General features: G+C 44.5%; 1 protein-coding gene and 1 long non-coding RNA gene across 4 annotated transcripts; both read right to left on the bottom strand.

Moving 5' to 3' along the window:
• Positions 1-30,596: 30,596 nt before the first annotated feature.
• LOC125542542 lies at positions 30,597-41,289 on the bottom strand. 2 transcript variants are annotated; one of them, XR_007297942.1, is made up of 6 exons: positions 40,995-41,289; positions 40,138-40,601; positions 39,812-40,041; positions 32,030-32,802; positions 31,197-31,442; positions 30,597-30,906 (listed from the first exon to the last, which is right to left on the bottom strand). It is a non-coding gene; the product is annotated as an uncharacterized LOC125542542 (long non-coding RNA). The 2 variants fall into 2 exon arrangements; XR_007297941.1 differs by having other exon boundaries at positions 30,597-31,442; positions 40,995-41,287.
• A 1,811-nt stretch (positions 41,290-43,100) lies between these two features.
• Positions 43,101-44,136, bottom strand: LOC125547793. Of its 2 annotated transcripts, none has more exons than XM_048711564.1 (3): positions 43,781-44,136; positions 43,390-43,711; positions 43,101-43,274 (listed from the first exon to the last, which is right to left on the bottom strand). In XM_048711564.1, exons 1-3 carry the CDS (start codon positions 43,984-43,986, stop codon positions 43,266-43,268), a joined length of 537 nt encoding a protein of 178 aa, XP_048567521.1. In that variant the 5' UTR covers positions 43,987-44,136; the 3' UTR covers positions 43,101-43,265. The 2 variants fall into 2 exon arrangements, with proteins under 2 accessions (XP_048567521.1, XP_048567522.1); XM_048711565.1 differs by having other exon boundaries at positions 43,390-43,691.
• Positions 44,137-54,529: the final 10,393 nt, after the last annotated feature.

Here is a 54,529-nt window from a genome sequence, read left to right as displayed (position 1 = left end):
AAGAAAATTAAAGTTTGAACGTTGTTTTGTGTTTACATTCAGGTGGCATTAAAATGTATTCTTCTCTGCTTTTAATGGTTTTCCTGACTTCATTCTGTCACAAATTGCTGTATTGAACATAGGTTCAAATGATACCATGGAGGAATTTCTTATTGTGTTTTCTTTTGCGGGGTATTTTCTTATTGTATTTTGACGATTATGACGGCTGTTATTTTGTATCCACATCCATTTATTTCATGACATCTCATTTGGAGATTGCACACATGTTTCTTGGTTTCTGGTTAGGCAATTCACTAGATAAAGTGTTGAATGAAAAATTGTATGGAGACAGGGTGTTCCAGGATTCCATGGCTAAAGAACCGTTTTTTTTTGGAGGAAAAAGAAGAGCAATCCTCCTTCAGAGTCTTCTAAAGATATTTATATTTTAAAGATGGCTAAAGAAGCAGTTTGTGTACAAAAAACAAAGAGTGTGGATTATGTGAATTGCATGATGTATTGTTGTTCGTGCATAGGCACGTATATATGATGTACAAAGGTGGGCCATGGACCTCAACTATACAAGGAACTAAGGCGGGCCCAATACACAATATGCACGTAACACATATACTCAACACCCCCCGCAGTCGAAGCGGCACCGCGGCTGACGCAAAGACTGGACCGGAACTCCTCAAATGACGCCGTAGGCAAGCCCTTGGTCATGATATCGGCAAATTGTTGGGAAGTAGGGACGTGTAAAACACGAATATGGCCAAGGGCCACCTGTTCCCGAACAAAATGAATATCCAACTCAATATGCTTGGTCCGTCGATGATGCACCGGGTTAGCGGAGAGGTAGACCGCCGAGACGTTGTCGCAGTAGACCACCGTGGCACGGTCACAGGGCAAGAGAGCTCCTGAAGCAGCTGGCGAAGCCACGAACACTCGGCGACGGCATTGGCCACCGCACGATACTCAGCCTCAGCACTGGAACGAGAGACCGTAGGCTGCCGCTTGGACGACCACGAGATAAGTGAGGGTCCAAGGTAGACACAATAGCCCGAAGTGGAGCGACGAGTGTCAGGGCAGCCCGCCCAGTCTGCATCGGAGTAGGCGGTGAGGGCGGTGTCGGCGGAGGCGTGAAGCGTGACGCCAAGATCCATAGTGCCACAGATATAGCGGAGAATCCGCTTGACGGCAGCCCAGTGAACGTCTCGAGGAGCATGCATATGAAGACACACCTGCTGCACGGCATACTGGATCTCCGGTCGAGTCAGAGTGAGGTACTGGAGAGCACCAACGATAGACCGATAGAAAGCAGCATCCGAAGCAGGAGAACCATCCGTGGCAGAAAGCTTGGCCTTCGTATCAACAGGCGTAGCGGCGGGCTTGCAGTTAAGCATGCCGGCGCGCTCCAGGAGCTCGTGAGCGTACTTCCGCTGATGAAGGAAGAAGCCATCCGGACGGCGCACCACCTCGACACCGAGGAAGTAGTGCAAAGGACCCAAGTCCTTGATGGCGAACTCAGCGCGAAGACGAGCGTGAGCTGACTGAGGAGACCAGCCGTACATGCCGTCAGGATGATGTCGTCGACATAGAGCAGCAAGTAGGCCGTGTCAGAGCCCTGATGATAGACGAAGAGCGAGGCGTCCGAGCGGGTAGAGCGGAACCCAAGCTGGTGGAGAAACGCCGCGATGCGCTGGTACCAAGCGCGCGGAGCCTGCTTGAGTCCGTACAAGGACCGCGAAAGCAGGCACACGTGGTCGGGAAGCGCCGGGTCAACAAACCCGGTGGGCTGCTGGCAGAAGACCTGCTCCTCGAGGTGACCATGGAGGAAGGCGTTGGAGACGTCCATCTGGTGCACCGGCCAAGCACGGGAGACCGCAAGGTGGAGAACCGTGCGTATCGTGCCGGGCTTGACGACCGGAGCGAAGTGTCGGTGAAGTCGATGCCAGCACGCTTTGTGGAAGCCACGAACAACCCAGCGCGCTTTGTAGCGATCAAGGGTACCATCAGGACGGAGCTTGTGTTTGAAGACCCACTTCCCGGTAATCACGTTGGCGTGCCGGGGACGGGGAACAAGCTGCCACGTCCGGTTGCGCAACAGGGCGTCAAACTCGTCTTGCATTGCAGCCATCCAGAGCGGGTCACGAAGAGCGGCTCGAACGGAGGACGGCAACGGCGACGGCTCAGAGGTGGACGCCGCATGGGCGTAGTCATCCGAGGCGTAGTGTGAGCTCGGGCGAAAAACGCCCGTACGGGCACCGGTGACCGGACCGGCCACAGGCGCCGAGGGAGCCGTGGGGGCCGCGGGCACTGGAGGAGCCGCAGGGGCCGCGGGCACTGGAGGAGCCGCAGGGGCCGCGGGCACCAACGTCGGGGGAGGGGGCGGGGGCACCAGTGCCGCGGCTGTAGGAGGCGCCGCATGCGGGGGGCGCGCCTCAAAGCCAGGGCGGCCCAAGAGAGGCGCGCGAGCGCCCTGGGAGAGGCGTCGAGGAGCCCGCGTCACCGGTGGCGGGAGGAACAGCCAGGGTATCTGCTGAAACGGAAACACATGCTCATCAAAGTAAACGTGCCGGGAGGTGAACACACGGTGGGAGACGGGATCATAGCACCGATATCCCTTGGAATTAGAAGGGTAGCCGATAAAGATGCAAGTGACGGATCGAGGTGCAAGCTTGTGAGAAGCAGTGTCGGCAGTGTTGGGATAGCAAAGGCACCCAAAAATACGCAAGTCGTCATAAGACGGAGGCGTACCAAAGAGAAGATGGTGAGGTGCGTAGTTCCACCATGGGCGGCAGGGTCTAAGGTCAAGAAGAAGTGATGCAGTGGCAAGTGCGTCCGGCCAGAAACTGTAGGGAAACGTAGCAGAAATTCAAAATTTTCCTACGTGTCACCAAGATCTATCTATGAAGAGACTAGCAACGAGGGGAAGGAGAGTGCATCTACATACCCTTGTAGATCGCTAAGCGGAAGCGTTCAAGTGAACGGGGTTGATGGAGTCGTACTCGTCGTGATTCAAATCACCGATGACCAAGTGCCGAACGCACGGCACCTCCGCGTTCAACACACGTACAGCCCGACGACGTCTCCCATGCCTTGATCCAGCAAGGAGAGAGGGAGAGGTTGAGGAAGACTCCATCCAGCAGCAGCACAACGGCGTGGTGGTGATGGAGGAGCGTGGCAATCCTGCAGGGCTTCGCCAAGCACCACAGAAGAGGAGGGAGAGAGAGATATGCAGGGCTGCACCAACAGGGATCGAATCACGTGTGTTTTGGGGCAGCCCTAGGCCTCTATTTATATAGGGAAGGGAAGGGGCTGCGCCCCCTCTAGGGTTCCCACCCCTAGGGGGGCGGCAGCCCTAGATGGGGATCAAGGGTGGCGGCCACAAGGGGGAGGAGAGGGAGGCGCAGGGCCAATATGGGCCCTAAGGCCCATATCCCATTAGGGTTTGCCCCCTCTCCATCTCTTAGGCGCATGGGCCTTAGTGGGGCTGGTGCCCTTGGCCCATGTAGGCCAAGGAACACTCCCTACAGCCCATGTGGCCCCCCCGGGGCTGGTGGCCCCACTTGGTGGACCCCCGGGACCCTCCCGGTGGTCCCGGTACATTACCGATAAACCCCGAAACTCTTCCGGTGACCAAAACAGGACTTCCCATATATAAATCTTTACCTCCGGACCATTCCGGAACTCTCGTGACGTCCGGGATCTCATCCGGGACTCCGAACAACATTCGGTAACCACATACAAGCTTCCTTTATAACCCTAGCGTCATCGAACCTTAAGTGTGTAGACCCTACGGGTTCGGGAGACATGCAGACATGACCGAGACGTTCTCCGGTCAATAACCAACAGCGGGATCTGGATACCCATGTTGGCTCCCACATGTTCCACGATGATCTCATCGGATGAACCACGATGTCAAGGACTTAATCAATCCCGTATACAATTCCCTTTGTCTATCGGTACGATACTTGCCCGAGATTCGATCGTCGGTATCCCGATACCTTGTTCAATCTCGTTACCGGCAAGTCTCTTTACTCGTTCCGTAACACATCATCCAGTGATCAACTCCTTGATCACATTGTGCACATTATGATGATGTCCTACCGAGTGGGCCCAGAGATACCTCTCCGTTTACACGGAGTGACAAATCCCAGTCTCGATTCGTGCCAACCCAACAGACACTTTCGGAGATACCTGTAGTGTACCTTTATAGCCACCCAGTTACGTTGTGACGTTTGGCACACCCAAAGCACTCCTACGGTATCCGGGAGTTGCACAATCTCATGGTCTAAGGAAATGATACTTGACATTAGAAAAGCTTTAGCATACGAACTACATGATCTTGTGCTAGGCTTAGGATTGGGTCTTGTCCATCACATCATTCTCCTAATGATGTGATCCCGTTATCAACGACATCCAATGTCCATGGTTAGGAAACCATAACCATCTATTGATCAACGAGCTAGTCAACTAGAGGCTCACTAGGGACATGGTGTTGTCTATGTATCCACACATGTATCTGAGTTTCCTATCAATACAATTATAGCATGGATAATAAACGATTATCATGAACAAGGAAATATAATAATAATCAATTTATTATTGCCTCTAGGGCATATTTCCAACAGTCTCCCACTTGCACTAGAGTCAATAATCTAGTTCACATCGCCATGTGATTAACACTCACAGGTCACATCGCCATGTGACTAACACCCAAGAGTTTACTAGAGTCATAATCTAGTTCACATCACTATGTGATTAACACTCAATGAGTTCTGGGTTTGATCATGTTGCTTGTGAGAGAGGTTTTAGTCAACGGGTCTGAACCTTTCAGATCCGTGTGTGCTTTACAAATCTCTATGTCATCTCCTAGATGTAGCTACCACGTTCTATTTGGAGCTTATTCCAAATAACTGTTCTACTATACGAATCCAGTTTACTACTCAGAATAATCTGGATTAGTGTCAAAGTTTGCATCGGCGTAACCCTTTACGACGAACTCTTTTACCACCTCCATAATCGAGAAAATTCCTTAGTCCACTAGTTACTAAGGATAACTTTGACCACTGTCCTGTGATCCATTCTTGGATCACTCTTGTACCCCTTGACTGACTCATGGCAAGGCACACTTCAGGTGCGGTACACAGCATAGCATACTGTAGAGCCTATGTCTTAAGCATAGGGGACGACCTTCGTCCTTTCTCTCTATTCTGCTGGTCGAGCTTTAAGTCTTAACTTCATACCTTACAACTCAGGCAAGAACTCCTTCTTTGACTGATCCATCTTGAACACCTTCAAGATCATGTCAAGGTATGTGCTCATTTGAAAGTACCATTAAGCGTTTTGATCTATCCTTATAGATCTTGATGCTCAATGTTCAAGTAGCTTAATCCAGGCTTTCCATTGAAAAACACTTTCCAAATAACCCTATATGCTTTCCAGAAATTCTACGTCATTTCTGATCAACAATATGTCAACATATACTTATCAGAAATTCTATAGTGCTCCCACTCACTTCTTTGGAAATACAAGTTTCTCATAAACTTTGTATAAACCCAAAATCTTTGATCATCTCATCAAAGTGTACATTCCAACTCCGAGATGCTCACTCCAGTCCTCAGAAGGATTGCTGGAGCTTTGCATCCTTATTAGCATCTTTTCAGGATTGACAAAACCTTTCGGTTGTATCACATACAACCTTTCCTCAAGAAAATCGTCGAGGAAACAATGTTTTGACATCCTATCTGCAAGATTTCATAAATAATGCAGTGACTGCTAATATAATTCCAACAGACTCTTAGCATCGCTACGAGTGAGAAAATCTCACCGTAGTCAACTCCTTGAACTTGTCAGAAAACATCTTAACGACAAGTCGAGCTTTCTTAATGGTGACATTTACCATCATTGTCCGTCTTCCTTTTAAAATCCATCTACACTCAACAGCCTTACGACCATCAAGTAGTTCTTCCAAAGTCTACACTTTGTTTTCATACATGGATCCTCTCTCGGATTTTATGGCCTCGAGCCATTTTATCGGAATCCGGGCCCACCATCGCTTCTCCATAGCTTGTAGGCTCATTGTTGTCTAGCAACATGACTTTCAAGACAGGATTACGTACCACTCTGAAGTAGTACGCATCCTTGTCATCCTACGAGGTTTGGGAGTGACTTGATCCGAAGTCTCATGATCAATATCATAAGCTTCCACTTCAATTGGTGTAGGTGCCACAGGAACAACTCTTTGTGCCCTGCTATACACTAGTTGAAGTGACGGTTCAATAACCTCATCAAGTCTCCACCATCCTCCCACTCAATTCTTTTGAGAGAAACTTTTCCTCGAGAAAGGACCCGATTCTAGAAACAATCCTTTATTGCTTTTGGATCTGAGACAGGAGGTATACCCAACTGTTTTTGGGTTGTCCTATGAAGATGCATTTATCCGCTTTGGGTTCGAGCTTATCAGCCTGAAACTTTTTCACATAAGCGTCGCAGCCCCAAACTTTTAAGAAATGACAGCTTAGGTTTCTCTAAACCATAGTTCATACGGTGTCATCTCATCGGAATTACGTGGTGCCCTATTTAAAGTGAATGTGGTTGTCTCTAATGCTAACCCATAAACTATTTTGGTAATTCGATAAGAGACATCATGGTATGCATCATATCCAATAGGGTGCAGTTATGATGTTCGGACACACCATCACACTATGGTGTTCCAGGCTGTATTAGTTGTGAAACGATTTCCACAATGTCTTAATTTTGTGCCAAACTCGTAATTCAGATATTCATCTCTATGATCATATCATAGATCTTTTATCCTCTTGTCACGACGATCTTTCAACTTCCCACTGAAATTACTTGAACCTTTCAATAATTCAGACTCGTGATTCATCAAGTAAATGTACTCAACATCTACTCAAATCATCTGTGAAGAAACAACATAACGATATCCATTACATGCCTCAGCACTCATTGGACTGCACACATCAAAATGTATTACTTCCAACAATTTGCTTTCTAGTTCCATTTTACTGAAACCGAGGCTTTCAGTCATCTTGCCCATGTGGTATGATTTGCATGCCTCAAGTGATTCAAAATCAAGTGAGTCCAAATGGTCCGTTTGCATGGAGTTTCTTCATGCATACACACCAATAGACATGGTTCGCATGTCTCAATCTTTTCAAAAATGAGTGAGTCCAAAGATCCATCAACATGGAGCTTCTTCATGCGTTTTATACCGATATGACTTACGTGGCTGTGCCACAAGTAGGTGGTACTATCATTACTATCTTTTGGCATGAACATGTGTATCACTACGATCGAGATTCAATAAACCATTCATTTTAGGTGTAAGACCATTGAAGGTATTATTCAAATAAACAGAGTAACCATTATTCTCCTTAAATGAATAACCGTATTGCGATAGACATAATCCAATCATGTCTATGCTCAACGCAAACACCAAATAACAATTATTTAGGTTTAACACCAATCTCGATGGTAGAGGGAGCGTACGATATTTGATCATATCAACATTGGAAACACTTCCAACACATATCGTCAGCTCACCTTTAGCTAGTCTCCGTTTATTCCGTAGCTTTTATTTCGAGTTACTAACACTTAGCAACCGAACCGGTATCTAATACCCTGGTGCTACTAGGAGTACTAGTAAAGTACACATCAACACAATGTATATCCAATATACTTCTATCGACCTTGCCAGCCTTCTCATCTACCAAGTATCTAGGGTAATTCTGCTCCAGTGGCTGTTCCCCTTATTACAGAAGCACTTAGTCTCGGGTTTGGGTTCAACCTTGGGTTTCTTCACTAGAGCAGCAGCTGAATTGCCGTTTCATGAAGTATCCCTTCTTGCCCTTGCCCTTCTTGAAACTAGTGGTTTCACCAACCATCAACAATTGATGCTCCTTCTTGATTTCTACTTTCGCGGTGTCAAACATCGCGAATATCTCAAGGATCATCATATATGTCCCTGATACATTATAGTTCATCACGAAGCTCTAGCAGCTTGGTGGTAATGACTTCGGAGAAACATCACTATCTTATCTGGAAGATCAACTCCACTTGATTCAATGATTGTTGTACTCAGACAATCTGAGGCAAAAGCTCAAACAATTGAGTTTTTCCCTTAGTTTGCAGCGTAAGAAAATCGGTCGGAGGTCTTATACTCTTGACGTGGGCACGAGCCTGAAACCATATTTCAGCCCTCGAAACATCTCATATGTTTCGCGACATTTTAAAATGTCTTCGGTGCCTCAACTCTAAACCGTTTAACTGAACTATCACATAGTTTATCAAATGTGTATGTCAGATGTTCGCAACATCCACAGCAACGTTCGAGGTTCAGCACACTGAGCGGTGCATTAAGGACATAAGCCTTCTATGGAAGCAATGACGGAATCCTCAGTTACGGACCTAGTCCGCATAATTGCTACTATCAACTTTCAACTAATTTTTCTCTTGGAACATATCTAAACAGTAGAACTAAAGCGCGAGCTACGACATAATTTGCGAAGACCCTTTTGACTATGTTCAGGATAATTAAGTTCATCTTATGAACTCCCACTCAGATAGACATCCCTCTAGTCATCTAAGTGATTACATGATCCGAGTCAACTAGGCCGTGTCCGATCATCACGTGAGACGGACTAGTCAACATCGGTGAACATCTTCATGTTGATCGTATCTACCATACGACTCATGCTCGACCTTTCGGTCTCTGTGTTCCGAGGCCATGTCTGTACATGCTAGGCTCGTCAAGTTAACCCTAAGTGTTTTGCATGTGTTCCGAGGCCATGTCTGTACATGCTAGGCTCGTCAACACCCGTTGTATTTGAACGTTAGAATCTAACACCCGATCATCACGTGGTGCTTCGAAACACGAACTGTCGCAACGGTGCACAGTTAGGGGAGAACACTTCTTGAAATTGTTGTAAGGGATCATCTTATTTACTACCGTCGTTCTAAGCAAATAAGATGTATAAACATGATAAACATCACATGCAATCAAATAGTGACATGATATGGCCATCATCACTTTGCTCCTTTTGATCTCCATCTTCGGGGCTCCATGATCATCATCATCACCGGCATGACACCATGATCTCCATCATCGTGTCTCCATGAAGTTGTCACGTCATCTATTACTTCTACTACTACAGCTAATAGTTAGCAATAAAGTAAAGTAATTACATGACGTTTATGTTGACACTGTTGGAAATATGCCCTAGAGGCAATAATAAATTGATTATTATTATATTTCCTTGTTCATGATAATCGTTTATTATCCATGCTATAATTGTATTGATAGGAAACTCAGATACATGTGTGGATACATAGACAACACCATGTCCCTAGTGAGCCTCTAGTTGACTAGCTCATTGATCAATAGATGGTTACGGTTTCCTGACCATGGACATTGGATGTCATTGATAACGGGATCACATCATTAGGAGAATGATGTGATGGACAAGACCCAATCCTAAGCATAGCACAAGATCGTGTAGTTCGTCTGCTAGAGCTTTTCTAAGTGTCAAGTATCATTTCCTTAGACCATGAGATTGTGCAACTCCCGGATACCGTAGGAGTGCTTTGGGTGTACCAAACGTCACAACGTAACTGGGTGGCTATAAAGGTGCACTACAGGTATCTCCGAAAGTGTCTGTTGGGTTGGCATGAATCGAGACTGGGATTTGTCACTCCGTGTAAACGGAGAGGTATCTCTGGGCCCACTCGGTAGGACATCATCATAATGTGCACAATGTGATCAAGGAGTTGATCACGGGATGATGTGTTACGGAACGAGTAAAAGAGACTTGCCGGTAACGAGATTGAACAAGGTATCGGGATACCGACGATCGAATCTCGGGCAAGTATCGTACCGATAGACAAAGGGAATTGTATACGGGATTGATTAAGTCCTTGACATCGTGGTTCATCCGATGAGATCATCGTGGAACATGTGGGAGCCAACATGGGTATCCAGATCCCGCTGTTGGTTATTGACCGGAGAACGTCTCGGTCATGTCTGCATGTCTCCCGAACCCGTAGGGTCTACACACTTAAGGTTCGATGACGCTAGGGTTATAAAGGGAAAGTATGTACGTGGTTACCGAATGTTGTTCGGAGTCCCGGATGAGATCCCAGACGTCACGATGAGTTCTGGAATGGTCCAGGAGGTAAAGATTTATATATAGGAAGGCCTATTTCGGCCATCGGGACCACACATGGGCTGTAGGGAGTGTTCCTTGGCCTACATGGGCCAAGGGCACCAGCCCCACTAAGGCCCATGCGCCTAAGAGATGGAGAGGGGGCAAACCCTAATGGGATATGGGCCTTAGGGCCCATATTGGCGCCTCCCTCTCATCCCCTCTTGGCCGCCCCCTTTGCTCCCCATCTAGGGCTGCCGCCCCCCCTAGGGTGGAACCCTAGAGGGGGCGCAGCCCCTCCCTTCCCTATATAATATTGAGCAGGGGCCTGCCCCAGAACACACGCGATTCGATCTCTCGTTGTGCAGCCTGGCATATCTCTCTCTCCCTCCTCTTCTGTGGTGCTTGGCGAAGCCCTGCAGGATTGCCACGCTCCTCCATCAGTCACCACGCCGTTGTGCTGCTGCTGGATGGAGTCTTCCTCAACCTCTCCTCTCTCCTTGCTGGATCAAGGCGTGGGAGACGTCACCGGGCTGTACGTGTGTTGAACGCGGAGGTGCCGTGCGTTCGGCACTTGGTCATCGGTGATTTGAATCACGACGAGTACGACTCCATCAACCCCGTTCACTTGAACGCTTCCGCTTAGCGATCTACAAGGGTATGTAGATGCACTCTCCTTCCCCTCGTTGCTAGTCTCTCCATAGATAGATCTTGGTGACACGTAGGAAAATTTTGAATTTCTGCTACGTTCCCCAACAGTGGCATCATGAGCTAGGTCTATTGCGTAGATTCTATGCACGAGTAGAACACAAAGTAGTTGTGGGCGTTGATTTTGTTCAATATGCTTGCCGTTACTAGTCTTATCTTGATTCGGCGGCATCGTGGGATGAAGCGGCCCGGACCAACCTTACACGTACTCTTACGTGAGACCGGTTCCACCGACAAACATGCACTAGTTGCATAAGGTGGCTGGGGTGTCTGTCTCTCCCACTTTAGTCGGATCGGATTCGATGAAAAGGGTCCTTATGAAGGGTAAATAGCAATTGGCATATCACGTTGTGGTTTTGCGTAGGTAAGAAACGTTCTTGCTAGAAACCCATAGCAGCCACGTAAAACATGCAAACAACAATTAGAGGACGTCTAACTTGTTTTTGCAGGGTATGCTATGTGATGTGATATGGCCAAAAGGATGTGATGAATGATATATGTGATGTATGAGATTGATCATGTTCTTGTAATAGGAATCACGACTTGCATGTCGATGAGTATGACAACCGGCAGGAGCCATAGGAGTTGTCTTAATTTATTTATGACCTGCGTGTCAACATAAACGTCATGTAATTACTTTACTTTATTGCTAACCGTTAGCTGTAGTAGTAGAAGTAATAGATGACGTGACAACTTCATGGAGACACGATGATGGAGATCATGGTGTCATGCCGGTGACGATGATGATCATGGAGCCCCGAAGATGGAGATCAAAAGGAGCAATATGATATTGGCCATATCATGTCACTATTTGATTGCATGTGATGTTTATCATGTTTATACATCTTATTTGCTTAGAACGACGGTAGTAAATAAGATGATCCCTTACAAATTTCAAGAAGTGTTCTCCCCTAACTGTGCACCGTTGCGACAGTTCGTGTTTCGAAGCACCACGTGATGATCGGGTGTTAGATTCTAACGTTCAAATACAACGGGTGTTGACGAGCCTAGCATGTACAGACATGGCCTCGGAACACATGCAAAACACTTAGGGTTAACTTGACGAGCCTAGCATGTACAGACATGGCCTCGGAACACAGTAGAGAAAGGTCGAGCATGAGTCGTATGGAGTACGATCAACATGAAGATGTTCACCGATGTTGACTAGTCCGTCTCACGTGATGATCGGACACGGCCTAGTTGACTCGGATCATGTAATCACTTAGATGACTAGAGGGATGTCTATCTGAGTGGGAGTTCATAAGATGAACTTAATTATCCTGAACATAGTCAAAAGGTCTTCGCAAATTATGTCGTAGCTCGCGCTTTAGTTCTACTGTTTAGATATGTTCCTAGAGAAAATTTAGTTGAAAGTTGATAGTAGCAATTATGCGGACTAGGTCCGTAAACTGAGGATTGTCCTCATTGCTTCATAGAAGGCTTATGTCCTTAATGCACCGCTCAGTGTGCTGAACCTCGAACGTTGTCTGTGGATGTTGCGAACATCTGACATACACATTTTGATAACTACGTGATAGTTCAGTTAAACGGCTTAGAGTTGAGGCACCGAAGACGTTTTGAAACGTCGCGAAACATATGAGATGTTTCGAGGGCTGAAATTGGGAATTTCAGGCTCGTGCCCACGTCAAGAGGTATAAGACCTCCGACGATTTTCTTAACCTGCAAACTAAGGAGAAAAGCTCAATTGTTGAGCTTGTGCTCGGATTGTCTGAGTACAACAATCATTTGAATCAAGTGGGAGTTGATCTTCCAGATAAGATAGTGATGTTTCTCCGAAGTCATTACCACCAAGCTGCTAGAGCTTCGTGATGAACTATAATGTATCAGGGACATATATGATGATCCTTGAGATATTCGCGATGTTTGACACCGCAAGTAGAAATCAAGAAGGAGCATCAATTGTTGATGGTTGGTGAAACCACTAGTTTCAAGAAGGGCAAGGGCAAGAAGGGATACTTCATGAAACGGCAATTCAGCTGCTGCTCTAGTGAAGAAACCCAAGGTTGAACCCAAACCCGAGACTAAGTGCTTCTGTAATAAGGGGAACAGCCACTGGAGCAGAATTACCCTAGATACTTGGTAGATGAGAAGGCTGGCAAGGTCGATAGAAGTATATTGGATATACATTGTGTTGATGTGTACTTTACTAGTACTCCTAGTAGCACCAGGGTATTAGATACCGGTTCGGTTGCTAAGTGTTAGTAACTCAAAATAAAAGCTACGGAATAAACGGAGACTAGCTAAAGGTGAGGCTGACCGATATGTGTTGAAAGTGTTTCCAATGTTGATATAATCAACATCGCACGCTCCTTCTACCATCGAGATTGGTGTTTGCGTTGAGCATAGACATTGATTGGATTATGTCTAATCGGCAATACGGTTATTCATTTTAAGGAGAATAATGGTTACTCTGTTTATTTGAATAATACCTTCAATGGTCTTGCACCTAAAATGAAAGGTTTTTATTGAATCTCGATCGTAGTGATACACATGTTCATGCCAAAAGATAGTAATGATAGTACCACCTACTTGTGGCGCAGCCACGTAAGCCATATCGGTATAAAACGCATGAAGAAGCTCCATGTTGATGGATCTTTGGACTCACTCATTTTTGAAGTTTGAGACATGCAAACCATGTCTATTGGTGTGTATGCATGAAGAAACTCCATGCAAATGGACCGTTTGGACTCACTTGATTTTTGAATCACTTGAGGCATGCAAATCATACCACATGGGCAAGATGACTGAAAGCCTCGGTTTTAGTAAAATGGAACTAGAAAGCAAATTGTTGGAAGTAATACATTTTGATGTGTGCAGTCCAATGAGTGCTGAGGCATGTAGTGGATATCGTTATGTTCTTTCTTCACAGATGATTTGAGTAGATGTTGAGTACATTTACTTGATGAATCACGAGTCTGAATTATTGAAAGGTTCAAGTAATTTCAGTGTGAAGTTGAAAGATCGTCGTGACAAGAGGATAAAAGATCTATGATATGATCATAGAGATGAATATCTGAATTACGAGTTTGGCACAAAATTAAGACATTGTGGAAATCGTTTCACAACTAATACAGCCTGGAACACCATAGTGTGATGGTGTGTCCGAACATCATAACTGCACCCTATTGGATATGATGCATACCATGATGTCTCTTATCGAATTACCACAATAGTTTATGGGTTAAGCATTAGAGACAACCACATTCACTTTAAATAGGGCACCACGTAATTCCGATGAGATGACACCGTATGAACTATGGTTTAGAGAAACCTAAGCTGTCATTTCTTAAAAGTTTGGGGCTGCGACGCTTATGTGAAAAAGTTTCAGGCTGATAAGCTCGAACCCAAAGCGGATAAATGCATCTTCATAGGACAACCCAAAAACAGTTGGGTATACCTCCTATCTCAGATCCGAAAGCAATAAAGGATTGTTTCTAGAATCGGGTCTTTCTCGAGGAAAAGTTTCTCTCGAAAGAATTGAGTGGGAGGATGGTGGAGACTTGATGAGGTTATTGAACCGTCACTTCAACTAGTGTATAGCAGGGCACAAAGAGTTGTTCCTGTGGCACCTACACCAATTGAAGTGGAAGCTTATGATATTGATCATGAGACTTCGGATCAAGTCACTCCCAAACCTCGTGGGATGACAAGGATGCGTACTACTTCAGAGTGGTACGTAATCCTGTCTTGGAAGTCATGTTGCTAGACAACAATGAACCTACGAGCTATGGAGAAGCGATGGTGGGCCTGGATTCCGATAAATGGCTTGAGGCCATATAATCCGAGAGAGGATCCATGTATGAAAACAAAGTGTAGACTTTGGAAGAACTACTTGATGGTCGTAAGGCTGTTGAGTGTAGATGGATTTTAAAAGGAAGACGGACAATGATGGTAAATGTCACCATTAAGAAAGCTCGACTTGTCGTTAAGATGTTTCTCGACAAGTTCAAGGAGTTGACTACGGTGAGACTTTACTCACTCGTAGCGATGCTAAGAGTCTGTTGGAATTATATTAGCAGTCACTGCATTATTTATGAAATCTTGCAGATAGGATGTCAAAACATTGTTTCCTCGACGATTTTCTTGAGGAAAGGTTGTATGTGATACAACCGGAAGGTTTTGTCAATCCTGAAAGATGCTAATAAGTATGCAAAGCTCCAGCAACCCTTCTGAGGACTGGAGTAAGCATCTCGGAGTTGGAATGTATGCTTTGATGAGATGATCAAAGATTTTGGGTGTATACAAAGTTTATGAGAAACTGGTATTTCCAAAGAAGTGAGTGGGAGCACTATAGAATTTCTGATGAATATATGTTGTTGATCGGAAATGACGTAGAATTTCTGGAAAGCATATAGGGTTATTTGGAAAGTGTTTTTCAATGGAAAGCCTGGATTAAGCTACTTGAACATTGAGCATCAAGATCTATAAGGATAGATCAAAACGCTTAATGGTACTTTCAAATGAGCACATACCTTGACATGATCTTGAAGGTGTTCAAGATGGATCAGTCAAAGAAGGAGTTCTTGCCTGAGTTGTAAGGTATGAAGTTAAGACTTAAAGCTCGACCACGGCAGAATAGAGAGAAAGGACGAAGGTCGTCCCCTATGCTTAAGACATAGGCTCTACAGTATGCTATGCTGTGTACCGCACCTGAAGTGTGCCTTGCCATGAGTCAGTCAAGGGGTACAAGAGTGATCCAAGAATGGATCACATGACAGTGGTCAAAGTTATCCTTAGTAACTAGTGGACTAAGGAATTTTCTCGATTATGGAGGTGGTAAAAGAGTTCGTCGTAAAGTGTTACGCCGATGCAAACTTTGACACTAATCCAGATTATTCTGAGTAGTAAACTGGATTCGTATAATAGAACAGTTATTTGGAATAAGCTCCAAATAGAACGTGGTAGCTACATCTAGGAGATGACATAGAGATTTGTAAAGCACACACGGATCTGAAAGGTTCAGACCCGTTGACTAAAACCTCTCTCACAAGCAACATGATCAAACCCAGAACTCATTGAGTTTTAATCACATAGTAATGTGAACTAGATTATTGACTCTAGTAAACTCTTGGGTGTTAGTCACATGGCAATGTGACCTGTGAGTGTTAATCACATGGCGATGTGAACTAGATTATTGACTCTAGTGCAAGTGGGAGACCGAAGGAAATATGCCCTAGAGGCAATAATAAAGTTGTTATTTATATTTCCTTATATCATGATAAAATTTTATTATTCATGCTATAATTGTATGATAGGAAACTCAGATACATGTGTGGATACATAGACAACACCATGTCCCTAGTGAGCCTCTAGTTGACTAGCTCGTTGATCAATAGATGGTTACGGTTTCCTAACCATGGACATTGGATGTCGTTGATAACGGGATCACATCATTAGGAGAATGATGTGATGGACAAGACCCAATCCTAAGCCTAGCACAAGATCATGTAGTTCGTATGCTAAAGCTTTTCTAATGTCAAGTATAATTTCCTTAGACCATGAGATTGTGCAACTCCCGGATACCGTAGGAATGCTTTGGGTGATAAACGTCACAACGTAACTGGGTGGCTATAAAGGTACACTTACAGGTATCTCCGAAAGTGTCTGTTGGGTTGGCATGAATCGAGACTGGGATTTGTCACTCCGTGTAAACGGAGAGGTATCTCTGGGCCCACTCGGTAGGACATCATCATAATGTGCACAATGTGATCAAGGAGTTGATCACTGGGATGATGTGTTACGGAACGAGTAAAGAGACTTGCCGGTAACGAGATTGAACAAGGTATCGGGATACCGACGATCGAATCTCGGGCAAGTATCGTACCGATAGACAAAGGGAATTGTATACGGGATTGATTAAGTCCTTGACATCGTGGTTCATCCGATGAGATCATCGTGGACATGTGGGAGCCAACATGGGTATCCAGATCCCGCTGTTGGTTATTGACCGGAGAACGTCTCGGTCATGTCTACATGTCTCCCGAACCCGTAGGGCCTACACACTTAAGGTTCGATGACGCTAGGGTAATAAAGGAAGTTTGTATGTGGTAACCGAATGTTGTTCGGAGTCCCGGATGAGATCCCGGACGTCACGAGGAGTTCGGAATGTCCGGAGGTAAAGATTTATATATGGGAAGTCCTGTTTTGGGTCACCGGAAGAGTTTCGGGGTTTATCGGTAATGTACCGGGACCACCGGGAGGGTCCCGGGGGTCCACCAAGTGGGGCCACCAGCCCCGGGGGGCCACATGGGCTGTAGGGAGTGTTCCTTGGCCTACATGGGCCAAGGGCACCAGCCCCACTAAGGCCCATGCGCCTAAGAGAGAGAGAGAGAGGGGGCAACCCTAATGGGATATGGGCCTTAGGGCCCATATTGGTGCGCCTCCTTCTCCCATCCCCTCTTGGCCGCCACCCTTGTTCCCCATCTAGGGCTGCCGCCCCCCTAGGGGTGGGAACCCTAGAGGGGGCGCAGCCCCTCCCCTTCCCTATATATATTGAGGCATTGGGCAGCCCACAACACGCGATTCAATCTCTCGTTGGTGCAGCCCTGCATCTCTCTCTCTCCCTCCTCTTCTGTGGTGCTTGGCGAAGCCCTGCAGGATTGCCACGCTCCTCCATCACCACCACGCCGTTGTGCTGCTGCTGGATGGAGTCTTCCTCAACCTCTCCCTCTCTCCTTGCTGGATCAAGGCGTGGGAGACGTCAGGGGCTGTACGTGTGTTGAACGCGGAGGTGCCGTGCGTTCGGCACTTGGTCATCGGTGATTTGAATCACGACGAGTACGACTCCATCAACCCCGTTCACTTGAACGCTTCCGCTTAGCGATCTACAAGGGTATGTAGATGCACTCTCCTTCCCCTCGTTGCTAGTCTCTCCATAGATAGATCTTGGTGACACGTAGGAAAATTTTGAATTTCTGCTACGTTTCCCTACAGTTTCTGGCCGGATGCCTCGCCACTGCATCACTTCTTTTTAACCTTAGACCCTGCCGCCGACGGTGGAACTACGCACCTCACCATCTTCTCTTTGGTACGCCTCCGTCTTATGATGACTTGCGTATTTTTAGGTGCCTTTGCATCCCAACACTGCCGACACTGCTTCTCACAAGCTTGCACCTCGATCCATCGCTTGCATCTTTATCGGCTACCCTTCTAATTCCAAGTGATATCGGTGCTATGATCCCGTCTCCCACCGTGTGTTCACCTCCCGGCACGTTTACTTTGATGAGCATGTGTTTCCGCTTTCAGCAGGTACCCCGGCTGTTCCTCCCGCCACCGGTGACGCGGGCTCCTCGACGCCTCTCCTAGGGCCCTCGCGCGCCTCCCTTGGCCCGCCCCTGGCTTTCAGGCGCACCCCCCGCAAGTGGCGCCTCCTATAGCCGCGGCGCGCACTGGGACCCCCGCGGTCCCCTCGGCGCCCCCGGCCTCCTCGGTGCCCTCGGCGCCCCCAGCGCCCCCAGCCTCCTCGGCGCCCACGGCACCCCCGGCGCCAGCGGCCCCCCGGCGCATGTGGTCAGTCCGGTCACCCGCGCTCATACAGGCGTTTTTCGCCCGAGCTCGCGCTACTCCTCGGATGACTACGTCCATGCGTCGTCCACCTCTGAGCCATCGCCATTGCCGTCCTCCGCGTCCACCTCTGAGCCGTCGCCATTGCCGTCCTCCGTTCGAGCCGCTCTTCGTGACCCGCTCTGGATGGCTGCGATGCAAGAGGAGTTTGACACCCTGTTGCGCAACCGGACGTGGTAGCTTGTTCCCCATCCCCGCCACGCCAATGTGATTATCGGGAAGTGGGTCTTTAAACACAAGCTCCGTCCTGATGGTACCCTTGATCTCTATAAAGCACGTTGGGTCGTTCGTGGCTTCCGACAGCGTGCTGGCATCGACTTCACCGACACCTTCGCTCCGGTCGTCAAGCCCGGCATGATACGCACGGTTCTCCACCTTGCGGTCTCCCGTGCTTGGCCGGTGCACCAGATGGACGTCTCCAATGCCTTCCTCCATGGTCACCTCGAGGAGCAGGTCTTCTGCCAGCAGCCCACCGGGTTTGTTGACCCGGCGCTTCCAGACCACGTGTGCCTGCTTTCGTGGTCCTTGTACGGGCTCAAGCAGGCTCCGCGCGCTTGGTACCAGCGCATCGCGGCGTTTCTCCATCAGCTTGGGTTCCGCCCTACCCGCTCGGACGCCTCGCTCTTCGTCTATCATCAGGGCTCTGACACGGCCTACTTGCTGCTCTATGTCGATGACATCATCCTGACGGCATGTACGGATGGTCTCCTCAGTCAGCTCACAGCTCGTCTTTGCGCTGAGTTCGCCATTAAGGACTTGGGTCCTTTGTACTACTTCCTCGGTGTCGAGGTGGTGCGCCGTCCGGATGGCTTCTTCCTTCATCAGCGGAACTACGCTCACGAGCTCCTGGAGCGCGCCGGCATGCTTAACTGCAAGCCCGCCGCTACGCCTGTTGATACGAAGGCCAAGCTTTCTGCCACAAATGGTTCTCTTGCTTCGGATGCGCTTTCTATCGGTCTATCGTTGGTGCTCTCCAGTACCTCACTCTGACTCGACCGGAGATCCAGTATGCCGTGCAGCAGGTGTGTATTCATACCCATGCTCCTCGAGACATTCACTGGGCTGCCGTCAAGCGGATTCTCCGCTATATCTATGGCACTATGGATCTTGGAGTTACGCTTTATGCCTCCGCCGACACCGCCCTCACCGCCTACTCCGACGCAGACTTGGCGGGCTGCCCCGACACTCGTCGCTCCACTTCGGGCTATCTGTCGATTGTGCCGCGGTGGTCTACTGCGACAACGTCTTGGCGGTCTACCTCTCCGCTAACCCGGTGCATCATCGACGGACCAAGCATATTGAGTTGGATATTCATTTTGTTCAGGAACAGGTGGCCCTTGGCCATATTCGTGTTTTACACGTCCCTACTTCCCAACAATTTGCCGATATCATGACCAAGGGCTTGCCTACGACGTCATTTGAGGAGTTCCGGTCCAGTCTTTGCGTCAGCCGCGGTGCTGCTTCGACTGCGGGGGGGTGTTGAGTATATGTGTTACGTGCATATTATGTATTGGGCCCGCCTTATAGTTCCTTGTATAGTTGAGGTCCATGGCCCACCTTTGTACATCATATATACGTGCCTATGCACGAACAACAATACATCATGCAATTCACATAATCCACACTCTTTGTTTTTTGTACACAAACTGCTTCTTTAGCCATCTTTAAAATATAAATATCTTTAGAAGACTCTGAAGGAGGATTGCTCTTCTTTTTCCTCCAAAAAAAAACGGTTCTTTAGCCATGGAATCCTGGAACACCCTGTCTCCATACAATTTTTCATTCAACACTTTATCTAGTGAATTGCCTAACCAGAAACCAAGAAACATGTGTGCAATCTCCAAATGAGATGTCATGAAATAAATGGATGTGGATACAAAATAACAGCCGTCATAATCGTCAAAATACAATAAGAAAATACCCCGCAAAAGAAAACACAATAAGAAATTCCTCCATGGTATCATTTGAACCTATGTTCAATACAGCAATTTGTGACAGAATGAAGTCAGGAAAACCATTAAAAGCAGAGAAGAATACATTTTAATGCCACCTGAATGTAAACACAAAACAACGTTCAAACTTTAATTTTCTTTATAAGAGTGAGATTTACGGAAGAGCTTGGACATGTAACAAAACTGAGAAAACTGCATATATTCTTCACTGCAAACAGGAACATCGGAGTCTAGCAAAATAAGGTTGTTATGCTTATCTGCAACCTGCAGGTGGTCCCAGCTTACAATAGGACTTTGAGCAGGAGAATAGTAAGTACTTATTGAAGGTAGCACACAAAAACTAGTAACATTTAACCATCTTGTTCCCCTCCTAAATCCTGGTTTGCTCCAGCATGGGAACAAAGCAATCTTTGGAAAGGCTTATCTAACACCCTTGGAGCATCCACACAAGGATGAGTCAAAGGGATCAGCCATTTACAAATCATAGATATGCATAAGGTGAGGGGAGTTCTGCCAAATATCTAAGTTCAATTTGTGCATCTTGAGAAGCTCTATTCTCCACTTGTAGCAGCGTACGTTGCCAATGCATCCACTTGTCGTTGCAGTTGTAAAGGACTCTGATTTCCATCTTCTTTAAATATGCATAAGGTGAGGGGAGTTCTGCCAAATATCTAAGTTCAATTTGTGCATCTTGAGAAGCTCTATCCACTTGTAAGTTCGATTTGTGCATCTTGGGAAACCCTTGATCAATTGATCGGATGATGGCGCCGCTCTCGTGTCGTTCCCTCCTTGGGGCGTCATTCTTGGAGGTGTGCATTAGATCGAGGGACCAGTGCACGGTTTTACTGTTTTACTAGTGGAGCGGCGTTTCTTGTTCGCATTGGCGATGTGGAGTCTCGGCGGCGTGGCGCAACAGGGTCTCGGCAATGGATGTGTGATGATGGACGCGCGTAGGGAGGTGGCGTTGTCTGACGTCATGGTGGCATCGACTGCAGGCCTGGTAATTGATGCGTCGGTACATGCTCTGAAGATGGATCGGTGGAAGATGGCGGCGACAGTCTCTGAGAGGGCGCCGAACCGATGAGTGTCGGCCGGAGTCGCTCTGGAGGACGTCATCGCTTTTGGGGGTATCCGGACCCTATGTCCGGTGACAGACTGTTCTGTCACCGGATCCAGGGTCAGCCGGACGCGGATGACATACAGATGGGTCGAGCCATGAGGGCCGCCAAGCTTCGAGACATCAAGCTCATACAGGTATGTCAGTTAATACAAGTTGTTCAATTCTGCACTTTTCTGAGCATGATATTATTGATAAATCTAATAACTTAGGGATCTCTCTTAGTAGTAATGACATAGAAACCGCAAAGTCAATTAATGATCTACTAGGCTTAGAGACAGATAGAGCTGTGGATTTAATACGACATCTAGCAGCGGTAAAACCCATGAATGAAGCAGATATCAATGATCTTGGAGTAACTGCGCTTCAGAGTCTCTGTGAGGATTTGGTCCCCACGGAGGGCTTAGAGGTGGAGGAGAAGGATATGGTTTCAGAGGGGTATGTGGCCCCTCTACAGCCAGAGGCCACTCATGACACAGATGCTCAACATGTTGAGCAGATGAAGGATAAACCAAAAAAACCTAGAAGAGGAAGGTTTATCCTACATCGGCGGTGTGCCAGAGTGTGAGAGTTAAACAAAAGAAAAAATTTCATGATGAAATATGAAAGGGATATTCTGGAATAGCAGAGGTCTAGCGGACTTGGCTAAAAGGAGATTCCTTAGCGATACATCAGCAGAACAAAAATTAGATTTTATGGCTTTATTGGAGACGGGTAGAGATAATTTCACCTCCCAGTTTCTCAACACCATTTCAAGGGGGTTGATTTTGACTGGCACGGTTTACCTCCAAGGGGGAGATCCAGAGGGATACTACTTGGGGTGAAGTGCGAAACTTTAGAGCTGCTGAATGTGGTCCACGGTGATTTTGCTGTCAAATTTCGTGTAAGGTCAAAAATTGACAGCTTCGGATGGGCTTTGGTGGCCGTATATGGTGGGGCACAACCAGAGCTTAAACCGGAATTCCTAGCAGATCTGGTGAGAATTTGTGGGGATGAAAGGTTGCCCATTCTGGTGGGGGAGATTTCAATATCATTGGAAGAAAAGAGGAAAAAAATAATGACAACTTTGATGGAAGATGGTCATTCATGTTTAATATGATAATTGAAAGTCTCGATTTGAGGGAGATTGACCTCACTGGTAGGCAATTCACGTGGGCCAATTCTTTTCCAATTCCTACTTATGAGAAATTGGACAGGGTTCTCACTAGTGTTGAGTGGGAAGAAAAAATTCCGTTGTTTACGGTTCAAGCCCTACAGAGGGTCATCTCTGATCATACCCCACTACTGGTCGATTCTGGGGAAGCGACCCACGTGGGAAACAAAAATACTTTCTCTTTTGAACTAGGATGGTTTGAGAGGAAGGGCTTCATGGAGCGCATTGCAGCTGAATGGGCTAGAGACATGCGAGGGTCTTCTAGTGTGGAGAGATGGCAAAACAAAATTAGACATATGCGCCAGTTTTTGAGAGGCTGGGACAAACACCAAAGTGGTATCTATAAAGGGGAAAAGGAAAGATTGGCACGAATTATTAATGAACTTGATGTGAAAGCGGAATCCATACCTCTTAATACTTCTAAGAGAGATATTAAGAATGAGGCCGAGAATAAGTTACAAGCCCTTATGAGAGAGGAGGAGATGAAATGGGCGCTTAGAGCAAAGGTTTCTAAGATTGTCCAAGGGGATGATAATACACAATTCTTCCACCTGATTGCTAATGGGAATCATAGAAAGAAAAAGATAATACAGCTAGAACAAGATGAGGGTACAATTGTAGGACATGAGAACCTAAAGCTATACATTTCTGAATATTATAAGAAACTTTTCGGAGCACCCGAAGAAAGTTTCGTTTCTATTGGTGAGAATGTGATCGGGGACATACCGCAACTCAACTTAGAAGAGAATGAGGTGTTGCTTGCCCCTTTCACTGAGAAAGAGGTGTTCGATGCTATAACGCAAATGAAGCATAATAAAGCGCCTGGGCCAGATGGGTTCCCGACAGAATTTTAGCAGAAATGATGGAATACCATAACGAGTGATTTTATGCCTATGTTCCATGATTTGTTCGAAGGCCACTTAAATTTGTTTCACCTCAATTTTGGAACAATAACGTTGTTGCCAAAGAAGGTGGATGCTGTTCGCATTGAGCAGTTTAGACCGATATGTCTTCTCAATGTAAGCTTTAAGATCTTTACAAAGGATGGCACGAATAGGTTGACACAGATAGCCCATTCGGTCGTGCAACCCACTCAAACTGCTTTCATGTCAGGACGACAAATCCTAGAAGGGGTGGTAGTTCTACATGAACCATTGCACGAAATCCATTCGAAGAAACTAGATGGGGTTGTCTTCAAAGTGGATTTTGAAAAAGCGTATGGTAAGGTCAAACGGCCCTTCCTTCAGCAAGCCTTACGTATGAAGGGGTTCAACGAAGCCTGGAGATCTCAGGTGGATTCATTCATACAGAAAGGCAGTGTCGGGATAAAGGTCAATGATGACACATGTCATTATTTCCAGACACGTAAGGGGTTACGACATGGAGACTGCATGTCTCCTGTGCTGTTCAACATTGTAGCGGATATGTTGGCAGTACTTATTAGCGGATATGTCTCGTTCCCCATCTCGTAGATGGGGGCATCTCCGTCCTACTTTGGGAGAGCTAAAGAAGAACAAGATAATTATAGAAACTTGTTCGGTTGTGAAATGGGATCCTTACCTTTTAGTTATCTCGGGATCCAATCCATCATAGACGGTTGATGAAGGGCGAGCTAATGTCTTACGGAGGGCGGCTGGTGTTGATTAACTTGGTTTTGATAAGTTTGCCGATGTTCCTCCTATCTTTCTTTGAAGTACCGGTAGGGGTACGGAAAATATTAGACTTTTACAGATCCCGATTCTTCTGGCAAAGCGATGAGGCCAAGAAAAAATATAGACTATCTAGATGGGATATCATGTGTAGACCAAAAGACCAGGGTGGCTTAGGGATCGAGAATTTAGAGGTAAAGAATAGATGTTTGCTTAGCAAATGGCTATACAGACAATCTACGGAGACCGAAGGCATGTTGGTGCAAATCTTACGGAATAAATACCTACATACTAAGACTTTGGCCCAGGTGAATGCAAGGCCAACGGACTCACCATCTTGGAAAGGGTTAACGAAGACAAAATTAACTTTCTTCCGGCGGGTGAAGTTCCTAATTGGTAGTGGTACGTACCTCTACTAGATTCTGGGAGGACACATGGCTAAGGGAGACGCCTCTGGCTTTACAATACCCTTCCCTATATAATATTGTGCAACGTAAGGAGGATTATGTCGCCATAGTGTTAAATTTAGTACCACTTAACATCCAATCTAGGAGATCTCTTGTAGGGGAACATTGGAATGCTTGATTACACCTGGTCCATAGGTTGATGTATGTTCAACTTTGAGACCAGGCGGATAAAATTAGTTGGAAATTAACCAAAAATGGATTATTCTTTGTGAAATCCATGTATTTGGACTTAATTGACTCCGGGCCATTGTCGAGGTCTTTGCACATATGAAAGATTAAAGTTCCACTCCGCATCAAGATCTTTATGTGGTTCATCCACAAAGGAGTCATCTTGACCAAAGATAATCCGATGAAAAGGAATTGGGTTGGTAACCCCAGGTGTTGTTTTTGTGATCAAAACGAAACGATTAAACACCTCTTTCTCGAGTGTCCACTTGCAAAATTGTTATGGCGATCTATTCATATAGCTTTTAACATCCAACCTCCAATGAGCTTAAACACGTTATTTGGGACGTGACTCTATGGAGTAGACATACACATAGCTAAACATATTCGGATAGGGATGTGTGCTTTATTGTGGGCTATATGAAACACTAGAAATGATATGTCTTTTAATGGTACCATCACAATCTTTATGTGATGCATCCCATCCACAAACATCTTGACCAAAGATAATCCGATGAAAAGGAATTGGGTTGGTAACCCCAGGTGTTGTTTTTGTGATCAAAACGAAACGATTAAACACCTCTTTCTCGAGTGTCCACCTTGCAAATTGTTATGGCGATCTATTCATATAGCTTTTAACATCCAACCTCCAATGAGCTTAAACACGTTATTTGGGACGTGACTCTATGGAGTAGACATACACATAGCTAAACATATTCGGATAGGGATGTGTGCTTTATTGTGGGCTATATGAAACACTAGAAATGATATGTCTTTTAATGGTACAACATTCACCATTTTTTTTGCAGGTTATCTACAGAGTTACAGGCTGGATCCGTATGTGGTCGTTACTCACTCATGCGGACTACAGGGGGCCTATGGTTATTGGGTAGCACGGGATATTTTCAGCCGATTTGGATGGCGAGTTAATAATAGGCTGGGTGTGTAGACATCGTAGCCTGTTATTTATCGCCGGATGTGGCGCTTTATTGCCGGTTGTGGCGCTTTACATATTAATTTTCTTTTTTTTCTCGGATTTTGAGCTTTCTTGGATGTTAAGACTCTATTGTGGTTTCTAATAATATGGCTGCATGCATCGACTGATGCATAGGCCAGAGATATTCCTCCTTTGCAAAGAAAAAGAGCAGGTGGCTTAGTTGGGGCCTCGGGTTTTAGATGTTAGGCATTGGTGCGAGGTCTGTTTGGTATTTGGCCTGGACTCTCGACACCCCCTTCATCAGTTAGATAGGAGTAGCAACAGATGTTGCAAAGATGGTGGCTTCAGACTTATTGATGTATTTCTTTGTAAGGTTTTTGTGAATAATAAATAAAATGGCCGCATGCATCTTCTAGATGTGCAGAGGCCGGGGGTCATCCTCCTTTTCAAAAAAAGAAAAAACTTGTAGCTACCTACGTTGCCAATGCATCCACTTGTCGTTGCAGTTGTAAAGGACTCTGATTTCCATCTTCTTTAGCACTTTCACGTTCAAAATAAAGAATTTCACAAAGTTAACGAACAGCCTTTCATCGCCGTTGTAGTTCAGCAACACTAGCACTTTTAATTAGGTGGAGCTCAAGGCGTTCAACCGGATCCAATGGGCCATAGTCCAGCACATTATTCAAATCCTCTTGTTGATGATGCAACTGGGGATAGGGAAAAGAAACGATATGAAGGCAGTTGCTAACAAGTTAGCAGCAAAATACTAATACTAGTTTACTTGTCATAACTCTGACCCAATGGACAATGGTTAATTTGAAGTTTAGAGCAACAGCTATAAACACCCACAATGACATAAAGCTTCTCGAAGAAAGGGAAGCACTTGAGCAAGTCAATAGCCACACCCAGATTAGGACCAACAGAGTGAAGAACCAAAATCTTCATTGTGTGCATTTTGGTTGCCAAGCTGACGGCAACCATTTTCTGGAGAAAAATGTAAGCAGTGTGGTATAAGAAAATAGTCTGCATATAGGAATAGGAATGCTGAATTTGTGACTGTTCAGGATGCTACCTGAAAGACTGTGGTTCCACTGTAGAGTGTGGATATGTCTTCAGAGAACAAACCCAGTATTTCCCCGGATGGCCTCCGGATCATTGTGTGGACAAATTACTAGCAACTTCTCAAGGAAAGGGGCGTCCTCCATGACCAGCTCCTCGAAACCTTGTTAATAATGAGCATAGCAGCCGATGGACCTGATAGTCAGCGAGCTGATGCAAAGGCGGGCCAATGCCATTTTGTACAGTGAGACGTTTTCCAAAACGGTGCATCGAGATGATGCCTTGGAGGCAGTCCTCCGAGATACTGACATTGTGCAAGAGGAGCCTTTTGAGGTGCGGAAAAGTGGGCGGCGCGACCAGGTCGGAGAATCGGCGGTCGCAAAGCCTGAGCACGCGGAGCGTGGGCGCGAAGCGGATCAACGCGTGCGATGGCAGCGGCAGCGGGCAGTGCCGGCGCCATTGCAAGTTGGAGATCTGGAGGTCCGGGAGGCCGCAAGAAGGGGCGGGCCGGGCCGGGCGAAGAGGATTCTGGAGACTAGCGCGACGCGGGAGTCGCTGTCTGAGAGACTCCAGTCTGCCCCGAGGTTGAGCGGGGCATTAGGTGAGAGCCAGAGGGGACGCTAGCGGCGGGAGGAGGCCTGCGTGTGCGCACCGTCCTTGGTGAGGAGGAGGGAGATGACGGTGCCTAGCAAGGCATCGGTGAGACGGCTGATGAAGTCCAGGTCATCGAGCCTTCCCTGTTCCTCGCCGCTGAAGTTGCCGTTCCCGGTGGTTCTCCATCAGATCTACGCCTCTTGCGAGCGCGCGTTTCCGACGCCTCCTCCACGGCCGGCGGCTTGCGCACGGGTGGGTTCTGGTTTGGCTGGGAGGGATATAGGAATGGGGAACCAAAGTTTGGTTTTAATTATGTATTTAAAAAATGTTAAATATGTATATGAAAAAAGTTCCTGATGTATACAAAAAATGTAGTATGATTGTTTATGTTTATACAAAACAAGTAGGCATAAAAAATACATGTGTTAAAAATGTTAATCATATATTTAAAAAAATATTAAACATGTATATGAAAATATTACTTATGTATAAAAAATATACAATGTGTATACAAAATGATAAATTGATAAAAAAAGGCCAGGACAGGCCAAATGGGTTGCTCCATTGGGTGCACTAGCCATGGAATGGCGGACATGGGGCGAACACCTGTTCCTTTGACCACCCAAACAGACAAAAGGCAGGCGTAGTTTTCTTCCGTTTGGGTCGGCCAATGGGTAGCCCAACCTGCTACTCCACAATCTCCCTAAGACTATGGCCAATGGGTAACCCAACCTGCCACTCCACAATCTCTACTTCTAACTAGTAAAACGCCCGTGCGTTGCCAACGGGCTCTTCAAAATTTATATCAGTATCTTTCATTTATCATCCTCTCATCTTGGGTGAATCTTGGGTGCTCTAATTAGCAGCGCAACAATCAAGTATTAGGAAATTTCACCGAACCAACAATAACAAAGAATATGACATCTATCCTACTAATAAAGGGAGGTCATATTTTTTGTTGGGCATGCACTTCTGCAGAAAAGCCCCTATCCATTTTAGAATCAACCTGGCACGTGAAAAAATACATCTCTAAGGGTGCGTTTGGTTCACAGGAAATATGTAGGACTTTTAAAGGAACTGTCGTCCATAGGAAATTTTGCCTTGGTGGTGTTCGGTTCACAGAAAGCATGAAACAAGGCCTTCTCGTATTGATTTTGCTTGAAAGATAGAATCCAGTCAGATCTCATGTTTTGACGAAAGCCTGAGGCAAGCCGGTGACCAGTTCAATAAAAAACTTCATGCATGCATTGTACTCCACTCAGAAAGACATAAAATATTGTGGTCATGTACTGCTTCATAGGCGTATCTTCCTGCAACACAAACAGTCTAATTTTTTTGGTTCCCGTGTTTCTAGACTCCATGGCAATCCGGTAGCCATCAGCCATATCCCTACAAAGTTTTCTTTCCTTAGTTCTCTCTCCCTGCAAACCGAACGGAGCCTAAAGTGGGAACCATCCGAGGCCAACAAGAACTCAAACTCCTATCCAATATCGACTTCATGCTCTTCCACCTCCATTGATACAGACGGGTCATCAAGGCTTTCATCACGATGACCTCAAACAGATGCCGACATCCCTCCCCGCATCTACCCCTAACCCCTGCTGCCGCCTGCACTATCCTTGCTCCTCGGGGAAGGGCGACAATGTCCTCTGTGATGGCCACGACCAGATCCACGGGGAGGCCACATTCTTCCATGGAAACCCAACCAAGCACACCACCCCCCAAAACCATTCAATCCAAACTCTAACAACGTCAAGACCTGCCAGGTTCACTACGAGTCCGCGATGAGTCTGTAGTCAATGTATTGTCGTTGGCTATCCCCACAACAGGACCATCGTCTCTCCCCAAAGCAGCAACACCACCCAGCAAATCACCACCACCGCTTGCGGCTTGCCTACATAAAATCACAAGAAATCTCCACGGCGGTGCTGTAAGACCACCTTGGCGACCTTGACAGCGACCAACTGGTCTAAGTTCTAAGCTAGACGCTCTATGTAGAAACCAATAGAAGCAGGAGCGTGGTTCAGATTTGTTCTTCGTGCGCGTGCATGCCCTGCTGCCCACCAGCTCTTGGTCTACAACTCACCTCTGACTGACCTCCCATAGAAGATTCGGGAAAAAAACTCATCACTTACATTATCATAGCCGCACATTCCAAGTCAAAGTAGAACATATCACAAGGATTCTGTGACAACCAGCCATGGCCAGATCAGTTGGATTTTAATTTCGCTCCATCTCATAATCCATCGCCCACTCTCTCAATGAAAATTAAACTTAGGCATGTCACAAGTTGTCATTGTTGTTAACATTTAGAAATTTAAATCAAAGGAAATCTGTAACTAATCACAATGCTTGCATTAAGCTGTAAGTACATGAACTGTAAATGCTACAGATGTAGAAGTACCACACAGCTATGTCACAGCCCCAAGAAATATTTCTCTGCTGTCCTTCTTGAAAACTCTGGAAGAATGCATATATACTATCCCCAATTTCACTCAAGTGTATTCATGAGGTATGATAAGCACGAAAAAATGAACTATGGCAGTAACAACAAATAACGGCAAAGAAGTAACTGCAATCAATGCAACCCACTACATCCGCCGGCATGAAGATCCTAATACTTTTGTACCCTCGACTTTATATTTTTTCCGCACCATCAACATTTTTATATCATTCATTATGCTTTTCTTCAAGGTTTCATGTGAGAAAGTATGAGGGCACTGACACAAACTACAGATAAAATTCTCAATAAATAAGTCTCATTTCTATTTATATCTAGTAAGTAAAACTCTGAGATACCAACATTAAGTATCTTTCTATCTGGTAAGAAAAAAGAACATAAAACCAAATGAGAGCCCCCAAAAGGGAAGCCTATCATAAATTAGTTAAGAATCCAAATCACCGACATTATTCCACAACGAACTGATCAAAGTTTCGACATACAACTCATAAAGTATTTCATTTCTCTCATACATAAATTAAAATAGCTCAACAAATCAGTCGAACCTGAACAATGGAAATTTGTGAAGAAATAAGTGACAAGAAATTATCTTATTAGTGGCATGATTTAATAATCAAACGATCACTTTCATTTGCATTATCAATATTTTAGCGCATGTTCTTCCCATACATAACAGTAGACTTGGTACAAAATTTAGTAACCTTTTAAAATCTTCAAGTATCAATCCTTAAATTCAATAGTACTGCCTAATAACCTGAACTTGTATTCGGAAGTGATATACAAATGGAGGGGGTACTGCCTAATAAATTCGAAGTACTATACAAATTCAGCCTATGTGCTAAGATTTTTTTCTGCACATCGCTCCCGTTCACTTTCAGTTAGACTCATGGTTAGGCCCCCATCAACCGGCAGCACCTGCACATGCGGAATTAAACAAGTTGGTAGTCATTTCCGATGAATTAGCAGTATAGTTTGTAGAATTAATCATCTTCACGACATATCCTTCCGGTAAGAAGAATAAATTGTCAGTTTAATATAGCCAAATAGATACCAGTCATAGATGTATATATGTTATGGTTCCCAACTCAATTAATTTTATTAAGGTAGAGTTTCATCAACTAAATGAGGGACATTTGTACCAAAGAGAATCAATCGGCTTAAATAGATTGTGTAATATGTTGCTGGAAGAGGACGACCCAATAAACCTTATTTCATCGGCACCAACATGTCCTCGTCTTAGCCCTTGTGCTCCTGGCGTGGCATCATGGTCGATGATGGCTCCAGCCGCCGGAGCCTAACAAGCCGCCACGTGAGTACGTCACGTGACATCAGCTCATCAATCCATTATGGTCCGCTACTCTAGGCACATGCCTCCGCTTCTCGCCATCCACGCCCCAAGGCTGAATCGCAATTTCACAAGAGAATCTATTGTTTACATTACCTCTTGTTTCCTAAGGATGCAGAGTTCTTTGTATTAAGCAAGATAGATCCATAGCAGACACAGTTCTAACTAAAAAAGGTGTACATGGTCATCAAGCCCACAACATGCATCCATTAAGTTTAATAACTGATGGGCAACATTTTATGAGGAAACAAAAAGGCTTTTCCTATCAGCATCTCGGCAAATGTTCACCCAGTGCTTCAAAAAAATGTCAATGGCAGATCTATACTGCATTTTCGGGTGAACAAAAATCTAAAATAGATTAAGAACATGCATCTATGTTATTATTCATAGAGAATATATAAATTTGAAAAAAATATGGAACCACAATAAAAAGAACATGTGCATAATGCATTTCAATTGTTATAGAAAATATGTCATCAAAGAAGATGAAACCAGAGACTATTTTTATACAATATAACAAGTAGTACAGAATTATCAACCATAAAATACTTGCATGTCACAACTCCCAAGTCAATCAAATTCATGTTAGAACTATAAGCGTGTTTTTGTTACACTATATACCTGTCAATATATCAAGCAACTCGTCTCTTTCTTTGTTTTTCAATAAGCACAAACATGAACTTTAAACCTCACCTTTTGTGAAGAGAAGGATCCACAGAGCTCTGCAGCTCTATACATTCTTGTTGCGACGTAATATTATGTCATCAGTTGCAACGGGTTTTCCTTCAAGGTTGCAGACTTGTGCTCATTGTGATTCCGTAAGCAGGCAATCGAAACACTCCATGATTAGCTTCCAAATCCATAATTTCAATAGGAAAAACCGGGATCAAAAAGCTACAAAATTTATCCATCTCTACCTATCGCTAGGTGCAGGGATATACAGATTAATGCAATAAATTTATACTCTCTATGTATTAGTTTGTTTCTTGCATCAATTTGATAAACAAACTGGGTTGCAGCGGTGCTTCAATAGAATAATTATATAGGACACAATGGCACACACGACAACATTTAAATCACGGCTCACAAAATTCAGGGATATGCATACAAATAAAACAAAAGAAAAGTAAAGAATCAAACCTGCATTAGTGCATCGTCCTGACTCCAGAGCACGATACCAAAGTAGATGAACACCCTTGAGGATAGGGCAGAGCAAGGAACCTCCCAGGCTCAAAATCAGGGTGCATACCGGCACCTCCAGGAGCGCGTCCGTGCGGCCACCACTCCATCCACTCCGGCAACTGGCCGTGACGATGCAACCCCCGCTCCATCCCCTCTCGCAAACGCTCGGGCCGTCACGGACAACGGGTTGTTGTTGCCTCTCCTCTCAGCCGCCACTCCACGCAACCGCGGAGCCGTCTCTCGATCTCATCGGTCCATGGCGACTTGTTCCTCTTGAGAATCACCTTAAATCCATAGTACAAGAAAACAAGACCTCTCTGGAGCTCTAAGTGGGTTTTGGGCATTTAGATAAACTATTCACAAATGGCTGCAACATGAAAATATTACATAATTTTTTTAGAACACACATCAGAGCTAATACACACACGCTAATATCAGTAAAATTTAGACAAGGAAAAGTCAGTCTTTGTATTTTGAGCTCTGTCCTGGCGAAAAATATATTGTTTTTTGAGCTGGGAAAAGTTGATAGATACTAAGACCAAATTACACTCATAGCATTGTAACATGGGAATGAAAAGATAAGAACCCCAAAGCATCAATACCTTAATTTCAGACTCCTGAACCTCAGCAACTTTGATAAATTTTTCGCCAGTCAGAGGATCAACTATCCAGAGTTCCAGTTACAGACTTATCCATTTTGCCTGCACTGAACATAACTTCGTCAATGTTTGTGGTGAAATAGCACATTTCACTTGGTGGGGAACGTGATAGTCATACATTAACCTACAAATAAGCAGAATAATTCCATGTTTTAGCAATTCAATTCCAGGTTTCTTATTTTTTTAAACAATTGCTTGGCCATTGTACACTAATAAATGTTCCTGAAGATGGAGGACAAATGCATGAGATTGCTCTGTACTACAAAGGGGTGTCATCAAGTTATCATAGCCATAGCCTAAAAAACAAAGCACCACTTTTTTTTTGAGATGGAACACTACGGTTCCATAGATTAACCAGGTCCAGCCAAGTTGCTGGCCGATCGCACATTTACATCATTTGGCAGGTCCTCCGACCAAACCTCCTGGATTATTTGACGCCTAGCACCAAAGGCAGCTAAAGCATGAGCGAGATGATTACACACCCTCGGGGCAAAAGAGAAATTAATTCTGTTGAAGTTCAGCTGAGCGAAGGTCCGTATCTCCCGAAACAGGATTCCTTCCCAGGCGAGATCAGCTTCAGGGCTTCTTAGAGCGTTGACAAGCACCTGACAGTCCAGTTCCACCTCCACATTGGTCATTCCCCAGCTTGATGCAGCCTCAAGTGCTCTAGCACATGCTTCCGCTAGCTGCACGTCGGTAGAGGCCACATGGTGCAGGTAGCCTGCTCCAGACCCTCGTACATCTCCGACATGGTCCCTGATGACGAAGCCCCAGCCGCCTGTGCACGATGTCGCTGAAAATGCGCCATCGCAGTTAATTTTCAGGCAGTCCTCCTCGGGCCTTTGCCATTCCTGGGCCATGCGCTTATAGTTCGCATTACTAGGTTGTCGGCATAGGGCGAGGGAATCCATTGCCCAATGATTGATCTCCCCAGCAAGATTGTCTATTGGTCCAGCAGCTTCGCTCGCATTTGTTTTGTTCCTCCAGTTCCACCATCGCCATAGCAGGCAGACCACCAGAATCCTTTTCTCTTCTGGTAGCTGAAATACAGTATTCACCACTGCATGTGCATCGATACATGTACACATCTGCATTCGAATATGCTCCAGTTGCAAAGAACGCCACACTATCTTCACTTGTCTGCACTTCAAAAACAGGTGAGCTCCATCCTCATCAAGCCGTTTACAACAAACACACACAGTGTCACAGTTGATGCCCCGGCGTTTCATATTCAGTTTCAGTGGTAGGCTGTTGTGAGCTAGACGCCACACGAACTGTTGGATTTTTGGTTGGCACGGTAACTTCCAGATGTCAGACCACTCCCATCGGTTTGGCAAGACGGTCGAGGTCCCCGGTAGTGTTGCATCCCTCATCTTGATGTAAATTTGGTAAGCCGATTTAACTGGGAAAACTCCCTTGCTATCATGATACCAGGCATAGCAGTCCTCCCAATCATCCCGGACCGGAGTTGCCAAGATGATGCTAGCCTCTTCCGGACTGAAAATGTCACACACCAAAGCTTCATCCCAAGTCTGTGTGTCTGGATCCACTAGTTCACAAACTCTAGTGAGGAGGCAGCCTCCCCTGGGGGTGGATGGAGTTCTTGGTCCGTCTCTGTTCAGCCATGGATCCGTCCAGATTTTGACCGAGCTTCCATCTCCAACTCTATGTATCAGACCCTCCTTCAAAAGTGACACCCCCTTCAGAATACTTCTCCACGTATATGATATACCCGGATGAGCCTCTGCCTCAAGAATTGATGTGCGCGGAAAGTATCTAGCTTTCAAGACCCTAGCGCACAGGGAGTCAGGTGCAGTTAGCAGCCGACATGCCTGCCGTGACAACATAGCGATATTGAAGCCATATATATCTCTGAATCCCATCCCCCCATCCTTCTTTGGTCTTGTCAATAACTCCCAGCTCAGCCAATGCATTGTGTTATTCTTGTCCTGTTTTGCCCACCAAAATCGACATATCATCGTGCCAATCTCCTCGCACAAAGTCTTGGTCAAATCAAAACATGACATAGCAAAAGTAGGGATAGCTTGGGCACATGCTTTAATCAACACGTCCTTCCCCATTTTGGACAGCAACCTCTCCTGCCACCCCTGTATCTGCTGCCATATCCTCTCCTTCAGATACTCAAAGGTCTGCTTTCTAGCTTGGCCAACATAGACGGGTAGTCCCAGGTACTTCTCATTACGCGCTTCAGCTCTAATATTCAGCAGTCCAAGCACTTCATGTTTCCTCGGATTCCTTGTATTCTTACTAAACATAACAGATGATTTATCATAGTTTACAACTTGCCCCGAGCAATCCTCATACAGTTGTAGCACATTTTGCAAAGCCATAGCACTCTCGCTTGTAGCTTTAATGAGTACTAGTGAGTCATCCGCAAATAATAGATGATTAAAGCTCGGTGCATTGTTGCAAATGCGTATCCCACTCAATGTTCCATCCGCCTCAGCAACATTCAGCAGAGAAGAAAATCCTTCTGCACATATGAGGAAAAGATACGGTGATAAAGGGTCGCCTTGCCGTAGACCCCGCTGTGGTACGATCACATCCGTATAATCTCCGTTCACTTTCACCCTATAGGATACTGAGGATACACATAGCATAATTCTGTCAATCCACTCTTCGCCAAACCCCAGTTTCCGCATCATCTTTTCCAGGAAGATCCATTCAATGCGATCATAGGCTTTATTCATATCGAGTTTGACCGCCGCAAGCCCCTCCTTGCCTCTCCTTTTGTTCTGCATAAGATGTGTGCATTCATATGCTAGCAGGATATTGTCCGTAATTAATCGACCGGGTACAAAGGCACTCTGATTGGGGGATACAATATCAGGAAGGATTTGTTTGAGACGGTTTGCCAATACTTTCGAGACCAGTTTATAGACGACGTTGCAGAGGCTGATTGGTCTAAGATATTTCATATTATCTGGATTCTTTACCTTAGGTATCAGCACAACACAGGTCTCGTTCCAACCCTCCGGCATCGGCCCCCCATTGAGTACTGCAAGGGCCTCCGTAGCAATATCATCACCCACAAAGTCCCAACATTTCTTATAAATACGGCTGGCATGCCATCCGGGCCGGAGCTTTGAGGTCACCGATACTTTGCAGCGCTTCATATACCTCCTCACGCGTGTACTCCTTCTGCAAGAGGCCGTTCATATCGGGAGTGACACGAGAGTTCACTCGTGCAAGTAGTTCTTCATGCCGGCCACCTACATGAGAAGTGAACAGATTCATAAAGTAATTAGTTACAACTTCCTTCAGCTCCTCCTCCCTCTCCACCACAGCCCCATCATCCCTTCTTAGCTTCTTGATCCTATTCTTCCTCCTCCTCTCTGACGCGGCTGAATGAAAAAAATTCATATTTCGGTCTCCCCACTTCATCCAATTGATGTGCGCCCGTTGTTTCCAGTATGTTTCTAGCTGGTCCTCCAGCCGACTCAATTTAAATCGCAGCATATGCTCCCTCTGAACCTGCTCGTCATCAATACTCTTCCTTCTTACAGCCTCGAGCTCCTTCTTCAGTCTATGAATTCTTTTCTCAAGGTCGCCGAGAACGTTCTTGCTCCAATCAAAAACTTCCTTCAGCACTCCCTTAGCTGCTCCTGCTACTTCCTTCCCTTCTATATTCTTCTTCCTCCCCCACGCATTTTGCACTATCTCCCTACATCCTTCTTCATCTAGCCATCTTGCCTCAAACCTGGGCATACGATTCTGCGGGTCTCCTTTCCTGATTGCTGCAGCCCCGGTTGTATCTATGATGATTGGTCTGTGGTCCGAGTGGAACGGATCACCATTGATCACCTTGTAAGCAGGAAAACGGTTACGCCATGATTGCGTAGCAACAGCCCTATACAGCCGCTCCTTGACATAATCGCACGCAGCCTGGTTGTTATTCCCTCCAAGTAACGCATCTCCAGTAAAGCCAAGGTCATCTAATTCACACTCTTCGAGGGCTGATTTAAACCGATCCATACATGCCTGGCTGCGTGGAACCCCCCCCCCCTTCCTTCTCCCAGCTATGTAATACCTCATTGAAGTCGCCTGCACAAAGCCACGGTTTATTATTGTGGTGTTTCAGATTCCTCATGAGGCGCCAGGTTTTAACTTTCTCACTCATCTTCGGCTCACCATAAACATCCGTAAACCTCCACTTGAACCCATCCTCCTCAGTAATCTCCGCATCAATATGATATTTGGACATAAAACCCACAATGCGCAGGTTCACTTCTTTCTTCCAGAACATGGCCAACCCCCCACTCTGACCCTCACAGTTCTTCACCATCAAACAAGTCATATTCATCTTCCACCTTAACCATTCCAGTCTACGTTGCTCCATCTTCGTCTCCGACAGAAACAGAACATCGGGGTCCTCCTTCTTCTGGAGATCCAGAAGACCACGAATCGCCGGGCCGTTCCCCAACCCCCGGGAATTCCAGGAGATAAGCTTCATTGGGGCACGCAGGGCTGTTCCGACAGCCCCACTTTAGCATTGTTTGTGACCTCCACACCATCTGCACCGTGCCCTTCTAACTTGCTCTTCTTACTCTCCGGGTTCAGCTCCTAAACCACCATGTCATCCCCACCTCTCTTCTTCTCCAGGAGCACATTATCTGCATGCCCCAAAACCCTTCCCTCCCTTCCTTTCTTCTTGTACCTCCCCCCTTTCCCCATTGAATTCTGCTTCTCACCTGCATTATGTACAACGGCCAGCCCACTTGTATCTGCTGATTGACCTCGTACCCCCTTCCCCACCTTACCGGCCTTCGATTTTGCTTCATCGGTACTAACTTCGTTCTCCCCTCCTTTTACCCGACCCACTCCTTTGATCAAGCCCCTTCCTTCTTTTGGACCCCCCTCCACTACCTCCACAGTTAAGGCTCCCTTTTGTATGATTTGGGGTCCTTTAACCTGTCCGCCACTTCCTGTATCGCTCTGGAACCCCAGCTGCTTCGCCACATCAGTTCTCCTGCTTGGGGCTACCCCGGTCGTGTTTTTGATCTTTAATGGGCTGGTAACCTCCTCCCCATCAGTCCTCTGGCGTTCATTCCCACTGCCTCTCTCAGACCCTTCTGTATTCTTCCTCCAAGAAGGACCATCGCTTCCTGACCTGCCGCTGCTATTGGTCCATCCGTACCTCCTTCTGTTGGCTCCACCACTGTATTCCATAGCCTGCCTCCCCCTCTCCTCACCGCCCTGATATGCTTCTGGCAAGTAACGTAGCCATCTCCCATACTCAGCCACCTCCCCCCTTTTCAACTTTGTCTTGCATTCACGGTCAATATGCCCCATGATGCTGCATGTGTAGCATAAGTCCGGGAGGAACTCGTATTGAAAGTGGCACTAGATTTTTGGTTCTTCCTCCTCCTCTCCCCCCTTTGCCTTGACCACTATGTCCCCATCGGCATCCTCCTCATCGTCTAGGAACATTCCCCTCATAAGAGGTTCCTTCACCATGATCCGCACTTTGACCCTCAAGCATTGCGCAACCGCTGTCCCATCCTCTCCTGTGTCCACCTCTATCAGATCACCAATATTCTCACCCATATCTTCTGCCAATTCTTTGCACATCAGACCCAGCGGCACGTTAAAGATCCTAATCCAGATTGGCACTTTATCAAACTTATAATCATCTATGGTCTTTGCCGGATCGAACTCCTCCATGACTAGTAATTCTTTCCCAAAGGTCCAAGGTCCATTCTCTACCGCTTTCCTCCTCCTTGCCTCTCTCTCAAAAACAAACAAGAATCTATTCCCTCCCATATCCTTAACCTCTCAAAAACAAAGCACCACTGACCAAACACATCTTGCCCATTTTCCCAATAGGAACTTCAGAGGAATGAGATTGCTCTGTACTACAAATCGGACACAGTGGAACGATCCTTCTCAACAGAGGCCGAGGGTCGAGTGTCCTGTCTCGCCGGCCATGGATGCTCATGGAGTGCGAGTCTAGGCTCTACGTTTAAATCAATTCTTACTACTCCGCACAGTAATTCCCTGTAGCGCGTGGACACCCAAATACAACCTATGCAACAAAAATTAGACCAATATTAAGTGCGCAAACAAGACACAAAGACGAATATTAAGTGCCACACACACGGTCCCTACAAAAATTCCTGAAAAAATAAATTTGAACTACTCAACCCTAAATAAAACTGAATAAAAACATAAAAACCTAAGCATTTCTTTTAGAGGCAATCAATATTCATTGAGCTCATATTTGGATTTCAGATTTCAGTGAGCTGAGCTGCTTGGAATGATAACAAGTTCAAATCATCGATCTTGACTCATCTAACCCATAACATAAAGTTGCACGTAATTCAGGACCTACAAGAATCGAGTCTATGCGCACATATGCATGAAACATAATGCAAAACCCTGTCGAATTGATGCCCATATGCTTTTCTGGTACCTCAAGCATAGCGCAGAAACTGATTAGAAGACCTTGTATCACAAAGAAGAATTTTATGCACAAAAATCAATTTGATCTCTGCATAAAAAAGACTGAACTGGTTTGTTATTTCATGCACAAAAATCATTTTCATCATTGCCTCTAAAAGGACAGTTTACAAAAAATCAATGCAAGTTATGCATCAGGGACAAAATATAGTACCTTGGCCTCTTACAGAACATGGCATCAAGCATTGAGGCACCCGCATCACCCAGACCATTTTTCGAGACTTCAAAGGTAAAGGGCGCTGCCTGTCCACACGAAGTGCGGAACGAGGGCATTTTCAGCAAGATCTTTTATGATTCTTCTCCATGTTTTTAATTTCAGTTGCATGGGCCACATCAGTTGCATTTTTAAGCTCACAGAGAACTAAAGAAAAATTGCACTCAGACCTGCATATATCTGAACTCAGTAACATAGAATTTTAAAAGACGATTGCACCTATCATACATAGATTGAATGGACGTGAAGGATCATATGATGCTTACCTTCAAGGTGTTCCTGAAGATTTCCATTGGAACATACTCCACATTAATGCTTTATTTTCCCCTTCTACTATTTCAGATTGTGTACCACATACGTACAGGTATCGTAAATGAATAACATGGTTAGATTTCACAAGAGTTGGATAGCAACTTCTACAGTCAATGTCTGGTAAGTTACTCATAGTACTTACTATACCTTATAGGATGTACCAATGATGGTCAATAGTAACTTTTAGAGACCAAACATGTCAAAGTTGATCTTGATGGTTAGCACATCAAATTGTTATCTCAAATGTTACCGTCCATAAAAGATGCAGAAAATCTCCAACAAAAAGAAAATACATCAATCTTGCAGTAGTTATTATTACTCTAGTATTCTTCAATTGTTATCTCAAGTGTTGTATTCTTCAATTGCAGGCCCTCAAAATGTGGCAGCTCAGTAGCAAATTCAGCCAAACGAGCTCCATCTGCAAAAATTTGTGAGGATCAAAAGAATATATTATCTCTCTTATGATGATAAACGTATGTACAACAACGGTTATTACAAGACTTCCAGCGCCCATAAACAGTCCAACTTATAAAGGTTATCACTAAAAAAACATAGTTTCAAAAGATCAGAATTTATCCTTGGAACAAATCTTTCAATAAACTGAAAGCATCATACGCATAACGAAAGCACTGCCCTATAACAGAATGAACAAGCTAAAGTGAATGCAAGCATGCTTTTAGTGCTTAGTCTATAACAGGCGGGTAAAGTTCCTCCCTGTTCCCATGTTGTTCATCATCCCCTTTTGAAGAAGAAACATCGTCTCAATGTAAAATCATGGTGATTGACTCAAGGGAACAGAGAGCAAACACACCTCCTTCAAGCGAATTCAACAATTGACAGCTCCTTCAAACGAATTCAGCAATTGATGTGCTGCAGCGAGCGATGGTTTATGATCTCCCTCGCCAAATTTTCATCAATCCGCAAACACACCAGGACACCAAAAAATTTGCCCCGTTACTAAATTTGCAGCATGAGAATCCTGACGAGTTAAGAAAAACTCAACTGAGCGTCCCATGTTCGTAGTCCTACGCGAGGCGGCGTCTTCAAAACCCAAAGTGCCACCATTTTCTTTATGTCCTGGAGAAAGGCTTATCATAAAATTTTGCCAAAAAATTATTAATCAGAAATAACATCACAGTATATCCATCCTCTTGCTAAAAACTATCTGAATCAAACAAAGATGTAATTTTTCAATATCAGTATACAAGAATGTTTACCTGTTGTGTGATGTTCTCCATCCGATTTGATTGCTGTAAGAGAAGGTAAATAAAATAAAACTATAAAAACGAACAAATAAGCATCACAAAAGAAATCACATGGTAAATGTATAGTACATAAAAAGGTGCATGTGTGCTGCCACAGGACAACTTGTTTCATGAATTGTTACTTTAAAGAACTATACTGTTTTGCGGAAGATTAGCATATACTTCAGATACTATTTGAAAAAATGTAAAAGGAATATAAAAGCACCTAAACATTTGTGTGGTTAGAATTCCAGAGCAAGAAATATACCATTACGTTCTTATGCTGCAAAGGAAATATGGAAAGATTTAAAAAGGGGAGTAGTAAGGAAATAGTACAACACGGTCTTCTCCACTAAAACAAATGGCTATAATATCTTGTTCATTGTATTTATGAGAATAAGACATATTCACCACTTATTTGAAATCGGCTTCAAACTCCATGCGGTGTTTGATGTAAAATAGGTCACAAAGAAACAAAATTTTCATCTCACAATTTGATATGAAAAACTAGTTCATTTATTACGACGACTGGAAAGAAAATGTATAAAAACTAACCAGTGACTGTTTGTGAAAAGAAAACATATAGCACCTCTCAAAAATAGAATCTCTAATTGTGATTTATTTACAGTACAGTATTTTGTTTCGGGATAATAACAAAATCACAACCATAATAGATTAGTATGATACAATTTTTATCTTGATCACTCAAAATAATATGGTTAATTATCAGAAAACGATGGTGTATGTGCATGCCAGCTACAAAGGTAAGCAACTAATGCATGTCATATAATCTAATCTATAGTATTATAGTCAGAGATTGGGATGGGGATGAGGATGCGAGCCCTCACATGCATTGCCATCTGCACAGGCTTGTTTGCTGGCATCCATAGCTCCTGCTCGACCCTTCGACTGCAGCATGCCGGAGAGCACACCAAACGGCTGCTGGTGCCTGGCGGGAGAGCACGTGAGGGACGCATCGACACACACACATCAGCAAGCAAGCACAGACGTGTGTATGTGTTAGGTGGGATGGAGAACGAAAATAAACCAGTGGAGGTGGGACAAAAATTAACCGTAGAAACGGAGACTACCAAATGAGACATTAGGAGTAGAGATACTAACAATAAGACATACGGCTCGTTTACACGGACTGTAAATCTTACCTTTTCGGTATATACCATAAAAACCAAAGTTCAAATCGGTATTGAAAGTTCATACCATAACGAAACCAGAAACCATAAAAACCATAAAATCGGTTCGGTTCGCTTTATTTTCGGTATGCTTTTTTGGTTCGGTTTAAAATGCACAGAATGACTACTTTCAGACTCGGTTTTAGTCTGCTACGTACTAAAAGATCATACCACGAAATTAAAGAGGAATCCAGTTATCAGAGTAGCATGATTTCCTTTCAACTTATTTACATGACTGATGGCAGCTGATCTGTAACACTTTAAAGTCAAACAATTTCAGTTAACCTATCTAGCTCGCAGCTTCCTAGCTAGTTAGCCTATCTAGCAACATACCAATTTATTTCAACATTTTTGTAGGGTAAATTTCTTGTAACCTATCCACACAAAATAGAGATGAACAATCCCAGTGATGGATCAAGACTAAAATTTCTTGCATAACAAAAGTGCAGTTAGAGACATGCGCCCAAGGAGGCTCTCACCAGTGGTGCCGGCCGTGATGGCGTTAGCACTCGTGCTGGGCATAGCGTCATAGCCATCGTCTGCCGACCGGAAGCAGCAAACCTCCCAGTCCAGCTTCCCTGTGCGGATGAGGACGACGATGACCCCGACGCTGCCGTAGTCGCCGCGGCGGCGCTGCACCAAGTACTGCTACCGCCCCTGCATTTGGTCGCAAACAATCGTTTAGAAACCGCAGATTCAGAAAGAAGGGAAGAAGAATTGCTCTCAATCTCACACCCATGAACAAACCAAGTCGCACAAGGAAGGAACTCACCAAGATCCGGCCAGCACGAGACCCGCCCGTGGCGGCGAGGTTGCCGCTGTACACGTCGCTGGCGTACGTCCCGTCATCCTCGTCGTCGGTCAGGAGCGCGCGGCTCCGCGGCCGCACGTGCTGCCCGTCGCCGTCCATCGGTGCCCGCGGGGATCGCTGAGTCGGAAAGAAGCAGGCGCCAAGGTAAACGACGTCGCCGCCGTGGAAGTCGGCCGCGAGAGGCGCGCCCAGTTGGTGTCCCGCCTCTCGCTGTCCGTTGAGCCACCAGTTGGTGTCCCGCATCTGTTGCCACTCGCCGACCCCTGCCATGGGAGAGGAGAACCTGGGGGCGCGTAAGTACAGGCCTACGGGGAGAAGATGGGTTGGGGCATCGGCAGGGAGATAGCGTTACCTGGGTCGTCGCTCATCGCTGTCGCGGACGCGGCGCTCCTGCTCGTCTACCTCCCACTTCGATCTCCTCCTGAAATCGGTGAAGAAAAGAAGAGACGGCAAGGGCGCAGATCCACCGCTCCAATCAGATCCCTTCCATTCTCTTCCCTCCCTTGGGAGAGGGAGAGAAGGTGAGGGGGAGGAGGAGGCCACCGGCGGTGTCGCCATGGCCGGGCAGGGCTCCTCCCACCTGCCCGCGACGGGAGGTGGCGGGGGCGGCAGCGACGGGCGGCGGCGTTTGAGGGAGGGGATCGGTGGCGGCTGCGAGGGCGAAGGGTCTGGTGTGGCGTCGCTCGAGGGCAAAGGCTTCGCTCGCTCGTTCGCAACGCACGGAAACGTCTGGCTAATTTTTCGTAGGTTAACCGTCTTAGATTATTTTCCTGGTTCGAGGGTGGAGGTGGGAACCGAGGGGACGCGGGAGGTGGGATTGAGGACAAAAAAACCGTTTCTAGTGGGACGAAAATTGATCAGCGAAGAATACCAACTGTTCCATTAGGAGTAGAGATATCTGAGTTGATTGAATAATGTCCACGGTTTATTTTCGTCTCACCACTTTCAACCATTTTATTTTGCTGGTTTTTTTTCATCCCCTCCGCTACCTCATCGGTTTAGTTTCGCATCACCCTCTCACACAACGAGAAAAATCTGTACGGATCGGAACTTTCCATACTGACGCAAGTTATTTAGTAATACATTTATGTAAAAGAATCAATCACGATCAATCTCTAAAGATCAAATCTATATTAATTACCTTAAATCGTTCAATCACATTAATTAGGAAACAAATAACCAATTTTAAGAAATCTCATTATTAAAGCATTTATGTACCTACTTAATTTTTATGGAATATTATCTCATTATTGAAGTATTTATGTACCTACTTAATTTGTAATCGAATATTATCCAATGGCAGTAACAAAAAAATGCGGACGCCTCATCTCACTTCTGTCGTCCAGCCCTACCGCTCGAAAAGTCCGAGCGCCGCCGCCACCACGTAGCCTCGTGCCCTATCCCATCCTGGATTCCTCCCTCTCCCTCACTCTATGTCTCTCGTGCACGCTCACGCAGGGGATGGGCCGCTCGGCCTTTCCTTGCAGGCTGCCACCATCCTCCTTGGCATCGTGTCGTCAGCACCTTCGCTAGGTATCGAGGGTTCCAAGAGCTCGGTCTGATCCGGCGTTGTTCGATTAAGAGTCGTGGTCGCCTTTGCCGCTGTCACATCGAGCATCTCTGTGGCCATGGCCGCATAGATCGTGTAGACCGCCGTCGATGGTGGCCTCTCTATCACTATGGTGCAATGATTCCTCATGTATCTGCCGCATCTAAGAACCTCCTCTGGCAAGGACACAGGAGTCGACTCATTGTTGAGGACGGACGGCCGCTGCCACGAGGTGAGAGCTGCCTCATCCTGTAAGGAGGTGGGCGACGTCGCCGCCATTCGTCACGAACATACATGGATGCTGCTTCCGCTGTGTTGGCATGCTTCTCCTGGATTGACAATGAATATCAGCTCTGCCGAGGTCAATTAGATCGGCTTATTAGATTGTCCAATGGACATAGCATGGAGTAGTGATGTACATCAGGTTTGTGGGCGACGATGGTTTATATCTGCTGGATTCCTATAATCGCTTACCTGCAGACCTTGCGCTATATTTTACACCAGGCACACAAGCTAGAAGTGGATGAGAATTTCTGCATGATCCTCGGATTCGTTGAGATTGCACTGACGTACGTACTCTCCATGACAATGAAGGAGAGAACGTCGTTTAATTAATAGTAATAAGACACGATCATCAACTGTTCAAAATAGCAGGTGTAAGATATATATTCACCGCTTTGCTAGCTCCAATAAATCTATTGATTACTCATGCTGCTTCAATTGGGTTTGTTACGAAAACATGAAAAATACTTTAAAATTATTCTAAGTTGTATGACACCCAATAAATATATTGATTAGTCATGCTGCTTCAGTTGGGCTGTTGTGGACATTGACATTGAAAATTCTAATGCCACGGTTCGTACCCAAGTCTGCATCAGATGATCAGAATATTAACTATTATAGGTGATGCTATTTCTTCCCAGTTTTCACTTTTCATTAGGGCCTTATATAAGGTTGATTGACTGGCGCTATGCTTGCTTTGGTCCTGAGAAAGAGGATGAACAGAGAATGATGATCGATTGCTGCTACTGCACTATATATCTTGTGAATTGGCTAGTAGTACAGAGTACAAATTGCATAATGTTTGCCTCAAAATAAAAGATTGTACAACCTATACAATTTATCATATATAAATTATGCTATTTTCTGCTAAATTTTATTGCTTGCTATTTGCAGATGAAGTGGATACTACCGGTGTGTTACTGTACGATACTGTGGGCATACGATAAAAAAGAAAGTATCATTGCAGTAACCATATTGCGGACATTTTTGTTGCTTACCACCAATCATTGGGCTTCTCTATTAGCAAGAAGTCAATTTGTCAGTGGAGACATAGCTGCAAGGATGCAGTATTTCAGCTTTGAGATTTAAGATTATAGTTGCCATTAACAAACAGGTATGCTCTTGAACTAATGTCTCTCAGTTATCTTTAATCTGTAGAACTTTGTATTTAAATTTGTTTGATATTCTGATTTGGACAATTGGATTTAGGGAGAACCCACTTTGATTGAGAGAGATCCATTGGGTTTACGTCGTATCGCCATAGGACCATACGAGAAGACCACAGTGGAGACAAACTAGGTCTCGTCGCCCTCCTCTAACCATCGCTTGTCTTACATGGAGTGACAAAGATGAATTTACAATGAAGTTTCACATTTATTTATTAATTTTATGTATATAATTAATAATTTTTTCAGTTTTATAACCCATGATAAGAACGGTTAAATTATAACCCATAATCATATAAGAACCGGAACATACCTCTCTGATTGTGAATACATTCTTCTTCATTAAATGCCAAAAGTCGCACTTATGTGATCTTCAGTAAGTAAGTAGTTCCCGGTCAGTACACCACGGCAGTTATCATGTTGAAAATTGTTAACATTTTTGTTCGCACATTAATACTGAACATTAATTACACAAAGCTTGTCCAAATTTCTATACGGAATGGTATGTCCTTTCTCTCTACCATTCCCTTTTCCGTAGAACAGGGCTACTAGGTTTCACACCCTCCCTTATCCCATCCTGCCTTCGTCCTGTGCTCCTGGGTTCCACCCCATGGCGATGCAAACCATTATAGGTAATGCGGAATTTCCTTGCGGTTAGTAATAGGTGCGACAAGGCGCAAAAAAGAAAAATAAGTAATGGGTGCGGCAACTACCTTTGAGTGTTTACCATTCTTCGGTCTACACATATGGCATTTGCTAATTAACTGTATTCTTTTTCTTCCTTGAATAGTGCCCGTGAGAATGTTTCATTTTAAAAGCAGACAATATGCCATCTTTCGCAGTACATGAGGACCATTTCATTGATTTCCTAAAGTTGAAAATAAAAACGTCAAATGATGCTAAAGAGAGAAGATAAAGTTTGGGATTTGACAATAATACTAGACTAAGGGCGGATGAAGAGACAGAGGTAAAATTTGGTACCATAGAGAAAAGACCCCGCTCGAGTGGCGCTCCTGGCGGCACCAGGTGATACGTCTCCAACGTATCTATAATTTTTTATTGTTCCATGCTATTATATTATATGTTTTAGATGTTTAATGGGCTTTAATATGCACTTTTGTATTATTTTTGAGACTAACCTATTAACCGAAGGCCCAGTACAAATTGCTAATTTTTTGCCTATTTCAGTGTTTCGCAGAAAAAAAATATCAAACGGAATGAAACCTTCGCGAGGATCTTTTTTGGAACAAACGCAATCCAGGAGACTTGGAGTGGGGGTCAAGTAAGCAACGAGGCGGCCACGAGGTAGGGCGGCGCGCCCAGAGGGCAGGCACGCCCCCCACCCTCGTGGGCCCCTCGTAGCTCCACCGACCTATTTCCTTCGCCTATATATACTCTTATACATTGAAAACATACAGGGGAGCCACGAAACCACTTTTCCACTGCCGCAACCTTCTGTACCGGTGAGATCCCATTTGGGGACCTTTTCCGGTGATCTGCCGGAGGGGGATTCGATCACGGAGGGCTTCTACATCAACACCATAGCCTCTCCGATGATCTGTGAGTAGTTTACCATAGTGCTACCTCTTGAGCTTGCGTTGGTTTTTCCCTTGAAGAGAAAAGGGTGATGCATCAAAGTAGCGTAAGTATTTCCCTCCGTTTTGAGAACCAAGGTATCAATCCAGTAGGAGGTAACACGCAGGTCACCTAGTACCTGCACAAACAAACAAGAACTTCACAACCAACACGATAAAGGGGTTGTCAATCCCTTCACGGTCACTTACGGAAGTGAGATCTAATAGAGATAATAAGATAAATATTTTTGGTATTTTTATGGTGTAGATTGGAAAATAAAAATTGCAAAGTAAACAACTATGGAAATAGATAGTAAAATAATATGATGAAAGATAGACCCAGGGGCCATAGGTTTCACTAGAGGCTTCTCTCAAGATAGCATATTCTACGGTGGGTGAACAAATTACCGTCGAGCAATTGATAGAAAAGCGAATAATTATGAGAATATCTAGGCATGATCATGTATATAGGCATCACGTCCGAGACAAGTAGACCGAAATGATTCTACATCTACTACTATTACTCCACACATCGACTGTTATCCAGCATGCATCTAGAGTATTAAGTTCATAAGAACAGAGTAACACATTAGGCAAAATGACATGATGTAGAGGGATAAACTCAAGCAATATGATATAAACAACATCTTTTTATCCTCGATGGCAACAATACAATACATGCCTTGCTGCCCCTACTGTCACTGGGAAAGGACACCGCAAGATTGAACCAAAAGCTAAGCATTTCTCCCATTGCAAGAAAGATCAATCTAGTAGGCCAAACCAAACTGATAATTCGAAGAGACTTGCAAAAATATTAAATTATGCATAAGAGATTTCAGAGGAGAATCAAATATTGTTCATAGATAATCTTGATCATAAACTCACAATTCATCGGATCTCGACAAACACACCGCAAAAAAGAGTTACATCGAATAGATCTCCAAGAGAATCGAGGAGAACTTTGTATTGAGATCCAAAGAGAGAGAAGAAGCCATCTAGCTAATAACTATGGACCCGAAAGTCTGTGGTAAACTACTCACACATCATCGGAGAGCCTATGGTGTTGATGTAGAAGCCCTCTGTGATCGATTCCCCCTCCGGCGGAGCACCGGAAAAGGCCCCAAGATGGGATCTCACGGGTACAGAAGGTTGTGGCGGTGGAAATAGGATTTCGTGGTGCTCTTGGCTGTTTTCGGGGTATATGGGTATATATAGGAGGAAGAAGTACGTCAGTGGAGCTACGAGGGGCCCACGAGGGTGGGGGGCGCGCCTACCCCCCTGGGCACGCCCTCCTGCCTCGTGGCTACCTCGTTTCTTTCTTGACGTCGACTCCAAGTCTCTTGGATCACGTTTGTTCCAAAAATAACTCTCCCGAAGGTTTCATTTCATTTGGATTACGTTTGATATTACCTTTCTACGAAACACTGAAATAGGCAAAAAAACAACAATTGCACTGGGCCTTTGGTTAGTAGGTTAGTCCCGAAAATAATAAAAAGGTATATTAAATCCCATTAAACATCCAAAACAGATAATATAATAGCATGGAACAATCAAAAATTATAGATATGTTGGAGACGTATCACACAGACCTTCGGGTCCATAGTTATTAGCTAGATGGCTTCTTCTCTCTCTTTGGTTCTCAATACAAAGTTCTCCTCGATGTTCTTGGAGATCTATTTGATCTAATACTTTTTGCGGTGTGTTTGCCGAGATCCGATGTATTGTGGGTTTATGATTAAGATTATCTATGAACAATATATGAATTCTTATATGCATGATTTGATATCTTTGCAAGTCTCTTCGAATTATCAGTTTGGTTTGGCCTACTAGATTGATCTTTCTTGCAATGGGAGAAGTGCTTAGCTTTGGGTCCAATCTTGTGGTGTCCTTTCCCAGTGACAGTAGGGGCAGCAAGACACGTATTGTATTGTTTCCATCGAGGATAAAAAGATGGGGTTTATATCATATTGCATGAGTTTATGCCTCTACATCATGTCATCTTGCCTAATGTGTGGGGTAATAGTAGTAGATGCAGAACCGTTTCGGTCTACTTGACACGGACGTGATGCCTATGTTCATGATCATGTCTAGATAGCATCATAACTATGCGCTTTCCTATCAATTGCTCGGCAATAATTTGTTCACCCACCGTAATATATGCTATCTTGAGAGAAGCCACTAGTGAAACCTATGGCCCCCGGGTCTACTTTACATCATATTTGTTTCCCGTCAACTAGCCATTTCTGCCGCCGTTTATTTTGCAATCTTTATTTTCCAATCTACACAACAAAAATACAAAAAATATTTATCTTATTATCTTTATCAGATCTCACTTTTGCAAGTGGCCATGAAGGGATTGTCAACCCCTTTATCGCCTTGGTTGCAAGGTTCTTATTTGTTTGTGCAGGTACTAGGCGATTTGTGTGTAGTCTCCTACTGGATTGATACCTTGGTTCTCAAAAACTGAGGGAAATACTTATGCTACTTTGCTGCATCACCCTTTCCTCTTCAAGGAAAAACCAACGCATGCTCAAGAGGTAGCAAGAAGGATTTCTTGCGCCGTTGCGGGGGATATTTGCACCAAGTCAAGTCAAGATTTGATCTCCCGTCAACTAGCCATTTCTGGCGCCGTTGCCGGGGAGATCTACGCTGAAGTCAAGACATACCAAGTACCCACCACAAACTCTTATCCCTCACATTACATTATCGCCATTTGCCTCTCGTTTTCCTCTCCCCCACTTCACCCTTGCCGTTTTATTCGCCTCTTTTTCGTTCCCCCTTTTTCCGTTCGCTTCTCTTCGCTTGCCTCTTGTGTGCCCGTGTGTTAGATCGTTTATTTGCCCTCATGGCCAGTTCTCCTATCATTGTTAACACTCCCGATAGTGAAGTTCTTAATTTTAAACAAAGGGAGGGAGAAAACCTAAAAGATGCTTGGTATAGAATTTGCAATGCTCAAAATAGATCTATTAAAAAGCAATCTACTTCTGTTCTTCTTCTTCGCAATTTTTACGTAGACATCACTCCTTGGTATAGATATGTTCTTGACATTAGGCCCACCACCTCTTTTGGTCAATGGAACTATTTTAACTTTGGAACATGTGATGCAAAGGCTTGATATTATTGAAAATAAAATTGCCACCGTGGAGTTAATTGAAAATTTGGATAAAAAGATCCACAACCAAATTACTCAATATGGATCTAAGGTAGGAGTTACTCTGAAAAATCTCAAGGAAAAGGAACCCATAGTCAATGAAAAGATAGATCAAGATTCCACTAGAATTGATAAACTCGAAGAAATTATTACCAACTTGGGGTCCGCTTTTTCTGCCATTAAAAATACCTCAAATCCTCCTCCTACCAAAGTTGCCAAATTTATCTATGTTCCTAAAAATAAGGGTGAATTTTCTAGTAAGAAAAATGAAGATCTCAAATCAATAAGTGTTCACCCCAACTTTTTAGATATCATTAAGGAACCTTTTGCTACAAATGAATTTCTTGATTTCCTACCTAGGAGTTTGATCATTTGCAAAAATAAAGAACCTCCTAAGGGTTATAAGTGTTCAATTGAAGAATTGCCTATCAAAGATGATAATACCTAAATCTATTCTTGTTTTTACACCTAGCTAGGGGCGTTAAACGATAGCTCTTGTTGGGAGGCAACCCAATTTTATTTTTTCCTTGCTTTTGTTCCTGTTTAGTAATGAATAAATCATCTATCCTCTGTTATGATTGTGTTTTTTGTGTTGTATTAGTGTTTGTGCCAAGTAAAGGCTTTAGGATCTTCTTGGATGATTGTTATGCTTGCTGGAAAAAAGTATGCGCTAACGATAATAATTTTCATTTTTTACCAGAGAGCGATAAAATACCAATTCTAACTGCAGTAGATCAATATACAAATTATTTAGGACGTCCTAATTTCTCAGGATTTTTTAAGTTACAGAAGTATTCGAAACCTACAGACTACTACAAATTGTTCTGTTTTTGACATATTCTGTTTTTCGTGTGTTGTTTTCTTATTTTGATGAATCTATGGCTAGTATCGGGGGTTATGAACCATAGAGAAGATGGAATATAGTAGGTTTAACACCAATATAAATAAAGAATGAGTTAATTACAGTACCTTAAAGTGGTGGTTCGTTTTCTTATACTAATGGAGCTCATGAGATTTTCTATTGATTTTTGTGTTGTGAAGTTTTCAAGTTTTTGGGTAAAGATTTGATGGATTTTCGAATAAGAAATGGCAAGAGCCTAAGCTTGGGGATGCCCAAGTCACCCCAAGGTAAAATTCAAGGACAACCAAAAGCCTAAGCTTGGGGATGCCCTGGAAGGCATCCCCTCTTTCGTCTTCATCTATCGGTAACTTTACTTGAGGCTATAATTTTATTCACCACATGATATGTGTTTTGCTTGGAGCGTCTTGTATGATTTGAGTCTTTGCTTTTTTGTTTACCACAATCATCTTTGCTGTACACACCCTTTTGGAGAGACACACATGCATCGGAATTTATTAGAATACTCTATGTGCTTCACTTATATCTTTTGAGCTATATAATTTTGCTCTAGTGCTTCACTTATTTCTCTTTAGAACACGGTGGTGGTTTTATTTTATAAAAATTATTGATCTCCCATGCTTCACTTATATTATTTTGAGAGTCTTTAGAATAGCATGGTAGTTTTCTTTGGTTATGAAACCAGTCCTAACATGATGGGCATCCAAGACGGGTATAATAAAAACTTTCATATAAAGTGCATTGAATACTATGAGATGTTTGATACTTGATGATTTCTTTGAGATGTGAAGATGGTGATATTAGAGTCATGCTAGTGAGTAGTTGTGAATTTGAGAAATACTTGTGTTAAAGTTTGTGATTCTCGTAGCATGAACGTTTGGTGAACCGTTATGTGATGAAGTCGGAGCATGATTTATTTATTGATTGTCTTCCTTATGAGTGGCGGTCGGGGACGAGTGATGGTCTTTTCCTACCAATCTATCCCCCTAGGAGCATGCACGTAGTACTTTGTTTCGATAACTAATAGATTTTTGCAATAAGTATGTGAGTTCTTTATGACTAATGTTGAGTCCATGGATTATACACACTCTCCCCCTTCCACCATTGCTAGCCTCTCTAGTACTGCCCAACTTTCGCCGGTACCATAAACCCACCATTTATTACCTTCCTCAAAACAGCCACCATACCTACCTATTATGGCATTTCCATAGCCATTCCGAGATATATTGCCATGCAACTTTCCACCGTTCCGTTTATTATGACACGCTTCATCATTTTCATATTGCTTTGCATGATCATGTAGTTGACATCGTATTTGTGGCAAAGCCACTGTTCATAATTTCATACATATCACTCTTGATTCATCGCACATCCTGGTACACCGCCGGAGGCATTCACATAGAGTCATATTTTGTTCTAAGTATCGAGTTGTAATTCTTGAGTTGTAAGTAAATAAAAGTGTGATGCTTTTCATTATTAGAGCATTGTCCCATGTGAGGAAAGGATGATGGAGACTATGAGTCCCCCACAAGTCGGGATGAGACTCCGAACGAGAAAAAAGAGGCCATAAAAAGAGAAAAAGGCCCAAATAAAAAATGAGAGAAAAAGAGAGAAGGGGCAATGCTACTATCATTTTTCCACACTTGTGCTATAGCACCACGATCTTCATGATAGAGAGTCTCCTATTTTGTCACTTTCATATACTAGTACGGATTTTTCATTATAGAACTTGGCTTGTATATTCCAATGAGGGTCTCCGTGAGCAAGCGAGTTGGATGCACACCCACTTAGTTTCTTCTATAGAGCTTTCATACACTTATAGCTCGAGTGCATCCATTGCATGGCAATCCCTACTCACTCACATTGATGTCTATTGATGGGCATCTCCATAGCCCGTTGATACGCCTAGTTGATGTGAGACTATCTTCTCCTTTTTGTCTTTCCCATAACCACCATTCTATTCCACCTATAGTGCTATGTCCATGGCTCACACTCATGTATTGCGTGAAAGTTGAAAAAGTTTGAGAACATCAAAGTATGAAGCAATTGCTTGGCTTGTCATTGGGGTTGTGCATGATTTAAATATTTTGTGTGATGAAGATAGAGCATAGCTAGACTATATGATTTTGTAGGGATAGCTTTCTTTGGCCATGTTATTTTGAGAAGACATAATTACTTTATTAGTATGCTTGAAGTATTATTATTTTTATGTAAATATTAAATTTTTGTCTTGAATCTTTTGGCTCTGAATATTCATGCCACAATAAAGAAAATTACATTGAAAATTATGTTAGGTAGCATTCCGCATCAAAAATTTTGTTTTTATCATTTACTTACTCAAGGACGAGCAGGAACTAAGCTTGGGGATGCTTGATACGTCTCCAACATATCTATAATTTTTTATTGTTCCATGCTATTATATTATCTGTTTTGGATGTTTAATGGGCTTTAATATGCACTTTTATATTATTTTTGGGACTAACCTATTAACCGAAGGCCTAGTGCAAATTGTTTTTTTTT

Source organism: Triticum urartu, chromosome 3, assembly GCF_003073215.2.
Source record: "Triticum urartu cultivar G1812 chromosome 3, Tu2.1, whole genome shotgun sequence".
In the NCBI taxonomy this organism is placed as follows: domain Eukaryota; kingdom Viridiplantae; phylum Streptophyta; class Magnoliopsida; order Poales; family Poaceae; genus Triticum; species Triticum urartu.
This window is presented reverse-complemented; position numbering and strand designations above follow the sequence as displayed.

Excerpts from the sequence above, each read along its gene's own strand:
- LOC125547793 (XM_048711564.1), bottom strand. The coding sequence starts at position 43,986 with ATGGCGACACCGCCGGTGGCCTCCTCCTCCCCCTCACCTTCTCTCCCT. Across the intron at positions 43,712-43,780 it reads AGCGATGAGCGACGACCCAG|GTTCTCCTCTCCCATGGCAG; the intron begins GTAACGCTATCT and ends ACGCGCCCCCAG.